The sequence below is a fragment of the Hordeum vulgare genome, chromosome 7H, assembly GCF_904849725.1.
Source record: "Hordeum vulgare subsp. vulgare chromosome 7H, MorexV3_pseudomolecules_assembly, whole genome shotgun sequence".
NCBI lineage: Eukaryota > Viridiplantae > Streptophyta > Magnoliopsida > Poales > Poaceae > Hordeum > Hordeum vulgare.
Genome location: NC_058524.1, coordinates 564,103,106 through 564,175,194, shown reverse-complemented (window position 1 = coordinate 564,175,194; position 72,089 = coordinate 564,103,106). Strand labels below are relative to the sequence as shown.

At 43.4% G+C, this 72,089-nt stretch overlaps 3 protein-coding genes across 4 annotated transcripts; 1 reads left to right on the top strand and 2 right to left on the bottom strand.

Moving 5' to 3' along the window:
• The first annotated feature begins 24,233 nt into the window (after positions 1–24,233).
• On the top strand, positions 24,234–28,325 carry LOC123408292. Of its 2 annotated transcripts, none has more exons than XM_045101430.1 (3): positions 24,234–24,647; positions 26,204–27,662; positions 27,791–28,325. In XM_045101430.1, exons 2-3 carry the CDS (start codon positions 26,255–26,257, stop codon positions 28,105–28,107), a joined length of 1,725 nt encoding a protein of 574 aa, XP_044957365.1. In that variant the 5' UTR covers positions 24,234–24,647; positions 26,204–26,254; the 3' UTR covers positions 28,108–28,325. The 2 variants fall into 2 exon arrangements, with proteins under 2 accessions (XP_044957365.1, XP_044957366.1); XM_045101431.1 differs by lacking the exon at positions 24,234–24,647 and adding an exon at positions 24,698–25,109.
• An 899-nt stretch (positions 28,326–29,224) lies between these two features.
• On the bottom strand, positions 29,225–33,213 carry LOC123408293 (probable bifunctional riboflavin biosynthesis protein RIBA 1, chloroplastic). Its single transcript, XM_045101432.1, has 7 exons — positions 32,978–33,213; positions 31,860–32,241; positions 31,555–31,776; positions 31,093–31,418; positions 30,745–30,874; positions 29,830–30,126; positions 29,225–29,726 (listed from the first exon to the last, which is right to left on the bottom strand). Exons 1-7 carry the CDS (start codon positions 33,019–33,021, stop codon positions 29,454–29,456), a joined length of 1,674 nt encoding a protein of 557 aa, XP_044957367.1. The 5' UTR covers positions 33,022–33,213; the 3' UTR covers positions 29,225–29,453.
• A 3,907-nt stretch (positions 33,214–37,120) lies between these two features.
• LOC123406977 (dolichyl-diphosphooligosaccharide--protein glycosyltransferase 48 kDa subunit) lies at positions 37,121–38,800 on the bottom strand. The gene has a single exon (XM_045099998.1). It carries the CDS (start codon positions 38,630–38,632, stop codon positions 37,316–37,318), a length of 1,317 nt encoding a protein of 438 aa, XP_044955933.1. The 5' UTR covers positions 38,633–38,800; the 3' UTR covers positions 37,121–37,315.
• Positions 38,801–72,089: the final 33,289 nt, after the last annotated feature.

Below are 72,089 nucleotides of genomic sequence, written 5' to 3'. Positions count from 1 at the left end.
CTAGTAAAACTCTAGACAGTGCCCAAAGAAACTATGCCACTATGGAGAAGGAATTTTTAGCAGTCGTGTTTGCTTGTGAAAAGTTCAGATCTTACATAGTTGAATCCAAAGTCACTATTCTCTCTGTTCATGCTGCTATTAAGTACCTTATGCAGAAGAAGGACGCTAAGCCTAGACTGATTAGATGGCTTCTCCTGCTACATTAATTTGATTTGCATGTTGTTGACCGAAAGGGTGCTGATAACCCTGTAGCAGATAACTTGTCTAGGCTAGAGAATGTCCTTGATGACCCACTACCTATTGATGACATATTTCCTGATGAGCAATTAAATGTCATCCGCACGTCACTTAGTGCACCGTGGTATGCCGATTATGCAAACTATATCGTAGCCAAATACATACCACCCAGTTTCACCTATCAACAAAACAAGAAATTCTTCTTTGATTTGAGACACTACTTTTGGGATGATCCTCACCTCTATAAGGAAGGAGTAGATGGTGTTATTAGACGTTGTGTGCCTGAACATGAACACGGACAGATCCTGCAGAAGTGTCATTCCGAAGCCTACGGAGGACACCATGCTGGAGATAGAACTGCCCATAAGGTATTGCAATCAGGTTTCTATTGGCCCACTCTTTTCAAGGATGCCCGTAAGTTTGTCTTGTCTTGTGACGAATGCCAAAGGATAGGGAACATCAGTAAGCGTCAAGAAATGCCTATGAACTATTCACTTGTCATTGAACCATATGATGTCTCGGGCTTTAATTATATGGGACCCTTCCCGAGTTCCAATGGGTACACTCACATCTTAGTTGTTGTGGATTACGTTACTAAGTGGGTAGAAGCTATCCCCACTAAAAATGTTGATCACCACACCTCTATTAAGATGCTTAAAGAAGTCATATTCCCAAGATTTGGATTCCCTAGATACTTGATGACTGATGGCGGTTCACACTTCATTCATGGTGTTTTCGCAAGATTCTTGCTAAGTATGATGTCAACCATAGAGTTGCATCTCCTTATCATCCTCAGTCTAGTGGTCAAGTGGAGTTGGGTAATAGGGAGATCAAGTTGATCCTACAAAAGACTGTCAATAGATCTCGAAAGAACTGGTCTAGCAAACTTGACGATGCACTATGGGCTTATAGGACTGCTTATAAGAATCCCATGGGCATGTCACCGTATAAAATGGTTTACGGTAAGGCCTGTCATTTACCTCTTGAGCTGGAACACAAAGCTTATTGGGCAATCAAAGAGCTCAACTTTGATTTCAAACTTGTCGGTGAGAAGTGGTTGTTTGATATTAGTTCATTAGATGAATGGAGAGCCCAGGCATACGAGAATGCCAAGTTGTTCAAGGAAAAGGTTAAGAGATGGCATGACAAACGAATACAGAAACGAGAGTTCAATGTAGGTGATTATGTCTTGCTATACAATTCTCGTTTGAGATTCTTTGCAGGCAAGCTTCTCTCTAAATGGGAAGGTCCCTATGTTGTCGAGGAAGTATATCGTTCCGGTGCCATCAAAATCAATAACACGGAAGGAAATTTTCCTAGAGTGGTAAATGGTCAAAGAATCAAGCATTACATCTCTGCTACTCCCATAAATGTTGAGACCAATATCATCAATGTCATAACTCCAGAGGAGTACATAAGGGATGTTTATCAGCCTGTTTCAGACCTTGAAAACAAAGATGTATCTGTTTCGGTAAGAAAATGGACTCCGATACTTTTCCAATAGGAAATTTCTTCCGTTTTGGAATTTTTGGAAAATTAGAAAAATAAAAAGCAATCCGGAGAGCGAACGAGGCGGCCACAAGCCCTGCCACCGCCCCCTACCCCCTGGTAGCGGAGGGCAAGCTTGTGGGCACCTCGTGTGCCTCCCGGACTCCGTTTTCTTGCGGAGGACTCCTTTTGTCCCACAAAAAATAATATATAGTCGCCCGAAGGTTTTGATCTCCGTATCGCGCAGTTTTCCTCTGTTTTCGTTTCGAGCTTGTTGTCTGCCGCAGATTTAGAGAAAAGATGCCTCAGGAATCTGTTGGGGAGAACGATCTTCACCAAGTTCATGAGGAAGTAGATGCTGAGCTGAAAAGAGTAGAAGTCACGGAAGCCATGGACCAAGCTAAGGAGAAAACCCAAGCTAGGGAGGAAGTTCAACCTATGTTCAACATTGAAGACGTTGAAGGGGTAGATTTTCTCCAACCCTTCCTCCACGTGTTGTCTCCATCCTTGATTGAACTCTTGAGGTTTTGCGAAACAACTCGTGCTCACAATATTTCTCTTTCTCGTGAAGTTGTTTTGCTGGAAAACCATGTCACAGATCTCAAAGGTATAAATCAAAGATTGATAGCTCTATTGGAATCAAAGGCGACAACAACACCACCATCACCACCGAAGGAAGACAACTAAGCATTGGTATGAGAAATCCCCTTGGCTTTTGCCAAGCTTGGGGGAGTTGCCCGGGTATCGTATCACCTTTATATCTTTTGCTTTTACCTTTGTTTTAGTTCTTTCCTTTTCAGTTTTTATTTCTTCTCTTAGAGGAATAAGTCTTTAGTTTTTAGTTTGAGTCTTTAGCTTTTGTCTCTCCCCCGGTGTATTAAAGCTTTACGAGCTATATAATAAAGAGTATCTTAGTCAAGGGCTTTGCTTTGTGCCATGATCAAAAGTATGAAAAGAACGATAGCATGAAAGATCATGAGACGATCTTATGGAAAGTGATAACTTCACTTATGACACGTATGATGATTGAAACTTGTTGAGAATAAATCAACATAGACATTAGTCATTGTTGCAATTAATAAGAAGTAATAAGGAAAGAGAGGTTCACATATAAATATATCATCTTAGACACTTTTTACAATTGTGAGCACTCACCAAACTATTACATGCTTAGGAGTAGATGTTGGACAAGGAAGACAACATAATGAATTGTGTTTGCTTGGTTCCAAACAATGTTATATGATTAGAGATCCCTTAGCATGTGACGATTGCTTCCACCTCATATTAGCCAAAACTCCCGCGCCAAGTAGAGATACTACTTGTGCATCCATAAACCTCCAACCCAGTTTTGCCATGAGAGTCCACCATACCTACCTATGGATTGAATAAGATCCTTCAAGTAAGTTGTCATCGGTGCAAGCAATAAAAATTGCTCTCTAATATGTATGATCTATTAGTGTTTGGAAAATGAGCTTTTGTACGAACCTGTGATGAGGAAGACATAAAAGCGACAGACTGCATAATAAAGTTCTTTATCACAGGAGGCAATATAAAGTGACATTCCTCCGCACTAAGAGGATGCGCATTCAAACCTCAAAAGCGCATGACAACCTCTCCTTCCCTCTGCGAAGGGCCTATCTTGTACCTTTACTTTTTGCCCTTGTAAGAGTCATGGTGATCATCACCAATTCCAATTTTTGCCTTTGTCTTGGCTACCGTCACATGTTTGCGAAAGATCTATATTCATATATCAACTTGGAGTTGAGTACTTATGCTTTATTGTTGTTGACTTTACCCTTGAGGTAAATGGTTGGGAGGCAAAACTATAAGCCCCTATCTTCCTCTGTGTCCAGCTGAAACTTTGACACCATGAGTACCACGTGAGTCGTAACAATTGTGGAAAACAAAAGAGATGATTGAGTATGTGGGTTTGCCTTACAAGCTCTTATTTGACTTTTTCTGATGTTGTGATAAATTGCAATTGCTTCAATGACTATGGACTATTGTTGGTCACTTCTCGGTAAGGTTTTTGCTTCATGCTTTGCTTTGTGAAGGAATTGTCACTTTACCATAAGAATCTTTATGATATATTGATGTCCTATGTGTGATCATGATGCCCTCATTTCCGTATTATGCTTTATCGACACCTTCGTCCCTCAACATGTGGACATGTTTATGGAACTTGGTTTTCGCTTGAGGACAAGCGAGGTCTAAGCTTGGGGGAGTTGATACGTCCATTTTGCATCATGCTTTCATGTTGATATTTATTGCTTTTTGGGCTGTTATATTACTTGTGGTGCCATATTTATGCCTTTTCTCTCTTATTTTGCAAGGATTATTTGAAGAGGGAGAATTCAGGCAGCTGGAATTCTAGACTGGAAAAGGAGCAAATCCTAGTCCACTATTCTGCACATCTCCAAATGCCCTGAAAATTTACGTGGATTTTTTCTGGAATATATTAAAAATATTGGGCGAAAGAACTACCGAAGGGGGGCCACGAGGGCCCCACAAGCCCCCACTCCGCCACCACCCCCTGGTGGCGGTGGGCAAGCTTGTGGGCTGCCTGAAGGCCCACTAGCCCCCTCTTTTGCTATATGAAGCGTCCTGGTATGGAAAAAAATCAAGGGGGAACTTTTTCGTGGTTTTGCCGCCGCCACGAGGCGGAACTTGAGCAGATCCAATCTAGAGCTCCGGTAGGACGATCCTGCCGGGGAAACTTCCCTCCCGGAGGGGGAAATCGTTGCCATCGTCATCACCAACACTCCTCTCGTCGGAGGGGAGGCATCTTCATCAACATCTTCATCAGCACCATCTCCTCTCCAATCCCTAGTTCATCTCTTGTAACCAATCTTCGTCTCGCAACTCCGATTGGTACTTGTAAGGTTGCTAGTAGTGTTGATTACTCTTTGTAGTTGATGCTAGTTGGATTATTTGGTGGAAGAGTTTATGTTCATATCCTTGATGCTATTCATTACACCTCTGGTCATGATTATGATTATGTCTTGTGAGTAGTAACTTTTGTTCCTCAGGACATGGGATAAGTCATGTTAATAATAGTCATGTGAATTTGATATTCGTTCGGTATTTTGATATGTTGTATGTTGTTCTTCCTCTAGTGGTGTTATGTGAACGTCGACTACATGACACTTCACCATATTTGTGCCTAGAGGAAGGCATTGGGAAGTAGTAAGTAGATGATGGGTTGCTGGAGTGACAGAAGCTTAAACCCCAGTCTATGCGTTGCTTCGTGAGGGGATGATTTGGATCCACTAGTTTAATGCTATGGTTAGACTTTGTCTTAATTATTCTTTTGTAGTTGCGGATGCTTGCGAGAGTGGTTAATCATAAGTGGGATGCTTGTCCAAGTAAGGGAAGTACCCAAGTGTCGGTCCACCCACATATCAAACTATCAAAGTAACGAACGTGAATCATATGAACATGATGAAACTAGCATGACAGAAATTCCCGTGTGTCCTCGGGAGAATTTTCCCTCCTATAAGACTTTGTTCAGGCTTGTCCCTTTCTACAAAAGGGATTCGGCCACTTGTTGCACCGTTGCTACTACTTGTTACGTGTTACTTTTTGCTCGCTACATTTCACCTCGCTACACAATCACTTGTTACCGTTACTTTCAGTGCTTGCACTTATTAGCTTGCTGAAATCCGTTTATCGGAGCCTTCTGCTCCTCGTTGGGTTCGACACTCTTACTTATCGAAAGGACTACGACTGATCCCCTATACTTGTGGGTCATCACAACCCAAGCTCACCTTTGAGCAAATGCTCGACGCGCCCTGCAAGATGCACACCAATGCAAGCTACTCAGATGCTCTGGTAGTGCACCTTCTCTCAGCGGCTGGTGCTACTTCTCAAACAATAGCGCCAGAAATTGACACGTTGACGGAGACTTGCTTGCGTTGGTTTTTCCCTTGAAGAGGAAAGGGTGATGCAGCACAGGAGCAGTAAGTATTTCCCTTAGTTTGAGAACCAAGGTATCAATCCACTAGGAGAATCTCGTCAAGTCCAGAGTACTTGCACAAACACAAAAGAGCTTGCAGCCAACGCTATAAAGGGGTTGTCAATCCCTTCAAGATTGTTTGCAAAGTGAGATCTGAAGACGGAAAGTGCAACGAAGAAAAAGTGTAAGGCTGAAAATATGGTGTGGAGTAGACCCGGGGGCCATAGTGTTCACTAGAGGCTTCTCTCAAAATAGCAAGTACCACGGTGGGCGAACAAATTACTGTCGAGCAATTGATAGAACCGCACAAAGTCATGACGATATCTAAGGCAATGATCGTACATATAGGCATCACGTCCGAGACAAGTAGACCGATACTTTCTGCATCTACTACTATTACTCCACACATCGACCGCTATCCAGCATGCATCTAGTGTATTGAGTTCATGACGAACAGAGTAACGCCTTAAGCAAGATGACATGATGTAGAGGAATAATCTCAAACCAATGATGAAAACCCCATATTTTTACTCTTGATGGCAACAACACGATGCGTGCCTCGCTACCCCTTCTGTCACTGGGTGAGGTCACCGCACGGTATGAACCCAAAACCAAGCACTTCTCCCATTGCAAGAATCATAGATCTAGTTGGCCACACAAAACCCACAACTTGAAGAGAATTACAAGGATATGAAATCATGCATAAGAGAGATCAGAAGAAACTCAAATAAGATTCATATATAATCTGATCATAAATCCACAATTCATCGGATCTCGACAAACACACCGCAAAAGAAGATTACATCGGATAGATCTCCATGAAGATCATGGAGAACTTTGTATTGAAGATCCAAGAGAGAGAAGAAGCCATCTAGCTACTAACTATGGACCCCTAGGTCTATCGTGAACTACTCACGCATCATCGGAGAGGTCATGGTGTTGATGAAAAGCCCTCCGTGTCCAAATCCCCCCTCAGGCAGGGCACCAGAACGTGCCCTAGATGGGATCTTGCGGAGACAGAAGCTTGCGGCGGCGGAAAAGTACTTTCGATGATCTCCTGATTTTTTATGGATTTTTAGGGAATATATAGGCGCAAAACCTAGGGCAGAGGTGGCCCAGGGAGCCCACAAGCCTGGATGGCGTGGGCTCCTCCCCTGGCCATGCCATGAGGGCTTGTGGGGTCCTTGAGGACCCCCTGCCTTGGTTCTCAAGTCTCCCGATCTTCCTCCATTCCGGAAAAAATCTTTTCGCAAGTTTTATTCCGTTTGGACTCCGTTCAAAATCCTCCTCTGAAAGGGGTAAAAAAACATGGAAAAAACAGGAACTGGCACTTGGCACTGAGTTAATAAGTTAGTCCCAAAAAATATATGAAAGGCATACAAAACATCCAAAGTCTAACAAGATAATAGCATGAAACCATCAAAAATTATAGATACGTTGGAGACGTATCAAGCATCCCCAAGCTTAACTCCTACTCGTCCTCGAGTAGGGAAGTGATAAAGAACGAATTTTTGATGTGGAATGCTACCTAGCATAGTTGTCCTTTGCAACTTCTTTCACGTGACATGAATGTTCAGATCCCTAAGATTCAGAACAATAGTTTGCTATTGACATGAAAACAATAATACTTCAAGCAAACTAGCAAGGCAATCATGAACTTTCAAAATAACAAGGCCAAGGAAAGCTATCCCTACAAAATCCTATAATGTGGCTATGCTCCATCATCCTCACACAACTAATGTAAATCATGCACAACCCCGGTATTGGCCAAGTAATTGTTTTCACACTCTTACTTTCTCAAACTTTTTATAACTATCACGCAATACATGAGCGTGAGCCATGGATATAGCACTATAGGTGGAATAGAGTGTGGTGGTGGTTGTGAGACAAAAAGGAGGAGATTGTCACATAGACTCGGCGTATCAAAAGGCTATGGAGATGCCCGTTAATAGATATCAATGTGAATGAGTAGGGATTGCCATACAAGGGATGCACTAGAGCTATAAGTATGTGAAAGCTCAAAAGGAGACTAGTGGGTGTGCAACCAACTTGCTTGCTCACGAAGACCTAGGGAAATTTTGAGGAAGCCCATCATTGGAATATACAAGCCAAGTTATATAATGAAGATTCCCACTAGCATATGGTGGTGACGAAACGAGAGCCTCTCAATCATGAAGAACATGGTGCTATAATGAAGCACAAGTGTGGAAAAAGATAGTAGCATTGTCCCTTCTCTCTTTTTCTCTCTCTTATTTATTTATTTATTTGGGCTATTGATACGTCTCCATCGTATCTACTTTTCCAAACTCTTTTGCCCTTGTTTTGGACTCTAATTTGCATGATTTAAATGGAACTAACTTGGACAGACGATGTTTTCAGCAGAATTGCCATGGTGTTGTTTTTGTGCATAAATGAAAGTTCTCGGAACGTCCTGAAAATTTACGGAGAATATTTTTGGAAACTATGAAAAATACCTGCGCAAAGATCCACCGGAGGGGATGGGCCAGTGGACCACAAGACCTGTAGCCTCCCCCCTGGTGGCGGCTACCAAGCTTGTGGGGCCCACGTGGCTCTGCCGCCCCCAAACTCAGCTCTATAAATTCACTTTCGTCCCAGATAAAATCAGGAGAGAAGATTTCGTCGCGTTTGCGATACGGAGGCGCTGCCACATCCTGTTCTTCATCTGGAGGGCAGATCTGGAGTCTGTTTTGAGCTCTGGAGAGGGGAAATCGTCGCCATCGTCATCATCAACCTTCTCCCCTCTCCAATTCCATGAAGCTCTTCATCGTTCGTGAGTAATCTATTTGTAGGCTCGCTGGGCGGTGATGAGTAGGATGAGATCTATCATGTAATCGAGTTAGTTTTGACAGGGATTGATCCCTAGTATCCACTATGTTCTGAGATTGATGTTGCTACTACTTTGCCATGCTTAATGCTTGTCACTAGGGCCCGAGTGCCATGATTTCAGATCTGAAATTATTATGTTGTCACCAATATATGTGGGTTTTAGATCCGATCTTGCAAGTTCTAGTTACCTACTATGTGTTATGACCCGGCAACCCCGGAGTGACAATAACCGGAACCACTCCCGGTGATGACCATAGTTTGAGGAGTTCATGTGTTCACCAAGTGCTAATGCGTTGGTCCGGTTCCTTATTAAAAGGAGAACCTTAATATACCGTAGTTTCCTTTTGGACCCCGCTGCCACGGGAGGGATGGACAATAGATGTCATGCAAGGTCTTTTCCCTAAGCACGTATGACGACACACGGAATGCATGCCTACATCACATTGACGAACGGGAGCTAGCCACATATCTCTCCATGTTATAACTGTTGCATGATGAATATCATCCAAACAAATCACCGCCCCATTGCCTACGAGTTTGTCCCACTGCTGCTGTTACTTGTTTTGCTCTGCTGCTGTTACTTGCTTTGCTCTGTTGCTACTTGCTACTGCTGCTACTTGCTACTGCTATCACTACTGTTGTTCCTTGCCACTGTTGTTACTCGTTACACTGTTGCTACCTGCTACAATACTTTTTCTCTCGACGTTGATGGGAAAGAATATTTCCCGTCCACGGGCAACTTCTGGCGCCATTGATACAGCCGTTAGGAATAGTCTGCCGTCAACAAATCGTTTCTGGCACCGTTGCTATCATACTACTTTGCTACTGATACTTTGCTTGCAGATACTAATCTTTCAGGTGCGGTTGAATCTGACACATTCAGCTGCTAATACTTGAGAGTATCCTTTCACTTCCTGTCGGGCGAACCAACAAATTCTGGTTGAATACTCTACCCTCGAAAACTGCCGCGAACCCACGCGCTGGTGGGCCATTGCAAGACAATTGCTAATTGTTGAGCAACTGGGAGCAGTTCTGGCTCCGTTGCCGTGGAGGAACACGTCAACAACATTATTCTAGTGCCGTTGCCGGGGACTGCTAGCAGCATTTTTTCTGGCGCCGTTGCCGGGGAGGGGATTGCTATATTATGTGAGTCACTTGGGATTAATATCTGCTGATCACTATGAAGAATCTGAAAGATCCAAAAACCAAAGTTTTGCCCTCAACTACGAGGGGAGGTAAGGAACTGTCATGTCACGCCCAAGATGCGACCCTATCCTCAATTTGGCATGAAGGCCTCGTCAGGGATAGAAGCGCATCTCGTCGTGTCGCAAGAATGGATATCGTTACAAGTACATGTACTGAAAAGAAGAGGTATATAATAGAATTGGCTTACACTCGCCACAAGCTACATCAGAGTCACATCAGTACATTACATTATCATCAAGAGTAAGAGCAGGGTCCGACTACGGACGAAAACAAATGACAAAAGAAGAACGACGTCCATCCTTGCTATCCCCGACTGTCGGCCTGGAACCCATCCTAGATCGATGAAGAAGAAGAAGAAGAAGAAGAACCAACTCCAAATGAACAATCAACGCGCTCGCGTCAAGTGACCTTTACCTGTACCTGCAACTGGTGTTGTAGTAATCTGTGAGCCACAGGGGACTCAGCAATCTCATTTCCAAAGGTATCAAGACTAGCAAAGCTTAATGGGTGAGGTATGGTTAAGTGGTGAGGTTGCAGCAGCGACTAAGCATATATGAGGTGGCTAACTTACGAGTACAAGAAATAAGAGGGGGGAGATCTATGCATAGCGTACGTGAACTACTGATGATCAAATGAATGATCCTGAACACCTACCTGCGTCAGACATAACCCCACCGTGTCCTCGATCGGAGAAAGAACTCACGAAAGAGACAGTCACGGTTACGCACACAGTTGGCATGTTTTAATTAAGTTAACTTCAAGTTATCTAGAACCAGTGTTAAACAAAGTTTCCACGTTGCCACATAACCGCGGGCACGGCTTTCCGAAAGATTTAACCCTGCAGGGGTGCTCCAACTAGTCCATCACAAATTACCACAAGCCGCATAGAAATCCTCAATCACGAAGCTCGCGATCTCGTCGGATTCCCTAGTGGAAAACCTCAACTCTGAGATTACCCAAAGCATCACCGGAATCCCGATGCACAAGATATCTCGTCAAAGGTAAAACTAATCCAGCAAGGCCGCCCGACGTGTCGACGATCCCGATAGGAGTCGCGTACCTCGTTCTCTGGACACGACGGATAAGCGACGCGTACAAGTGCCAAACCTCGAGTTTCCTCGCGGTGGCCCCGCACAGTGCTCTGTTTTGGACCAACACTCATGAGGAGCACTGGCCCGGGGGTTGATTAAATTATCCTCGGGGCCCGGGAAGTCCCTATGCAATTTTATTAGGTGATTAGGCAAATGTAGTACCAATGTTGGGCCTTGCCAGACCAGTCTTAATCTAAAACGAATTATCAAGGGGGTCCCCATAACAACCCCGATCGTGTTAGGAGCGCTCATTTATGGAACATAACACCGGTAGCTGGAAACTAAGGGGGCAAAGGTGGAACAAAACACCAGGCTAGAAAGGTCGAGCCTTCCACCTTTTACCAAGTATATAGGTCCGTTAAGTTAAATAGCATTAATATGATGATATAACAAGGAACCTATGCTTTCACATGGAAGCATCTGCACCTGCAACTAGCAACGCTACCAACAGGGTTAAGCAAGTCGTAACATAGCCAATCAGTGGTTTGCTAGGTCGAACAGGTTGAAGGTATTCATGGCATTGTTGAGAGGCTGATATTTAACATGTGGTAGGCAACGAGACATAATCGATAGAAGCGATAAAACTAGCATGGCAATGATAGTAATGGTATCTGGGGAAATGATCATCTTGCCTGAGATCTCGCTTAGAAGAAGAACAACTCAGTGGAGTCGGCAAACCAACGTAGTCGAACGGGTCCTCACATTCCAACACGCTTGCGGAACTCTATCGAGACGGAGCAAACCGAAAACAACATCAACACAGATATTCACCACACGATGCACAACATGATGCACAACCTAATATGATGCATGATCAGTTCAATGATGCAAGGGATGGCATGGCAATTCACCTCACGCAAACACTACACATTAAGTGAAGCTCGATATGCAACGGGTTACATATCGACGGAACTCCACGATTGATTATTTAGTTCACTCCCGATTATTTACACGGCAATATTAAATTGTAGTTAACATGTCAACGGGTGAAGCGGTGATCCTACATGGCATCCTAGACGGTTAACACGCGGAACAAAGAACGGAGCTACGGCACAAGAACATGCAACACAAGATGTATATGCCATGAATGTGTCATGCATGCGAGTTCATAACACGGGCAAGAAGAGAAAGAAGCATGTGTCGCCATGACGAACGGAAGGGAACCATGGCGGCAAACGGAAACGATGCCACGGCAACGTTCCTATCCCGATACTCAACGAGATATTGTGTCAACGTATACAAGCGTGTGCGGAACGTTAAATAAAGGTGGGGTGATCCGGGATTACCGGGTTCCCATGTGTCGAGGGTGCGACAAAAGAGAGACAACGTGCTACGGGCAACATATACAGGCGCCAACATACGGTTCATACATGCATTCAACTCGTACAACACATACATTCGTGCATCATTAGTACACGGTACACGACATGTCCCATCGGTATACCTTCGACGCGTGCATGTCGGAGCGGATCGGTTCGTAGCGGACGTCGTGGAAGTCGTGGTCGTCGTGGAAGTAGTCGTACACGCGCCGGTAGTTGAAGTAGTGGTACACGGTCTCGTCGACGGTAGTCGTACTCTTGGCGTTGTGGTTCACGGGTCTTCGGCGTTGGTAGACGGACACGGTCCGGGGGTCGTCGAGGACGTAGTTGTACTCTCCGGTCCTGTCGGTTCCATGAAGGAGGGGATGGTGCATGCGGTCTTCGGTGACGGCAACCCGCGACAGCGGAAACCGCTAGCGACTAACATCTAACGGCAAGCTACGGCAGGCAACCCGGCTAGCGCTAGCAGGCAAACAACAAGCAACAGCTACAACATCTACCAGCAGCAGCAAAACGGCAAGCATCAAAGCAATAACAACAACAATCCTGCAGCTATCTAGCAACAACACTAGGCGACCGCCACTACTGGCAACAGCAAGCAGGAAAAACCGGCAAGCAAGCACCTAAGCAACTAGTGACAGCAAGGCAAAGCGGCAACAAGCAAGACAGCACTTGCACGCATAAAATGCAATCACAGCAGCAGCTACGACAGTAGGCGGCAGCAGCAAGTAGCTACAGGCAGGCAACGGCAAAAGGACGGGAGCGGCTGCAACAGCAACTTCGCGGCGGGCACAGCGGCAGCAACAAAACGTTGACAACAACAACAACAGCAGCGGCAGGTCGGCACGGGACCGCGGGAGGCGCAGCTGAGGCCGGCGGCGGCGGGGCTGGAGACGCGGGCACGGCGACCTGGAGGCGAGGGATGAGGCCATGGCGACGAGCTGCAGGACGGCACGCAGCGCAGGGAGGCGGTGCAGCCGGCGTGGGGAGGCGGCGAGGCGAGCGCGGCGCATTGGCGACGGGGGCCAGCTCGGGCAGGGGAGCGGCGCAGGAGGCGAGGCCGAGGCAAGCGCGAGGGGCGGTTCCATGTCGGGGGCGCGCTGCCGGCAAGCCACGCGGTGACGGGGCGCAGGGAGCCGACGCAGGGAACGGCAGCACGGGGCACGACCGAGGCGAGGTCGGGGTGGCGCAGGAGCTAGCGGCTGTGGGGAGGGGCGCTGGAGGCGGCGCGGCTCGAGGAGGAGGTGGCGCAGAGGGGCGAGGCGAGGGGAGGAAGAAGGGTGACGGCGCTGGTCAGGGGAGGAGAACGAGGGATTGGGGATGACGGCGCACGGGGGAAGCGACGGGGGAACGAGGGCGCTAGGGCAGGGGGTCTGTTGGGCCGGCCAGCTGGGCCTTGGAGGCTCCTTCTCTCCTGGGGGTTTTTCCCTTTAAGAAAAAAACAAGAAGCTTAAACAAAAGAAAAATGTTTAAAAGTAAATAAAAAAATAAAGGCCTTTGACTTCTTAAAACCAAAAATTATGCCCCAACTATAAAATAGATTGGGCCCCTTTTTAACAAATAAAACTAAAATCTTTTGAAGAATAAAATTAAACCCTTTTTACAAAAGGATAAAATTAAACCTTTTTTACAAAAGATTAAAATCAAACCCCTTTGAAGAATTAAATAAAACCTCTTTATTTAAATAATAAATATAAAAGCTCTTTAAAAGAGAAAAGAAAATGAGACGGTTTAAAAATGAAACAAAAGGAGAAATAATATAAAAACCCAAGGGTTACCCCCACATTTAATAAAAGGACCCTTTTATTGAAAAGAAGAAGACAAACCCTTTTTAAATAGAGGTTTAAAACGGGAAATCTTAGCAACCGCAAAAACAAATAAAAGAGGAGAGGAGGGGAGTAAAGGTTTTAGGTCCGCGGTGCAACAGGGCTTAGCGGTGGCTCTCACACACCCTCTCTCATCACTCCAACAAAACAACGCTACTCACAAAGCACTAACACCCAACAACACGGCGCAGCAGGCAACACCGACAAAACACAGTTGACATGATGCCATGCATGATGCGACGATGCAAACTATATGACGATGCAACCAACAAAATAAAATAGCCACACGACAGAAACGGAATAAAGGGGGGAATCTTCTGGAACTCGGCATCGGGCTGTCACATGTCATCTAGCTCTGCACTTGATTCACCTTCAGTTATGAGTAAGTTTGCGACATCACCTCCTGCTAGAAATCTTGATATGTCGCCTGTGATTGATGATGCTAGAGATGATATGCCTGATACTGTTAGAGATGTTATGCCTGATACTGCTAGAGATGATATGCCTGATACTGCTAGAGATGCTATGACTGATGATGTTATGCTTGATACTACTATGCCTGATACTGCTAGAGATGCTATGCCCGATACTGCTAGAGATACTACTTTTCCTGATATGCCACTAGGGGTATTCCTTGATGCTCATATTGCTAGAGTTACTGCCAACGCTCGTGATGCTTCTGAAACTGCCGATACTATTGAGACAGAACCTGCTTTTGCTCCTGCTAGATCTAGCTCTCCTAGATTTGAATTGCCTGATATACCTGAGGGTTATGTTATGGAGGGAGATATAGCTGAGGATTTTCTTGCGTGTAAGGATGCCTATGACGCTGAGAAATTACTTCTCAAGTGGAAGGAAAAATCTCTGAAAGCTAGGATGAAATACGACCCGAAGTTTGCCACTTCACCTATCTTTATCACCGATAAGGATTATGAATTCTATGTCGACCCTGAGATAATCTCTCTAGTCGAATCTGATCCTTTCCACGGTTATGAGTCTGAGAAGGTCGTAGCCCATCTTACCAACCTACACGATATAGCCACCCTTTTCACTAGTGAGGAGAAGATCCGCTACTACTATATCCTTGAGCTATTTCCTTTCTCTCTAAAGGATGACGCTAAAGTCTGGTTCACTTGTCTTACTCCTGGATGTGTGAGTAGTCCCTGGTATATGGTCTATTACTTCTGTGAGAAATATTTCCCTGTCCATAAGAAGCAAGCTGCCTTGCAGGAAATATACAACTTTGGTCAACTCAAAGAAGAGAGTCTCCCACAAGCTTGGCGGAGGCTCATCCAGCTACAGAATGCTTTGCCTGATCACCCTCTTAAGAAGAACGAGATACTTATTATCTTCTATAACGGACTTACCGATACTTCTAGAGACCACCTAGATAGTTGTGTCGGTTGTGTTTTTAGGGAACGAACTATAGAACAAGCTGAGATTCTATTGAATAACATCTTGATCAACGATAATGCTTGGACTATTCCCGAACCACCTCCTAAGCCAACTCCTAAGAAAAGAGGTATTCTATTCCTCAGTCCCGAAGATATGCAAGAAGCCAAGAAATCTATGCAAGAGAAAGGCATTAGATTTGAAGATGTCAAAAACCTACCACCTATCGAAGAGATCCATGGTCTCGATAACCCAATACAGGTAGTAGAAGTAAATTCTCTGCGTAGGTTTGATGAGAGTGATATTCCTTTTGACAAACCTGCTAGCCTATGCTTTGATGAATTTGACAACTTTGTTGCCAAACAACAGAGTTTCAATGATTATGTTAGCAGACATTTGGAACAAAGTACTCGTATGCTTAGCCATTTAAGTGCTTGTGTAGATAGAAATGTCAATGATCTGAAGCTTCTGAGTAAACATGCCTCTATGATTACTACTCAGGTAGAACAAGTACTTAAAGCTCAGAATGACTTGCTCAATGAATTAAATGACAACTCTGTCAGAGTCATTACTAGAGGAGGCAAAATGACTCAGGAACCTTTGTATCCTGAAGGCCATCCGAAGAGAACTGATCAAGATTCTCAAGGAATTAATGCCGATACACCCAGTCATCCTAAGAAGAAGGATGATAGAAACCTACATGTCAGTTCACCAAATACTGTCACACCTGAAGAACCAAATGATATTTCTGCATCTGATGCAGAAACACAATCTGGTGATGAACATGAACCTGGTGACAATGTGGACAACGATGTTCATAATAATGCTCAACCTAGCAATGATGAGGATGTGGAGATTGAACCTACGGTTAATCCTGATAACCCACAACCTAAGAGATACGATAAGAATGACTTCACTGCTAGGAATCATGGTAAAGAAAGGGAGCCATGGGTTCAGAGACCTATGCCCTTTCCTCCTAAGCCATCCAAGAAAAAGGATGATGAGGATTTTGAGCGCTTCGTTGAGATGATAAGACCCGTCTTTCTACAGATGCTGTTAATTGATATGCTCAAAATGTATCCATATGCCAAGTACATGAAAGATATCGTGACTAATAAACAGAAGATACCAGATCTTGAGATCTCCACCATGCTTGCCAATTACACTTTCAAAGGTGGAACTCCTAAAAAACTTGGTGATCCCGGAGTGCCCACTATACCTTGCTCCATTAAAGGAAACTACGTAAGAACTGCCTTATGTGACCTTGGAGCCGGTGTTAGTGTTATGTCGCTCTTTCTTTATTGTAGACTTGAACTGGATAAGTTGACACCCACTGAAATTTCTCTGCAAATGGCTGACAAATCAACTGCTTTCCCTATCGGCATTTGCGAGGATGTGCCTGTTGTGGTTGCTAACACCACTATCTTAACAGACTTTGTTATCTTGGATATTCCCGAGGACGATGCCATGGCGGTCATCCTCGGAAGACCCTTTTTAAACACTGCAGGGGCTGTTATAGATTGCAACAAAGGCAATGTCACTTTCCATGTCAACGGTAATGAGCATACAGTGCACTTTCCGAAGAAACGATATCAAGTACATTGCATCAATGCTATCGAAAAAACTTCATCGATTCTTATTGGGAGCTTTGAATGCCCTATTCCTCGTGTCAAGATGAAGTATGATTTGCTTGTTGGGGAGATACATATCCACATTGAGGTGACTTAGTGGCTATTCGACAATTCTCTGTTTCCTCTTGCGATTCGAAAAGGTTTTGTCATGAGGATTTGATCAACCCTATTGACGGATTTCTTTCGATGACCATGAAGTGGATGAATCAAAGAGTCACATACCTCTGTTTAAGCTTTCACTTTCTGTTGCTTAGAAGAAAAATGGTAGATTTAGTTTATTTTTTCCTGTTTTCTGTTTTAGCGTCCCGGAGAAAAATACCCCGAAATAAAAGTTCTCCGATGGTCCTGAAAATCTAGTATGATCTTTTCTGGGATATTTGAAAAATACTGGGACTGAGAGCTGGCATGGGGGCCACACCAGTGGGCCACAAGCCCTGTAGCCGCCCCCCTGGTGGCGGCTACCAAGCTTGTGGGGCCCACAGGGACCCCTCCACTCATTCCAACTCCCATCCTCTTCTTCTACCTCCAGAAAAAATCTTTCGCAGCTCAAACCCGTGTTCTTGCTCATTTGGCTGAGATTTTCGATCTCCTTGCTCAAAGCACCATTCTCCGAACCATTTTGGGGAAATTACTCCTTGGTAAGTGACTCCTCCATTGGTCCAATTAGTTTTTGCTCTAGTGCTTTATCCTTCGCGTATTCTTGCTACCTTGGTGACCCTGTTCTTGAGCTTGAAATGTTGATTTTAGCTGGTCCCAAGTAGTTTTAGCGCGTGATACGGTCTCTAGGCACTAGTAGGAGTAATTTCTACAAGGTGTGGTTGGTCTTCATTCACTTTTCTCTTGAACTTCAAAAATTTCAGCAAAAGGAAATTATGTTTAGGAGGAAGTTTCATGGTGGTTCCTCAAGTAAGAAGGGTCCCCGTCTTTCTATTCGGGAGCCCGATCCTTATCAACTAAGGGACGCACCGGTACAACCATGTGAATGGCCTTCCGATGAGTTCATGATCGAAGCAGGCTTCAAGGATGAGTTTGATACACTTGTATGCAATGTCGGGTTAGAAGAATTCCTCTCAGATAAATGTGAACAGTATGCTTTGCTCACTGCCTCTTTCGTGCGTAGATTTAAATTTTCAGTTGGCCGTGACTCATCCATACGGTTTGATCTGTATGATAAATCCTACACCATGGATTTGGAGGATTTCTATAGGATTTGCCAGATACCAGATGGGGGTAGTCTTAATGATCCTGCTAAGTCTTCGAATAGAGATTTTGTCTCTAGTATAACTGTTGGAGAAACTAGAGACATCACGCAAGCTACCATAGGAAGCATTCATTTCCCTGCCTTGCACTACTTTGCCCTCTTCATAGGTAGATGCATTAACGGCAAGGGTTCACATTGTCACCTATGCGCATCCGACCTTAGTATCCTTAAGAGCGCAGTAACAGGTGACAGGAGCTTCAACATGGGAGCTATAATAACAAGGGGGCTGAATAATAATGCCATTGATGGGGATTTCTTTGGTCGAATTTATGCTACGCGCTTAGCAAATTTTCTTGGAGTACCCATCCGTTCAGGAGACCCCCCCCCCCCTCTCCGTACAGCCTACCTGGATCGTGTCGCTCTAACACGCTACTAGTTCCTTGAGAGGGATGATGAATCCCTCCTATACCGTTTGATATTTAACCAGCAGCGTGTTTTCCATATTACCCTTCCTGCTCCTGCTTTCTTTGACTTTCAGGTAAAACGGAGATACTACATAACCATAGGAGAGGCAGAGGAGTATGAGAGGGAGGCGACGGCTGCTCGTCTTCGTGAGGCAGCTATTCAGGCAGTGGCTGCAGCACTCCCGTACAACACCCATTATGATTTTGGGTTTCGCCAGGACCATCCTTGGGAGTACACCAAGCTAGGCCAAAAGCCTAAGCTTGGGGGAGTACGTGTTCTCACCGACCTTACATTCATGCTTATGCTTTCGCTTTGTTAGCCGGTGTTTACACTTTGCCACTGTATTATCCATGCTAGTTTATTTTCGTTTTCTTGTTTTCTTGTTTTCTGTCCTTTTGAGAAAACCCAAAAAGATTTTCCTTTCTTCTTTTGCTTGTTGGGAGTTTTCCCGTGTAAATAGTTTTCCTTTTCTTTGGGTCAAGGTAGAAGATATTGGTTACAATGTTTAGTGGCTCTTGCATGCATACCTGTTTAGCTTTCAAAGAGCCATATTACTTTGTCTTCTCCTTTGTGTTTGCCTGCAGATTCAGCTTAGTCCAATGCACGAGCACTCTTATTATTGTTCACATCGTTCGATCGTGCAAGTGAAAGGCAATAATGATGATATATGATGAAGTGACTAAGACTGGAAAAGCTGGTATGAACTCTATCTATTTTGTTTTTGTAAATATGACTAGCTTGTCGTCCCAGATTCAGCTTTATTGTGGGAGAACCTTGTTTGCGATGACAACTTAGAGATCATAGTTTCTGATGCCATGTTTAATTAGCTGAGAGCTTATAATGTTTGTCTTGAATGCCAACATAGATTTTGAGATGACTATGATATAGTATGATAGGATGGTATTCTCCTTTGAATGATTCAAGTGGCTTGACTTGGCGTATGTTCATGCATGTAGTTGAAACAAAATCAACATCACCTCTATGATGTTCGTGTTCATGGTGATTTATATCTTGTTCATGCTTGCACTCAATGTTAGTCAAACTCATTGCATCTTGATGACTGTTGTCGCTCTCTAGTTGGTCGCTTCCCAGTCTTTTGCTAGCCTTCACTTGTACTAAACGGAATACTGCTTGTGCATCCACTTCCATAAACCCAAAAGTTTTTCCATGAGAGTCCACCATACCTACCTATTTGTGGTATCTACCTGTCGTTCCAAGTAAATTTGCTTGTGCGATTCTCTAAACCTTCAAGAAATAATCTGTTTTGCATGCCCGAACCGCTCATGTGGTGACATGGGGCTATTGATATCTTCCATGTTAGGCGTGTTATCCTCGACATGTGTTTATTCACTGTCATTCACGAGAAAGGGGCCGGTAATTGGAATGCCCAGTTCCACGCCTAAATCAAAAACATAACTATAAAACAAGACTCCCCCCAGATTGATGTTAGTATGGACGGTACCCGAGGATTCGGCTCGCCGTGGAGTGTGATTAATTGGTGGTGGGGGAGTTAAAACTTTACTTTTCTGTTTGGGAACCGCCTATAGCATGAGTAACATGGAAGATATTGAGAACTCTTGGTCATTGCGTTGACAATGAAAGCATGCCACCCAAAATTATTATCTCTGTTTTCAAAGCTTGAGCTCTGGCACTTCTGCAAATCAATGCTTCCCTCTGCGAAGGGCCTGTCTATTTATTTTCCTGTTGAGTCACCCTCCTCTTGTATAAGCACCAATTAGAGAGCACCCCTGTCATTTTTATGCTTTGCTTTTGATTGATATTGAGTGTGACTATGACTGGATCTTCGTTGTTATGAATTACAATGTTTAGTCAGCCCTTGATCTTTGAAAGTGCTCTGCATTTATGTTTTGCGGTCTCAGAAAGAGCTAGCGAGATACCACCTATTCATATTGCTTCATGCTTGTTTTGATTGAATTGTTGGTATCTGAAACTCATTATTATTTGCTCGCTAGCTAATTATGCCATTGACATTAGTTTACCGTGAGACCTTTGTGTCACTTGCTTATGTGGTTAACTTGTGATCTTGCTGAAATTCTGGTTCTGAGTTAGACATAGTTGCAACAACAAGATCAAACATAGTTTGTCAAAGTTTTTCTTCCTCTTTCAGTTTGTCAACTGAGTTGCTTGAGGACAAGCAAGGTTTTAAGCTTGGGGGCGTTGATACGTCTCCATCGTATCTACTTTTCCAAACTCTTTTGCCCTTGTTTTGGACTCTAATTTGCATGATTTAAATGGAACTAACCTGGACTGACGTTGTTTTCAGCAGAATTGCCATGGTGTTGTTTTTGTGCAGAAATGAAAGTTCTCGGAACGTCCTGAAAATTTACGGAGAATATTTCTGGAAAATATGAAAAATACCTGCGCAAAGATCCACCGGAGGGGATGGGCCAGTGGGCCACAAGCCATGTAGCCGCCGCCCCCCTGGTGGCGGCTACCAAGCTTGTGGGGCCCACGTGGCTCTGCCGCCCCCAAACTCAGCTCTATAAATTCAATTTCGTCCCAGAAAAAATCAGGAGAGAAGATTTCGTCGCGTTTGCGATACGGAGGCGCCGCCACATCCTGTTCTTCATCTGGAGGGCAGATCTGGAGTCCGTTTTGGGCTCCGGAGAGGGGAAATCGTCGCCATCGTCATCATCAACATTCTTCCCTCTCCAATTCCATGAAGCTCTTCATCGTTCGTGAGTAATCTATTCGTAGGCTCGCTGGGCGGTGATGAGTAGGATGAGATCTATCATGTAATCGAGTTAGTTTTGACGGGGATTGCTCCCTAGTATCCACTATGTTCTGAGATTGATGTTGCTACTACTTTGCCATGCTTAATGCTTGTCACTAGGGCCCGAGTGCCATGATTTCAGATCTGAAATCATTATGTTGTCACCAATATATGTGTGTTTTAGATCCGATCTTGCAAGTTGTAGTTACCTACTATGTGTTATGACCCGGCAACCCCGGAGTGATAAAAACCGGAACCACTCCCGGTGATGACCATAGTTTGAGGAGTTCATGTGTTCACCAAGTGCTAATGCGTTGATCCAGTTCCTTATTAAAAGGAGAACCTTAATATCCCGTAGTTTCTTTTTGGACCCCGCTGCCACGGGAGGGATGGACAATAGATGTCATGCAAGTTCTTTTCCCTAAGCACGTATGACGACACACGGAATGCATGCCTACATCACATTGACGAACGGGAGCTAGCCACATATCTCTCCGTGTTATAACTGTTGCATGATGAATATCATCCAAACAAATCACCGACCCATTGCCTACGAGTTTGTCCCACTGCTGATGTTACTTGTTTTGCTCTGCTGCTATTACTACTGTTGCTGCTGTTGTTACTTGCTTTGCTCTCTTGCTACTTGCTACTGTTGTTACTTGCTACTGCTGTCACTACTGTTGTTCCTTGCCACTGTTGTTACTCGTTACACTGCTGCTACCTGCTACAATACTTTTTCTCTAGACGTTGACGGGAAAGAATATTTCCCGTCCACGAGCAACTTCTGGCGCCATTGATACAACCGTTAGGAATAGTCTGCCGTCAACAGATCATTTCTGGCACCGTTTCTGTCATACTACTTTGCTCCTGATACTTTGCTTGCAGATACTAATCTTTTAGGTGCGGTTGAATCTGACACATTCAGCTGCTAATACTTGAGAGTATCCTTTCACTTCCTGTCGGGCGAACCAACAAATTTGGGTTGAATACCCTACCCTCAAAAACTGTCACGAACCCACGCGTTGGTAGACCATTGCAAGACAATTGCTAATTGTTGAGCAACTGGGAGCAGTTCTGGCTCCGTTGCCGTGGAGGCATCAAGTCAGGAACACGTCAACAACATTATTCTAGTGCCGTTGCCGGGGACTGCTAGCAGCTATTAGGCCTCTTTTTTTCTTTTCTCCTTTTTTTATTTCCTCACATGGGACAATGCTCTAATGATGATCATCACACTTTTATTTACTCACAGCTCAAAGCTTAGAACGATGATGACTCTATAGGAAATGCCTCTGGCAGTGTACCGGGATGTGCAACGATCTAGCTTGGTGTATGACATTGAAACATCTCGCTAGCTATCTTACGATCATGCAATGGCAATATGAGAGTGACGGCACAAGTCATGAGACGGAACGGTGGGAGTTGCATGGCAATATATCTCGGAATGGCTATGAAAATGCCATAGTAGGTAGGTATGGTGGCTGATTTGAGGAAGGCATATGGTGGGTTTGTGCACCGGCGAGAATTGCGCGGCACTAGAGAGGCTAGCAATGGTGGAAGGTGAAAGTGCATCTATACCATGGACTCACATTAGTCATGAAGAACTCACATACTTGTTGCGAAAGTTTTTATTAGTAATCAAAACAAAGTGCTAAACGCATACTCCTAGGGGAAGGGTTGGTAGGTGTTAACCATCGTGCGATCCCGACCTCAACACAAAGGATGACAATCAATAGATCAATTATGCTCCGACTTCCTAACATAGCGGTTCACAATACGTGCATGCTACGGGAATCACTAACTTCAACACAAGTATTTCTTGATTCACAACACCCTACTAACATAGCTCTTAATATTACCAAATACACGTCTCAAAACTAATTGAGAGGAATCAAAACTTCTCTTTCTACTCAATGCACATGAAGATGGAGGTTTTTGCATCCTCTTTGGGTACCTATCACATTTGGGACTACTTTCATAGCGTAAGCCAACTACCAAGTCACGCATCGCCGTGCTCTAAAATATATAAGTGGAGCACAAAGAGCAAAAGTATCTAGCTCAAAAGATATAAGTGAAGCACTATGAGCATTCTAGCAAAATCACGATGAGTCCATGTTATACGGTTGTCAGGTTTATTATTTCAAGTTGTCGTTTTTTACATGCAATTGTAAAACATGGCAATTTAGTTATATTTTACTAGGCAAGTAAGTGCTTACAAATAAGACAAGTAAGTGCAACAGTTATTTTTTATCAGGCAAGTAAGTGTTTACAAATATGACAAGTAAGTGCAATAATGTGGCAAATATGGATGAAAAAAAAGTTGCCAAAACATGTCGATATGATAGTTTCGAAGGTATCATCGCAACAAAGACAATTGTGAAAACAGATCATCGATCAAATTAATCGTTTTAGAGATAAAACATTTTAAATTTTAAATATTGAAAGGAATCTTGTTGGCGTCATTGCCTGCATGCATGATAAAGAGAATGGGATTTGTCGCCGCATGTGCAAGCTATGTAAAGTAATGTGAAGTAATGTGAGTATGCGATTAGAGGGACACACTAATTTTACATGCATACTAATGTTGCATTAGCTGAGCCGTCGCACGGAAAGACCAGGTGCGGCGCCGCTAGATAGTGGGGTTCTATTATGTATGCTTTTCTATGGCTACAAGTGATGAAATATGAAAGAGTTGGATAGGGAGAGTAAAATTTGAGGCGTGCACGTACACGCGTGTTTGAGTGGCCGAATGTGTCTCGTGTGTATGACTGGCAAGTGGACTCGTGGTGTGTGAGTCCGTGAGAGTGAGACCCGGACTGCGTGCCAGCAGGTGGAGGTGTTTGTCACTTTCTGGCGAACTCCAAAACTTAGCCCTGTTTCAACCTATCCCCAACCCGACCCGACCGAGCTCGCTCTTGATCTCGCTACAGCGACAGGCCATGGCCATGGCGGCGCTCGTTCCTCCCGACTGCTCCCCTCTAGCCCCCCTGCTCCACTGACCGCGCCGCGGCCCTTCTCTGCCGACCGTGCCGCGCCCCTGTCCCGGCTCGCCCCCGCGACCTCGACGTCGACCGCCGGCGCATCCATCTCCGCCGACCGCGACACGCCGCCGATCCTCCGACCGCGCCGCGCCCCTGACCTCCTCGACGTAGACTTCAACCGCGCCGCGCCCCTGCCCTCCTCGACGCCGACTTCAACCGCGCCGGCACGCGTGCCCCCACTCCGCCGCCCGAGTAAGGACCGGCGGCGCGCGTCGAGGTGCTGCCCCTCTCCCTCTCTCTTTCCCGTACGCTCATCTGAATTACATACCCGAGCTGTGGCTAGTAATCCACCATTGTACAGTAGTCAATCACTGATGCCGTTGTTATCCGTTCCGGTGCTTGCAGAGCTTTTTCTTCTTGCAGTTGCCTTTCTGATTCACGAGGTCGCGTGCTTGATTCCTGGTTGCATTGAAGTTGGGGTTATCAATCCGGATCCTGCAAACGATGCATTGCTGCTGTACCCTTCGCTTTGAACTGAAGGAGACAAGCAAGGGGCATATGTGTGTCTTCTTGGAATGTGTTGGCCTCAGTGGTATTTTGGCATGGAACAGCTGAACTGAGTGGTATTTGGGCGCTTTGGTTTTCACCAAGTGATATTTTTGCAGCCTTGGCTGAGCAGCCCCTTGTCTTCTATTCTGCTCCTATGCTTGCTACCATGCCTCCTTGCGCACATGGCTAAGTGGTTGTAACCACATGCTATAACTCTCCTTCTATCAATGAAAAGATATGCAATCTTTGCGTATTCATGAAAAAGGATATTTTTGGAGCTTCTGGCTTTGATTAGTGGTGTTTTGGTTATTCTCTCCTGCTATAAGTAATTCTCTGACACGGACATAGTACCCGAATCCGACTCGGATTCGGACTCGGGTGTCTGGTTCGGCGAAATAAATTGGACACGAGTTTCCATGTAACACTGCTTTTTGGGTCCATTAGAGAGAGCAATCACATGGCTAGGTGTGATTAGCAGAGTTTTTTTCTCTTTTGTGGTGGGGACAGCAGCAGACAGGGATGGCTTGAGCTTTGCGTGAGGGTACACAACTACACATACAAACCTAATATGGTTTTGTGTGAACTAACTTTTGCATCAAAAAGATAACTCTGCTGCGGGTGGCTAGTTTTGCAGGAATATTATCACCGTAGAATCTAGAGTTGAGGTGGACAAGATAATGGCCTAATGGTACAAGGGCTGTTGAATTTCATGGCTGGTTTGAGGCCTAGCATCAGCTTGGTTACCCATTCTCTTTAGTGAATACAAGAGTCCCCCGCCGATATAGAAATGTCAAGATTTAGTAGTTTCCCATTATAGAGTATTGCTAGTCTGTAAATAATAGTACCAAATTGCTCGGTCGGTATTTACCAAAATTGTCATCATTTTACTTATATTGGAAGAATTATGTCCATCTATCAATTTAACTACGTACTGCTGGAAAGTGGCATGATGGGCAACCCTTCAAATGTCTTGTCATGTACTCCCTCCGTCCCTAAATTCTTGTCTTAGATTTGTGTAAATGCTAATGTATCTAGTCATGTTTTAGTGTTAGATACATCCGTATCTTGAAAATCTAAGACAAGATTTTTTGGACGGAGGGAGTATTACTGTTCATCCATCATATTGTTGCAAAAAGATTTGTTGCCCATGGCGACAATAAACTATTTATTTATGAAAACTCATGTCTTTATCTGTCGGCTATTAGTAAATGTGCTCCAGTAATTTGTGAGAATAACACTTTGGATACATGAGTGCAGGAATAATACATTTGTTAATTATTGCAGGGAAGTCAGACTTTAGAAGCCACTTGCCTGCACTATTGAAATCCTTGTGCGATGAACAAGAAAACGAAAATATCTTCAGGGGAGCGAGTTCACTTGAGTTCATCTATGGACATGTCTTCTGTGTCACAGCTACAACAATCAAAAGCCTTAACGGAGGCAGATGTTCAGTTTGATTCTTGGGCAGAAAAAGCAATACGCAATTTCATCTTTGAAGTTGGACTTGGGCCTCATTTTCTCCACTTGACATCTTTCAAGGAGATGCTTCAAACTGTTCACAATAGGGATGTTGAAATTCCTACATATGAATACATGCTACGGGAGGAACTAAAAGAAACTCAGCACCGTGCAATGCAACTAAAGCAAGAATGGAAAAAAAGTGGTTGCAGTGTAATTATGGATAGTTGGAAGAGCCGATGTGGTACAAAAAGCTTCATAAGTGTTTTGGTGCATTGCAGCAAAGGTATGTATTTCCTCAGATCGATCGACGTCTCTGGAATCCTCGAGGACATGGATGAGCTGGTTTTAGTGTTTTCTCGTGTGGTTGATGATGTTGGTGCCCGCAACATAGTTCAAGTTATCAGAAATGATGCGTCACCACATATGCGAATGGCTTGGCATTATGTGCAAAAGGAACATGACCATTCATTCTTCGTCCCACTGTGTGCTGACTTTTGCATCAATCTTCTGCTTGAGAAAATTGCAGCATTTGATCACGTTAGTGAGGTTCTAAGGAAGGCAAAGGAAATAACAAGATTTATATATGGCAATGTGCTGGCATATGAACTGGTAGGACGGTATATTGATGGCGGTGAGATTCTGAGCAATTCTTGTTTGAAATCTGTTGCAGAGTTCATCACATTAGATAGGCTAGTTTCTGTGAGAAAAAATCTAGTGGAGATGTTTAGCTCACCTGAATGGGTTTCCTCTGATCGGTCTACTAGAATGTTTAACCCACTTGATTGGATTTCCTCTGGTTTCTCTACTACTACAAGTTTGTTCAGGCATATCTGTGGCATAGTAAAGACAGACGATGCATTTTGGTGTGCTGCTGCTGACATTTTGAAGGTTACAAAACCATTTACCGACGTGTTGCTTAAACTAGAATCTGAGGACTGTCCAATGGGTATCTTGTATGACACCATGGCTAGTGCAAAAGACATAATGCAGAATCTTGGAGATAAACATGGTGATATTTTGCGTTTGGTTGACGAGATATGGTATGGTTACTTGCATACCCCACTCCATGCTGCTGGTCATATGCTAAACCCAAGGGTCTTCTACAAGGATCCTTCCTGTGATGATCCTGAGCTCAGCGGTCGTATTGAGGCTTGCACAACCGCAATTGCAAAAGGACATTATGATCCAGGGAAACTGAAAGCACAAATTGAAGTATACAAAGGAAGATCGGGTTCTTTTGGTTCAGATTCAGCAATTCAGCAAATAATGGAGATACCACAAGGTAAAGTAGAGTCTATTCCCTCGTATTTCTTTCCACTTTGACCTGCAGAATAGTAAGAAATCTATGCTTCCTTCATATTAGAATAACGGAATTCAGTTCTGAGTTCTGACGATGTCTTCAAATTGCAGTTGGTTGGTGGTCGGCGCACGGGATAGGCACACCTGAGCTGCAGAGCTTTGCGACTCGGGTCTTAGGCCAAACATGCTTTGGCGCTAAAAGATACAACATCAGCTGGCAGGTATCCAAGGAGGCGCATGAGACGAGGGGAGCTGATCTCGAGGAGCTGTACCGCGGGCTGGAGTACGTCCATTACAACAAGCGTTTTGCCAGCGCTGTGCCATGCATACAGGGTCTATCTGGGGATCAGTGTGGTAAACCTGGCAGGAAGCTGGGGAGTGATTGGTTCCTGTATCCGCCGTGCCGAGAACATATCATAATCGGATAAGTGAGCACATAGACATGGCAATTTTATTCCTTGAACTTTCATCGTTGCTGTGTGGGCACAAATGTTGTAAGAGATTGCTTTTTTGCCTTTACATTCAGCCATCAGAGCTGTGGCAGCAGAGAACATATGGACCAAATGTTGTAACAGATGTAAACCCTTTGGGCATCCCCAAAACTTGTGTTACCTATATGTTTCCTTAACTCTAGATTTCACTTGCATTCGAATCTCTAGCTTGTATGTGCAAACGGAAGGACCTGAAAGTTCATGTTTCATGGGGGAATTTTTCCCATCAAGTGGTATTCACATTTGCGGGAATTATGGTTGATGCTCTGAAGCAAAGACAACTACAGAGTATCAATATACTCCCTCCGTTCCTAAATATAAGACCTTTTAGAGATTACATTATAGACTATATACGGATGTATATAGACATATTTTAGAGTATAGATTCACTCGTTTTGCTCCGTATGTAGTCTATAGTGTAATCTCTAGAAGGTCTTATATTTAGGAACGGATGGAGTATTTAGCATTGGATCATGTCGCAACTGGCCTGAGCTAATTCAAAGAATACGGCAATAATTTGATCCACTGCAGCTAGGGTTCAGTTACAGATCATCTCCAGGTGTTTTAACTATGACATCAACTGTGGAATTCCCACTTTCCACTGCCAAATCACTTGGCCAGCAAACTGTCAACCGAAGATAAAAACCAGCAGAGTATCAGTACCTCTGGAGTGGGTTCTCACCTTTTCAAGGTTTGCTAGTCTCCCATGATTGAATGTGATGTCTCTGTCTATTGTACAAGAACATGGTTGATGTTCAAACAGATGAGTACTGGCATAAGTAAACTTGCAAGAAAAGGTTAAATTTGAAACCCAACTAGTTTTTGCATGACCGGTGCCTCAAGCTTTAAATCGAGCTCAAGTACATCACTACATCAGCATCAGTATACATGCACACACACAAAAATGTACACGGTTGCATCCTTGGACACAACTTTAACCAATTCAAATTACCAGTTTAACACTCTGGCTCACAAACCCATTCAAGTGATACGCTTTGGTCGAAAACGATTTGAAGAGGCATAGGGCACTGAACAAATCAATGATCAAAGATTCTTACCGAAATGATCAAAGTTTTTACTGAAAGGCGTGCAAACCTTACATACCAAGGTGGAGGGAGTACATGAAAATATAGTTTTGCACATGGCACATGCTCAGACCGCAGACTAATATACATCATCTACAGATAATAACTACATAGGTATAATCAAAATTGGAGAAAGAAAGTGCTCATAACAAATTCAAGGGTTTTATTTTTATTGCCGGGAAACATGAAGACATTTATTTAAGGCTCTGGGGTCTGATCTTGTTCGCTGCCACTGTCCTCCTGGTATTGCTCCTCGTCGCTCATGCCACCCATATGGCCATTAGGAGGGTCTTCATAGATGTGCCCCATCTTCAACCTCTTTGTTTCCATGTAACGCCGATTCTCGTTAGTTATAGGTGTCAACAGCGGCACCCTTCCCAGGACACTTAAGCCGTAGCCCTTGAGTCCCGTGTACTTCGCCGGGTTGTTGGTCATCAGCCTCATGGTTCGGACACCGAGATCACGTAGTATCTGCAGAGAGGAAACATGTATCAGCAAGGTGGAGCCAACATATCTGTTTGGATTGATAGCTCAGGAGTTGTATACAAGCGAATTCCAGTGGAATGATCTTTACCATTGCGCCTATACCATACTCCCGTGAGTCGGCAGGCAACCCAAGATCCTCATTAGCCTCAACAGTATCCCGCCCATCATCCTGTAAATTGTAAGCCCGGAGCTTGTGACCAAGCCCAATACCCCTGCCTTCATGACCACGCAGGTAAATTACCACACCCCGACCAGCCTTCTCAATCATGGTCATTGCCAGGGCAAGTTGGTTCCCACAATCACACCTCGCCGATCCAAATATATCTCCAGTTAGGCACTCTGAATGGACTCTCACTAGGATATCCTGGCCATCCCCAACATCACCCTGCATATAAAGGAAAACAATTTATTATTGCCCTGCATATAAATGGTTTTCACCTGGTTTTCCCTAACTAGCTGGGCAATTCTACTTCTACCGTGAAATGCAGAGCTCCTGCGGTTTTTTCAAAAAATAAGCCTAGAGGAAAAGAAAGTCTTGGCGGCATTCATTATTTAACAAGGTTTCATTCCCACAATACATAGCTGCTTCACCATTATCTTGCAGTATATGACTGTATAGGACTGTTGAGTTTTTTTGACAGACTGATGTATGTAAAAAGGACAGATCCAGTGCTAGAAGATCCCACACCAGGTAGCCAGGTGGGGTCTGGAGAAGGATTATAGGAGGCAAGTCTACCCCCGCAAATGCAGAGAGGCTGCATCGAACCCAGGACCTCTTGGCACAAGTGGAGAGTACTTACCACTGCGCCAGGCTTGTCCTTCAGAGACTGATGGATGTAAATGGGGGAAAAAATGTCTTGCTGCATTTAGTTTTGTTCAAGATTTATAACAGATGTATGTACTAGAACAAAAGTTCAGTCAACTGCAACTTGCAAGTGACTACCTAATAGGTCTAACAGTGGTCGTCAGTTCACATATATAATATTTGCTCAGGGATGCTTACCTTGACCATTGCAATGTGCTCCATCCCATCGATAAGAGATCGGTAGCAATAGGATTCAAACAACCCCCACTGTAATTGTAATGGTGTGACACAAACACGTTCTACCAGTCTGTCTCTCTTTCTCCTATATCTGTATATGCAAATAATTTCTTATGAGCAACTGATAGTCGGATAAAATATTACACAGAAGTATCCATTCAAGTAAGAATTCATCAAACTGTCGCTTTCATATTCTGAATTGTTCTCTAGTTACCATCTGGCATAAAACTATTATGTTCAGTGCATAATAATTAAATTATCTACTTGTACAAACGAACTGACACTTGGGTATATTAGCAAATAGCAAACCTAATCAAGTCTGCAATTGAGACTATCTTCAGGTTCTCCCTCTCTGCAAATTCCTTCAGTTTTGGCAACAAGGCCATGGAACCATCATCATCGTCAACAATTTCACAAAGAACTGCAGCAGGAGGTAACCCAGCCAACATGGCAAGGTCTACTGATGCTTCAGTATGCCCAGCCCTTTTGAGGACACCACCTTCTCTATATTTAAGAGGAAAGATATGTCCAGGACGGTTGAAGTCCTCAGGCTTAGAATAAGGAGATGCAAGCGCTAGAACTGTGTTTGCCCGATCCTTGGCTGAAACCCCTGTTGTCGTGCCCTCTTTAGCATCCTAAAATACATATTATTTTAAGCAGACTCAGTTGGAGAAATAGGCAAGAGGAGAAAGTAAAATATGCCCGTACGAAAAGGAGAAAACACAATATGCGCAGAGACCAGGATTCTGACTAGAAAACCGTATATCTTACCACTGAAACAGTAAAGGCTGTCCGCAGCTTCTCTTCGTTTTCCTTTGCCACTACCATAAGAGGAAGTTGTAGTCTTTCCAGGTCATCTTCTTTCATGCTGACACATACAATCCCAGTGCCATGCCTCACTATGAAAGCCATGGCCTCTGGTGTTACTGTGGATGCTGCCATTATAAGATCTCCTTCGTTCTCCCTGTCTTCATCATCCACAACAATCACATACTGCAAATGAATCGGTTAGGAGTACAAAGCAAATGATGCAAAACATATAAATGGAAAACATAAATTTGGTAACAAGGACATACTTTTCCTTGACGGATATCTTCAATAGCTTCAGGTATAGATGAGAAACCCTCTGTTGGCAAATCTAGGTCAAGTTCATCATCATCAGCTGAAAACCCATCGACGACAGGAGCCATGTCAGCAGATATGGTGCCCAATGCAGCAGCATCGGCTTGAACTGTTTTCGATGGACTGGCCTGACCATTTATAACAATACGTTCTGACGGATCAACCCCAGCATGGCATACATGAAAGCTTTTGATTTGATGATTATTTGCCAAGTGAACTGAACTGGTTCTCCTTAAGCTGTTTGATGCCAAAGTTGGTGAAACTGAAATATCGCAGCGCAAGACAGAATTCATGGGCTGACTGTTGGTACCGGTGAACCGTGGAAAGAGTTTCCCACTGCATAAACCAATTTAAGATAAGATGTTAGAATTCTGAAATAAAATGGTATGATCTGAATTATTGCCGATAATGTCATATCGCAAATCTTGTGTCTTGTTGTGTAAGCATAATGCCTTGTAGGTTGTAGCACCATATGAACAAAAAAATTGATGGAAGATACTTAAAATATTTCATGCCAAGGAACATGGTAAAGAAATAAACAAGAAAATGGGTGAGTAGCAATTTTCAGCATCGAAGCTACTCATGATTTTGGTGAGGGACTCCATGCCCTTTGTATCGTGTTTTCGCGCGGTTTTCCCTCATAAACCGGGCAACTGTTTCTTCCATATATGAATAGGCAGTGCTGCCGTCAGGTTTCCCCAAAAAAAACAACGAAGTTGAAGCACAATTATCATCTCCTATTATTTCTCCAAAATAAAAATGCATATCTCCTGAACCTAAAAAACAGTAGAACCATTAGACCACCCCACCCCACCCTACAATATTGCTATATTCCTCGAAACAAATAGATCCTCCGGCCAAATTTGGATACCCGACTTCCTCTAGTCCGAAGCTTAACCAGAACGGACCACTACAATCCTAGGGTTTGGTGTTCAGAGATGGCCACGGGGAGAACCCCAATCGATCTCTTCTACTTGTCGAACAGCATTTTCCCAAGTGATTTCGACTGTAACATACACTGACTGACCGGGCGAAATACATGCTCACGGAAGAAAAAAAGAAAGCAACTCACCGGAGGCATGAAGAAGAAGAGGGCGGCGCGATTTGGGGAGCCATGTCGCCGGCGAGACCCCTCCGTCTCGGGGTAGGGTCGAATTCGAGGAGACGAGCCGCCGCGGGTTGCGAATGAGCTGCGTGGGGTGGAGGCGCGGAAGACGGAGAGAGACGCCCAGAAGGTGGTCGGTAGGATAGCGCAGCGCGCGCAGCTGGCGTGGCGGCGGCGATCGGGTGGGGAAAAGTTGTGGCCTGTCACCAACGGACCCTAAACGTCATTCGTACTATCAAAAACACATTTTAAATGGTTAGAAGGATTTTAGTATCCCCAGCTAACAAAAATTCAAGTTTTAAATTTAACATCGTTACTCGCATATTTTTAATTTATTTCAGACGACATACATTCAATGAAAGAAGACGTTTTTATTGACTTTAAAGGTGTTTATGACAACTTCGTCAATCTTAATATGAAGTATTGACGTAGTCTCTTAAAAATGCTCATGAAGATAGGATATGCATACGTGCTTCTATAAAAATGAGGGTGTGTGTGCGCGTATATATGAGTGATTGTATTTGTGCAATATTCAAATAAATCAACCCAAACGTCTAGGCTATCTAACACCCTTCAAAATCAGTCCATATATATGATGGATGTTGGAAAATGTCCTTCATTTCGGATCTGACAAGCCGGAATCTCTAAATCGTTCACAATCCTAATTGGACTTACCCTCTTCCTCTCCTCTTTTCTACTCCCTCCGTCTCATAATTCTTGTCTTAGCTTTGTCTAGAAATGAATGTATCTAAATACTAAAACTTGACTAGATACATTCATATCTAAACAAATCTAAGACAAGAATTTTGGGACGGAGGGAGTACCTCGTTCATGCCACATCTTCCCTAGCTTCGGCGTCGACCACAATCCACAACGCTATCATCACCGGTCCCAAACCCCTCCCGACCGTTATTGTCACCCTGAACATGATCATCGTCACGAGACGCCACCACGGTACGTCTTACTATTCTGGAAACACACCTCACCCTCTATGTATTCGACAAATTGCCCAAGTTGTTTCTAGATCATTTTGATCATTTGTAGGCAAATGATGGATTTGCCGGATGATGACTTTTAGAATAAGGACCTTGATGAATTCATATACAAAGAGTTTATGGATTCATTGTACTGGGTGACGAAAATGCTGAAATGATGTTGATGGTGACCATCCACAAAAGAGATGGAGAATCTACAAGCAAATGAAGCATGTACTGAGCTTTAAGGGTTCAATAAAAGGTACGGGGGTTGTTTCTTGGGGTAGAATTATTAGTGTAGGACTTCTCTATCAGGACTACTGCAAACGGGTCCAAACACACTATTAGAATATTTTTGACATGTTTTTCTCATGACCAGACTTTTGTTCCTATGAAAGGATTGTTGCGACACTACCATTTTTGTTAATGTCGTTAGATTGACCAACACTTTGGGCATTATGACATGTGGGGCCAACATGTAAGTCTACATAGAAAATCCACTTATCCCCTAAAAATCCCACTTATTACCCCGTCCTTGACATCCCCTTAGTTACCTCACGTGCCACCACGGGAACTAACATGTGCGCATGCCACTGGCTCGACCTGACCAAGATGTCGGCTACTCTCAAAGGAGCACCCACCGTTGCTCCGCCACGCTTCTCCTTCTCCTCCTCTCTTCGCCACATCCTCGGCTAGCTACGACGTTCCCACATGTCATAACACTAAACATACAAATCAATCTAACGGCATTGACTACAGAATAAGGTCATAACGAAACACGAATTATAAAACCGCTGTTTGGTTAAGGTGTGTCCCTGTTGAGGTTGATGATATCTGTCAACAAGATTGTAAATTGTAATGATTCTGGTTAAGTAATGAAGTTGCTTTATTCAAAAGAAGAAGAAGAAGAAGCAAAGCTGATGAAATTTTGATGCTCAATGAATACCAAGAAAGACAGAAGATTAAACTGGAGAATAATCCAACTGCGCACGATAGCTAAGATCCCTCGCCTAGAAAAAGGTTACCAATGATGTTCCAAATCCCTCGTCTAGAAAGAAAAAAATGCTAAATGATGCGCTGGTCGCATTCCTGTTTGGGCATGAGGATTTTGCATGCTGAAGACACCATCTCCACAAATAAAAACTGAGGTTATTTATTTGTATTCTTAAATCCCCAGATAAATGTTATTCTTTGTGATGTTACTTACTTCCTCCATCATAGTATATTGGGTGCATCTCACAGGGCCTCGGACCTAGATGTTTTTCTATTGGTAGGAAAAACCGAGCCGACGAGTTGTAAAAGTGTTTAATTAATCGCAAAACTGACTCATCGGTAACCCTTGTCCACTAAACGAGTAACTTCCTCGCATGCATTGGTGGAGACAGTTTTCAAAACACCCCTATTAATAGGCTAATTAATGCCATGCGTCTTATTTTCTTCTAATTGTGAAAAAATATCGTTTTGGAGATACGCCCAATATACTGTGATGGGGGAGTAAATAACAAAATGAATGAACATTAAATGAGCTTCATTTTACTGGATAACAAAACGAACGAACACTAAATGAGCTCCATTTTACTGGATAATGAGTACTGACTGAAATTAAGAAACACTGATGACTGATGACTGACGACTGGCAGAAATATATACACACTAGGGCGGGAACAAGATCACTGACAGAAACAAAGACAGTGCAAGCATGATAAGTAGCAAAAACATGAGCCACTAAGCCTGCACCCGCAAGGCTGGAGCGCTCTGCCCTCAGGTACCAACATGCTCATGAGGAGACTGCTCCACATGGCTTGGAAGGGATCGAAGAGCAAAGTGAAAATTGAATACCTACTACGAGAAATTGATCGTGTTAAAAAGGGGAAGCAAAATCTGAACGATGAAACAGAGGAAAATCTGCAGCAGCAAGCCAGCTTGGTTAGGATAGTTGCAAATTTTGCATCTCGTACAACAGCCGTGCAGGCTTAGTGCCAAGCCAAGATGCAACTATAATAGTGATCAGTTGATTACTCCCTCTGTTCCTAAATATAAGTCTTTTTAGATGAGGTTTCACTAGCGGACTACATATGGATGTATATGGACATACTTTAGAGTGTAGATTTACTCATTTCGCTCCATGTGTAGTCACTAATGGAATCTCTAAAAACATTTATATTTAGGAACGGATGGAGTAGATATGTACTAGAGACAAATAACTAAAATGGAAGAGTAGGGAAATTATTGCATGGACAAAAAAAAAGTCCCGCAAAAGAAAGAATGGCAACACATGGATGACAAGGGGCCATGCTTGCTTAATTACATTTCAGAGATAAAATTCCCATATTTATCAAAAATCTACCTAGACACAACAAATCGCAGATAAAGTTGCCCCCTTTATAAAAAAATGCCTCCCCATTGTTTGTTACTTACATATGTTCTTTCACCTCAAAAAGACCTCTTTATCTGCTTAGATGAAGAGGGAAGACTACCCAAAGAGAGACCGAGAACTAAGAAAAGGAGAGATGATACTATAGAAAGAAGAAACAGCGAATGAAGAGTGGTATACTACAAAGAAGATAGATAAACAACGAGATAATGATGACTGGAGGGACTGAAGAGTGACTTGCAAAGGGAATGAAAACTGATAACTGGGAAGATATATGACTGAAAACTGAAGTACAAAACTGACTGATCAGCTAAATGATATAACATGACTGAAATGAGAGTCAATAAAGTATAAAATACATTGAACACTGATAACAAACCTAGTTGATCAACTAGTGACACAAACCTGACATTGTGTCACTAGTTGATCAACTAGTGACACAAACCTGACACTGAGCAACTGAATATAAAAATGAATTGCACACTGATAAGACTGATATAGATGATAGCATGACTGAACCTATTGGATTGAATGGGACATGGCTGAAACTGATAAATCCGAAACTGAGTAAGCTGAGAGAAGAATTTAGTATGAAACATGAACTGAGCGGATACATGAACAATTAATAACTTAACTAAAAGAAAATGAATTGAACTAAACGGTACATGAACAACCAACTGAACTGAAAGAAGTTGTGCCTTATTGGCGAGCTCAAGATGAAACAAGACTGAACCTAACCAATGAAGACGGAACAAATTTGACTTAAACCAAATCAAAATCTGTCGACTGAAAATTAGCAAAAATGTTAACAAAAGTTGGGGGCAGGGAACCCCAATAAGGTACTACAGATTGGCGCTACAACAAGATGGTTCCGTAAAGATGCACCTGAGATCACCAGGCTTATTACATCACAATTCTATCGCCACCTTGATTTACTTCCACTACTCGATGAGCTATCTATTTGTGATACAGGTACGCAACTGAGAATATGAAGAAGGCTCCCATTGTTGAAAATGAGGCAGCATAGTATGGAAACGCTGAAGTTATGAACCTCTCATACTCGTCATGCCTGTATGGCCGCACTGGAATCTGCTTTGCAAGAGAGACGCCAGTGTATCCAAGCCTTTGGTACTCAACTTTGAACTGGAAAACTCCATAAACATCCGGAACTTTGAAGGATGCTGAATATAGAGCAGTTTTGTCGGTTGACATATTTTTCAGAACGTAAGGGCTCATCATGAAAAACTGAATCTGAACATCATCGGCAACATATGGCTTCCAGCTTGTTCCAGACCATTCGTATATCTCAACTGAGTATTCCAAGTCATCATTGATGCGGTACATGCTAGGTTCATCTGTCTCCCCAACCTTATGGTGCCTGACATTCACTGCCTTCAGATGACCCCTCTCATGGAAGACCCATTTGCTTGTCTCTGTCACAAATTGTTCATTTCCAGCTTTGTCATGGCTCATTTTGCTGCCTGCCTTCTGCACACCAGACTTGAGGAACCTGTTGCTAAACAAATCCAGTGATCCAGATATCAACACACGAGCATTGTTCCTAGCCTGCATAACAGAAACCAGTGATATGGCCGACCCTGTGAGAGATGGAACGGATGCCAACTTAGTCCCTGGGTTTGCTGAATACGCCGACGGCGAGGCAGATAGAACCTTCAAAACCAAGCTGTTGGATGGATTGGCCGCATGTCCAATCCCTCGAAACAATACAGGAGCCTCAATCTTTTTGGACCCCAATATCACATCTGACTGAATCAGATCATCGCCAGCAATCAAGGTGTGATCCCCTTCAGACTCAGTGGAGGCATAATTAATGTGGTCAATAACCATCGCTTCCGGGTCCTCATCAAAATCAACCCCACACTCGGTTGCGATGCCGCGGATCAGATCAGAAGCCGAATGATCTGCTGCCAGAATCATGTCGTGCCCAGCATCGATGAACTCCAGAACAGCGTTCTGGTCCACCGATCCGCCAAAGCGCGGGGTCGACGGGGCGAAGAGGACGAGGCCGTCGTAGAGGTACTGACCGTAGCGGTGGAGCGAGAGCTTGGGGTCGTCCGCGAGGCGGAACTCCAGATCTAGCCCGCGGGCCTGGAGCGAGCCGAAGAAGGCCGAGTGGGAGGAGCGGACGGCCAGATCGTCGACGAGCACCAGCAGCTTGCGCCCGCGGGGGCCATCGCCCGAAGCGTCTCCGAGGGAGGAGACGGAGAGGAGGGCCGCGGCGGCGAGGAGGAGGAGGACGCGCGGCGCCGCCATGGTGGTGGTGTTGCGAGATGCGCAGATCTCGCGGCGGGGTTTTCGTGGGCTTAGGAGCTACTCTAGATCTAGCAGGTGGAGAGGAGAAGGGGGAGGCAGGATAAAGCAGGCCGAGAGGAGGACCAACAGCTTCGCTCAACGAATCACACACCACGGCATCTCAAAGTAAAAAGATCACACAGCACGGGTCCCACCTGGCAGACATACACGAGACACATTTACCCACGTCCTGCTGTTGGGCCCACCCAAACTTCTCCTCCTCGATGGGTGGGGTCACCATATCACTCCTCCCATTCTCGCTCTCTTGTATGCCGACTTGATACCAAGACGGTGAAGCAGGAAAAGGTTGTTGCATTTTCACTCGCTCTTTTCATGTAGATAACGACGTCGGAAGCTCTTCCCAATCCACGGGGAGACGTGGGCGTGTTGCACGAGCCACGCGCACAAACTTGTGTTTCAACACCATGCTTGGAACATGCTCCCCTACAAACCATATTTCGGGGGAGGGGGCTAAGTGCACCTACTAGCACATTCGCCCCTACTACTTTCTTTGGCTGCGAGACATGCAATACATGATGGATCTTATGGGTTCCAGGTAGTTGAGCTTGTATGCCACAACACCCACATGAGCCTTCACATGGTAAGGGCCATAATAACGGAAGGCGAACTTATGATGCAGACGTTATGCGAGAGATGTGTGAATGAATGGTTGCAGCTATTAGGGCATATTTTCTTCCTTGGTGGTTTTGGTGATTGATGGCCATGTATTTATGGACTAATCATGTGTGTTAAGTCTTTTAGATATTTCATCATATGACACAAGACGATTATAGTCCCTCGGTGGATAATAGTGAAGACGGTTGTTTTTCTATATTTCGTTTTTATGGAATTGATTCATAGGAGAACGGTACTATTAAGAGTGGGTTCCCATTGAAAAGATTTGGATGGAATCAATGCGTACATTTTCATTTGCACCCTTGTTCCTTTCACGCATCAATGGAGTTGCTCCACTATGCCCTTTGTTCTGTCCGTGAAGGAAACAAACGGTTGTACCACACTCGCTAGCGGTAGTATTGCCTACAAGTGTAAGTTGTACTACCATTGTGGGTAAGCGGTGGTACCGCCCCAGGCGATAGCACCACTCTCCAGTACTGCGCGCTGTATCGCTGCCTTTGGAGTCTCAACTTTTCGTGTCGGACTCAACGGTTGTTGGTACGGTAGTACGGCGCGGTAGTATCACCCGCCACTATGGCTCAACTACCACCTAACCTTCTAGACTCAAAACTCTCAATGGACTTAATGGCCGCAGTAGGACGAGGCACTACCGCTTACAAACGGTAGTACCGCTTCAGCGGTACTGCCTGATACGTCCATTTTGCATCATGCTTTCATGTTGATATTTATTGCTTTATGGGTTGTTATATTACTTTGTGGTACCATATTTATGCCTTTTCTCTCTTATTTTACAAGGTTTATTTGAAGAGGGAGAATTCAGGCAGCTGGAATTCTGGACTAGAAAAGGAGCAAATCTTAGTCCACTATTATGCACATCTCCAAATGCCCTGAAAAGCTACATGGATTTTTTTTGGGATTATATAAAAAATATTGGGCGAAAGAAGTACCGGAGGAGGGCTGCCAGGGCGCCCCAAGCCCTGCCACCGCCACCCCCTGGTGGCGGAGTGGGGGCTTGTGGGCTCCCTGACGGCCCACTAGCCCCCTCTTTTGCTATATGAAGGGTTTTGGTCCGGAAAAAAAAATCATTCGGGAGCTTTTACGTGGTTTCGCCGCCGCCACGAGGCGGAACTTGAGCAGATCCAATCTAGAGCTCCGGCATGACGATCCTGCCGGGGAAACTTTCCTCCCGAAGGGGGAAATCGTCGCCATCGTCATCACCAACACTCCTCTCGTCGGAGGGGAGGCATCTTCATCAACATCTTCATCAGCACCATCTCCTCTCCAGTCCCTAGTTTCATCTCTTGTAACCAATCTTCGTCTCGCAACTCCGGTTGGTACTTGTAAGGTTGCTAGTAGTGTTGATTACTCTTTGTAGTTGATGCTAGTTGGATTACTTGGTGGAAGAGTTTATGTTCAGATCATTGATGTTATTCATTACACCTCTGATCATGATTATGATTATGTTTTGTGATTAGTTACTTTTGTTCCTAAGGACATGGGATAAGTCATGTTAATAATAGTCATGTGAAGTGTTATGTTGTATGTTGTCTTTTTCTCTAGTGGTGTTATGTGAACATCGACTACATAACACTTTACCATATTTGGGCCTAGAGGAAGGCATTGGGAAGTAGTAAGTAGATGATGGGTTGCTGGAGTGACAGAAGCTTAAACCCCAGCCTATGCGTTGCTTCGTGAGGGGCTGATTTGGATCCACTAGTTTAATGCTATGGTTAGACTTTGTCTTAATTCTTCTTCTGTAGTTGCGGATGCTTGCGAGACAAGTTAATCATAAGTGGGATGCTTGTCCAAGTAAGGGCAGTACGCAAGCGCCGGTCCACCCACATATCAAACTATCAAAGTAACGAACGCGAATCATATGAACATGATGAAACTAGCATGACCGAAATTCCCGTGTGTCCTCGGGAGCGTTTTTCCTCCTATAAGACTTTGTTCAGGCTTGTCCCTTGCTACAAAAGGGATTGGGCCACTTGCTGCACCGTTGCTACTACTTGTTACTTGTTACTATTTGCTTGCTACGTTTCACGCACCACACCATCACTTGTTACCGCTACTTTCAGTGCTTGCAGTTATTACCTTGCTGAAATCCGTTTATCAGAGCCTTCTGCTCCTCGTTGGGTTCGACACTCTTACTTATCGAAAGGACTACGATTGATCCCCTATACTTGTGGGTCATCAAGACTCTTTTCTGGCGCCGTTGCCGGGGAGTGAATCGCCTTTGGTAAGTGGAAATTGGGAAGGAAACATTTTTATACTGTGCTGAAATTTATTGTCACTTGTCACTATGGAAACCGTCCCTTTGAGAAGTTTGTTCGGGGTATCTTCACCACGAGCGGAAGCACGAGGAGTTGTTCCTCGACCTGAGGTACCTACTGAAATATCTTTTATGAAATTCCTTCGGGTATGCTTGAGAAACTGCTGGCTAATCCTTTTACAGGAGATGGATCTTCACATCCAGACTTGCATCTAATCTATGTAGATGAAGTTTGTGGTTTATTTAAGCTTGCAGGTTTTCCCGAGGATGAGGTAAAGAAGAAAGTATTTCCTTTATCTTTGAAGGATAAGGCGTTGACATGGTATACGCTATGTGATGATACTGGATCATGGGACTACAATCGGTTGAAATTGGAATTTCATCAAAAGTTCTATCCTATGCATTTAGTACATCGTGATCGGAACTTTATTTATAACTTTTGGCCTCGTGACAGGGAAAGCATAACTCAAGCTTGGGGGAGGCTTAAATCAATGCTATATTCATGCCCCAATCATGAGCTCTCGAGAGAAATCATCACTCAAAACTTTTATGCTCGGCTTTCTCATGAAGATTGTACCATGCTTGACACTTCTTGTACCGGTTCTTTTATGAAGAAGGATATTGATCACAAGTGGAATTTATTGGAGAGAATCAAACGCAACTCTGGAGATTGGGAGCTGGAGGAAGGTAAGGAGTTAGGTATGAATTTCCAGTTTGAATGCGTTAAATCTTTTGTTGAGACAAATACTTTTAGAGATTTTAGCGCTAAGTATGGACTTGACTCTGAGATAGTAGCTTCTCTATGTGAATCTTTTGCTGCTCATGTTGATATTCCCAAAGAGAAGTGGTTTAAATATCATCCTCCTGTAGAAAGCAACATAGCCAAAACCAATCTAGTTGAGGAGAAAGTCATTGCTTTTAGTGATCCTGTTGTTCCTTGTGCTTACACTGAGAAACCACCATACCCTGCTAGGATAAAGGATTATTCTAAAGCTCCAACTGTGATACGTAGGGGTTACATTAGACCACTTGCACCCCCTGAGGAGATTAGAGTTGAACCTAGTGTTGCTATTATCAAAGATCTCTTAGCCGAAGACATAGATGGGCATGTTATCAAATTCTGTGAGGATTCCGCTAGAATTGCTAAACCTCACGCGAAGGACAAACACGGACCTGTAGTTGGCCTGCCCGTTGTTTCTGTCAAGGTAGGAGATCACTGTTACCATGGTTTATGTGATATGGGAGCTAGTGTTAGTGCAATACCCCGTTCCTTATATGATGAAATCAAAGATGAGATTGCACCTGCTGAGTTAGAACCCATTGATGTCACTATTACGCTAGCTAATAGAGACACTATCTGCCCTCTGGGAATTGTGAGAGACGTAGAAGTCATGTGTGGTAAGACGAAGTATCCTACTGATTTCCTCGTCCTTGGCACTGCACAAGATAGCTTTTGTCCCATCATATTTGGTAGACCCTTTCTCAACACTGTCAATGCTCACATTGATTGCATTAAGCAGACCGTCACAGTTAGTTTCGAGGGTGTGTCCGATGAATTTAACTTCTCCAAGTTTGGAAGACAACCCCATGAAAAAGAGTCATCTGGAAGGGATGAAATCATTGCTCTTGCCTCTATTGCCGTACCTCCTACGGATCCTTTAGAGCAATATCTGCTTGAGCATGAAAATGATATGCATATGGAGGAAAGAGATGAGATAGATAAAATTGTCTTAGAACAATATCCTATTCTCAAGAATAATCTGCCTGTTGAACTGCTTGGGGATCCTCCCCCACAAAAGGGTGATCCTGTGTTCGAGCTTAAACAGTTGCCTGATACTCTTAAGTGTGCCTATCTTGATGAGAAGGAGATATATCCTGTTATTATTAGTGCCCTCCTTTCAGAGCACGAAGAGAAGAAGTTACTAAGAATTCTGAGGAAGCACCATGCTGCTATTGGATATACTCTTGATGATCTTAAGGGTATTAGTCCTACTCTATGTCAGCACAAGATTAAAACCGATCCTGACTTTAAACCAGTTGCTGATCATCAAAGGAGATTGAATCCTAAGATGAAAGAGGTCGTTAGAAAAGAAATATTAAAGATTCTGGAAGCAGGAATCATTTATCCTGTTGCTCATAGTGATTGGGTAAGTCCAGTACATTGCGTACCTAAGAAGGGAGGTATCACCGTCGTTCCTAATGATAAGGATGAACTAATCCCACAAAGGATTATTACCAGCTATAGGATGGTGATAGACTTCCGGAAACTGAACAAGGCAACCAGGAAGGATCATTATCCTTTGCCGTTTATCGACCAAATGCTAGAAAGGCTATCAAAGCACACACACTTCTGCTTTCTAGACGATTATTCAGGTTTCACGCAAATACCTGTTGCACAATCTGATCACGAGAAAACGACTTTCACCTGCCCCTTCGGTACCTTTGCCTATGGACGTATGCCTTTTGGCTTATGCAATGCACCTGCCACCTTACAAAGATGTATGATGGCTATATTCTCTGACTTTTGTGAAAAGATTGTCGAGGTTTTCATGGATCACTTCTCCGTTCACGGGTCTTCCTTTGATGATTGCCTCAGCAACCTTGACCGAATCTTACAGAGATGCGAAGAAACCAACCTCGTCTTGAATTGGGAGAAGTGCCACTTTATGGTTAATGAAGGTATCGTCTTAGGACACAAAATCTTTGAAAGAGGCATTGAAGTTGATAAGGCTAAGGTTGATGCAATTGAGAAAATGCCTTGCCCTACAGATATCAGAGGTATACGAAGTTTCCTAGGTCATGCTGGTTTCTATAGATGGTTCATTAAAGACTTCTCTAAGATTTCTAGGCCTCTTACCAACCTCTTGCAGAAGGATGTTCCTTTTGTTTTTATGAGGATTGTGAGGAAGCCTTTGAAATACTTAAGAAGGCTTTGATAACCGCACCTATTGTTCAACCACCTGACTGGAACTTGCCCTTTGAAATCATGTGTGACGCTAGTGATTATGCTGTTGGTGCTGTTCTAGGACAGAGAGTTGACAAGAAGTTGAATGTCATTCACTATGCTAGTAAAACTCTAGACAGTGCCCAACGAAACTATGCCACTACGGAGAAGGAATTTTTAGCAGTCATGTTTGCATGTGAAAAGTTCAGATCTTATATAGTTGACTCCAAAGTCACTATTCACTCTGATCATGCTGCTATTAAGCACCTTATGGAGAAGAAGGACGCTAAGCCTAGGTTGATCAAATGGGTTCTCCTGCTACAGGAATTTGATTTGCACGTCATTGACCGAAAGGGTGCTGATAACCCTGTAGCAGATAATTTGTCTAGGCTAGAGAATATCCTTGATGACCCACTACCTATTGATGACAGCTTTCCTGATGAGCAATTGAATGTCATCCGCACTTCACATAGTGCACCGTGGTATGCCGATTATGCAAACTATCTCGTAGCCAAATACATACCACCCAGTTTCACCTATCAGCAAAAGAAGAAATTCTTCTTTGATTTGAGACACTACTTTTGGGATGACCCTCACCTTTATAAGGAAGGAGTAGATGGTGTTATTAGACGTTGTGTGCCTGAACATGAACAGGGACAGATCTTGCAGAAGTGTCATTCCGAAGCCTACGGAGGACACCACGCTGGAGATAGAACTGCCCATAAGGTACTGCAATCAGGTTTCTATTGGCCCACTCTCTTCAAGGATGCCCGTAAGTTTGTCTTGTCTTGTGACGAATGCCAAAGAATAGGGAATATCAGTAAACGTCGGGAAATGCCTATGAACTATTCTCTTGTCATTGAACCATTTGATGTCTGGGGCTTTGATTATATGGGACCCTTCCCGAGTTCCAATGGGTACACTCACATCTTAGTTGATGTGGATTACGTTACTAAGTGGGTAGAAGCTATCCCCACTAAAAATGATCATCACCACACCTCTATTAAGATGCTTAAAGAAGTCATTTTCCCAAGATTTGGAGTCCCTAGATATTTGATGACTGATGGCGGTTCACACTTCATTCATGGTGTTTTCCGCAAGATGCTCGCTAAGTATGATGTCAACCATAGAGTTGCATCTCCTTATCCTCCTCAGTCTAGTGGTCAAGTGGAGTTGACTAATAGGGAGATCAAGTTGATCCTACAAAAGACCGTCAATAGATCCCGAAAGAATTGGTCTAGCAAACTTGACGATGCACTATGGGCTTATAGGACTGCTTATAAGAATCCCATGGGCATGTCACCGTATAAAATGGTTTACGTTCAAGCCTGTCATTTACCTCTTGAGTTGGAACACAAAGCTTATTGGGCAATCAAAGAGCTCAACTTTGATTTCAAACTTGCCGGTGAGAAGCGGTTGTTTGATATCAGCTCGTTAGATGAATGGAGAGCCCAGGCATATGAGAATGCCAGGTTGTTCAAGGAAAAGGTTAAGAGATGGCACGACAAACGAATACAGAAACGAGAGTTCAATGTAGGTGATTATGTCTTGCTATACAATTCTCGTTTGAGATTCTTTGCAGGCAAGCTTCTCTCTAAATGGGAAGGTCCCTATGTTATCGAGGAAATATATCGTTCCGACGCCATCAAAATCAATAACATGGAAGGGAATTTTCCTAGAGTGGTAAATGGGCAAAGAATCAAGCATTACATCTCTGGTACTCCCATAAATGTTGAGACCAGTATCATCAATGTCATAACTCGAGAGGAGTACATAAGGGATGTTTATCAGCCTGTTTCAGACCCTGAAAACGAAGAGGTATATGTTTCGGTAAGAAATTGGACTCCGATGCATTTCCAATAGGAAATTTCCTCCGTTTTGGAATTTTTGGAAAATTAGAAAAATAAAAAGCAGTCCGGAGAGCACACGAAGCAGCCACAAGCCCTGCCACCGCCCCTACCCCCCCCCCCCCGGTGGCGGAGGGCAAGCTTGTGGGCACCTCGTGTGCCTCCAGAACTCCGTTTTCTTGTGGAGCACTCCTTCTAGTCCAGAAAAAATCAATATATACTCGCCCAAAGGTTTTGATCTCCGTATCGCGCAGTTTTCCTCTGTTTTTGTTTCGAGCTTGTTGTCTGCCGCAAATTTAGGTCAAGACGTCTTCTCAAGATTCAGAAGAAGAGATCTATGTGGCTGATGATCGTGCTAATTCTAGGATTAATGGGGACTTGTAACCATATGGCTGGACCACTGATGAGAGCCCGAGGGGAAGGAACAAACGAGTTCCGATGAAGAGGAGGCTCCTCTACCTCAACCTGCAAACACCCATGTGGAGTTCAAGAAGTCAAGCCTCCCCAACTCCAGGAGGAAGCCTAAGACCATATTTATCCCCTTTCGTTTCTTGCAGGAGAGTAAGCAGGAGCTTTGCCATAGAGTGTTGAACCTTGAGGAGGAAAATGACGATCTAAGGGAGCAGAACTTTTTGCTCAAGTGGAAATTAGACAAGCTCAAGACTACTTCAACAACTCCACCACCATCACCGCCAAAGGAAGACAACTAAGCATTGGTATGGGCAATCCCCTTGGCCTCTGTCAAGCTTGGGGGAGTTGTCCTCGTATCGTATCACCTTTATATCTTTTGCTTTTACCTTTGTTTTAGTTCTTTCCTTTTCAGTTTTTATTCCTTCTCTTAGAGGAATAAGTCTTTAGTGTTTAGTTTGAGTCTTTTGCTTTTGTCTCCCCCCCGATGTATTCGAGCTTACGAGCTATATAATAAAGAGTATCTTAGTCAAGGGCTTTGCTTTGTGCCATGATCAAAAGTATGAAAAGAACGATAGCATGAAAGATCATGAAACGATCTTATGGAAAGTGATAGCTTCACATATGACACGTATGATGATTGAAACTTGTTGAGAATAAATCAACATAGACCTCAGTCATCGTTGCAATTAATAAGAAGTAATAAGGAAAGAGAGGTTCACATATAAATATATCATCTTAGACACTTTTTACAATTGTGAATACTCACCAAACTATTACATGCTTAGGAGTAGATGTTGGACAAGGAAGACAACATAATGAATTGTGTTTGCTTGGTTCCAAACAATGTTATATGATTAGAGATCCCTTAGCATGTGACGATTGCTTCCACCTCATATTAGCCAAAACTCCCGCACTAAGTAGAGATACTACTTGTGAATCCATAAACCTCCAACCCAGTTTTGCCATGAGAGTCCACCTTACCTACCTATGGATTGAATAAGATCCTTCAAGTAAGTTGTCATCGGTGCAAGCAATAAAAATTGCTCTCTAATATGTATGATCTATTAGTGTGTGGAAAATAATCTTTGTACGAACCTGTGATGAGGAAGACATAAAACCGACAGACTGCATAATAAAGTTCTTTATCACAGGAGGCAATATAAAGTGACGTTCCTCCGCACTAAGAGGACACACATTCAAACCTCAAAAGAGCATGACAACCTCTACTTCCCTCTGCGAAGGGCCTATCTTGTACCTTTACTTTTTGCCCTTGTAAGAGTCATGGTGATCTTCACCAATTACTTATTTTCGCCTTTGTCTTGGCTACCGTCACATGCTTGGGAAAGATCTATATTCATATATCAAATTGGAGTTGAGTACTCATGCTTTATTATTGTTGACTTTACCATTGAGGTAAATCGTTGGGAGGCAAAACTATAAGCCCCTATCTTCCTTTGTGTCCAGCTGAAACTTTGACACCATGAGTACCACGTGAGTTGTAACAATTGTGGAAAACAAAGAGATGATTGAGTATGTGGATTTGCCTTACAAGCTCTTATTTGACTCTTTCCAATGTTGTGATAAATTGCAATTGTTTGAATGACTATGGACTATTGTTGGTTACTTCTCGGTAAGGTTTTTGCTTCATGCTTTGCATTGTGAAGGAATTGTTACTTTCCCATAAGAATCTTTATGATGTATTGCTGTTCTATGTGTGATCATGATGCCCTCATGTCCGTATTATGTTTTATCGACACATTCGTCCCTCAACATGTGGACATGTTTATGGAACTTGGTTTTCTCTTGAGGACAAGCGAGGTCTAAGCTTGGGGGAGTTGATACGTCCATTTTGCATCATGCTTTGATGTTGATATTTATAGCTTTATGGGCTGTTATATTACTTTGTGGTACCATATTTATGCCTTTTCTATCTTATTTTGCAATGTTTATTTGAAGAGTGAGAATTCAGGCAGCTGGAATTCTGGACTGGAAAAGGAGCAAATCTTAGTCCACTATTCTGCACATCTCCAAATGCCGTGAAAAGTTACGTGGATTTTTTGGGATTATATAAAAAATACTGGGCGAAAGAAGTACCGGAGGGGGGCTGCCAGGGCGCCATAAGCCCTGCCACCACCACCCCTGGTGGCGGAGTGGGGGCTTGTGGGCTCCTTGACGGCCCACTAGCCCCCCTCTTTTGCTATATGAAGGGTTTTGGTCTGGAAAAAAAATCATTCGGGAGCTTTTTCGTGGTTTCGCCGCCGCCACGAGGCGGAACTTGAGCAGATCCAATCTAGAGCTCCGGCAGGACGATCCTGCCGGGGAAACTTCCCTCCCGGAGGGGGAAATCGTCGCCATCGTCATCACCAACACTCCTCTCGTCGAAGGGGAGGCATCTTCATCAACATCTTCATCAGCACCATCTCCTCTCCAATCCCTAGTTCATCTCTTGTAACCAATCTTCGTCTCGCAACTCCGATTGGTACTTGTAAGGTTGCTAATAGTGTTGATTACTCTTTGTAGTTGATGCTAGTTGGATTACTTGGTGGAAGAGTTTATGTTCAGATCCTTGATGCTATTCATTACACCTCTGATCATGATTATGATTATGTTTTGTGAGTAGTTACTTTTGTTCCTGAGGACATGGGATAAGTCATGTTAATAATAGTCATGTGAATTTGATATTCGTTCGGTATTTTGATATGTTGTATGTTGTCTTTTCCTCTAGTGGTGTTATGTGAACGTCGACTACATAACACTTCACCATATTTGGTCCTAGAGGAAGGCATTGGGAAGTAGTAAGTAGATGATGGGTTGCTGGAGTGACAGAAGCTTAAACCCCAGTCTATGCGTTGCTTCGTGAGGGGCTGATTTGGATCCACTAGTTTAATGCTATGGTTAGACTTTGTCTTAATTCTTCTTTTGTAGTTGCCGATGCTTGCGAGAGAGGTTAATCATAAGTGGGATGCTTGTCCAAGTAAGGGCAGTACCCAAGCGCCGGTCCACCCACATATCAAACTATCAAAGTAACGAACGCGAATCATATGAACATGATGAAACTAGCATGACAGAAATTCCCGTGTGTCCTCGGGAGCGTTTTTCCTCCTATAAGACTTTGTTCAGGCTTGTCCCTTGCTACAAAAGGGATTGGTCCACTTGCTGCACCGTTGCTACTACTTGTTACTTGTTACTATTTGCTTGCTACGTTTCACCTCACTACACCATCACTTGTTACCGCTACTTTCAGTGCTTGCAGTTATTACCTTGCTGAAATCTTTTTATCAGAGCCTTCTGCTCCTCGTTGGGTTCGACACTCTTACTTATCTAAAGGACTACGATTGATCCCCTATACTTGTGGGTCATCACTGCCCCTGTTCCTATCGCTACCCTGCATTCGAGGGCCTCTGCACTACAACTACCGTTGGGGCAGCACTACCGGCTCGAGCCTTGTGCTATTGCACTGTGTAGCTGGCAGAATCGCCCAAGCGGTACTATCGCTCCCATGAGCGGTAGTACCGCTTGTGTGCGGCCTGAGAGGGGTAACGGTTGGATGTTCCTCCACTATAAAAAGGGGTCTTCTTCCCCAAGAAGACCACCTCTTCCATTTTCAAGTTCCACTGTTGCTCCAAGCTTCATTTGTGTCCGATCTCTCTCCTTAGCCAACAAAATTTGTTGATTTTCTAGGGTTTGGTTGAAAGGGCCCTCATCTACACTTTCACCAAGATAAATTTTATTCCCCCACTAATCCCTTGCGTATCTTGTTACTCTTGGGTGTTTGAGCACGCTAGACAGATGAGGTCACCTCGGAGGCACAATCCATTATTGTAAAGCTTCATAGTGGTGTTGGGAGCCTCCAATTCAGTTGTGGAGATTGCCCTAACCTTGTTTGTAAAGGTTCAGTCGCCGCCTTCAAGGGTGCCACTAGAGGAATCACGACATCTCGCATTTGTGTGAGGGCGTGAGGAGAATATGGTGTCCCTAGTGGCTTCTTGTGGAGCATTGTGCCTCCACACCGCTCAAATGTACACATATTTCCCCTCAAAGGGAAGGAACTTCGGCAACACATCCTAGTCTTCATCGGTTCCACTTGTGGTTATTTCTTACCTTTCCTTTGTGCAAGCTTTACTTGTGTTGTATCATTTGCTTGCTTATATTAGTGTTGTTGCTAGCATCATATAGGTTGTTCACCTAGTTGCATATCTAGACAACCTATTTGTTGTTAAACCTAATTTGTTAAGAAAAACTAAAAATTGGTAGTTGCCTATCCCCCCCCCCTCTAGTCAATCATATCGACCCTTTCAATTGGTGTCAGAGGTACGTCTCTTTTAAAGGCTTAAGCACCCAAAGATCATGGTTGACGAAGTAAGTGATAGAGGGGAGAACTCTGCGGTCGCGTCCGTGACCGTAATCGCCCCCGATGATTTGAATGAGGACATCACCTCTCTCAAATCATCCATGGTTTACAAGGTCAAGGACACGCTAGATAAATTTCTTGAGAATCTTAAAATCCCTCCCCCCCCCCCCCGATCCAAAGGATTTGGTTAATCCATTTCGTATGAAGAAGGAAGTCGATTATATCAAGGAAATGACTAGTACCGAGCTACCCAAAGTAGTCAACTCCTTGAACTTGTCGGAAACCTCTTTGCGACAAGTCAAGCTTTATAGATAGTGACATTACCATCATCATTTGTCTTCTTAAAGATCCATTTACCCTCAATGGCATGTTGGTGATCGGGTAAGTCTACCAAAGTCCATACTTGCACTAGTGCACGCGACTGCTATATAAACGGTTTTACTCCCTTTCCATGATGCAGTTTTAAACCGTCACCTTGCTTGTGTGGGTGATAGGGGCGCCTAACCCACATGACACATATAAATCGTCACTGATGCATGCGCCCGGTAACACACAATGGACAAAAATATAGCATGTGCAATTGGAAGGGTCATCACAAACACACATATTGGGCAAGTCGTGTGAGATGTGCTTAGCATCCCACACAGGGAATACCAAAGATACGTATCCATTCGTATTGCACATCACACACAGTTTCCTGCATAACTTCGTCTGTGTTAGGGCTATCTATCATGCACGGTGCATAGAAGAAACTGTTTGGCATAGGGTTGTCCATCATACAAACTTTTTATGTAAAAACGTTCGTGAAAGGGTGGCCTAGCGCACACAGTTGTTGGATGGAAGTCGTGTGTGATTGTTCACTTATCTAACACGCCAACTTTTTAGAAACCATGTGGGTTTTGTTGAGGTCATCGCTCACGGTGTTGTATGCCAAACTGCCTGCAATAGGAAACCCCAACAATTAGCCTAATTTATCTATCATTTATAATCCAGTCAATAATCAAATCGACACTTCATATCAAGCACACAATATATTTCATATTCGTATTATGGCAACCAGGATTTCATAATTGAAATACATCAAAGTACAACATCATCTAGGCATATACTACCTAGCTACCCAATTACACAGCATGACCAAGTTGCACATGCAAGATCTAAAACCTTTGTAAAGTAGCATCATAGATGGTAAATAGACATATGAATCTCGTCTAGAAAACTATTAAAGTGGAAGGCAAATATTGGGCCTTCACTGATGTCGAAGGTCCTTGCAACTTTAGGCCACTGCCTATGGATGGTTGCCCGCCCATCCTTCATCCTCTTGAGGAAGACTTCAAGATTATACCGTGAGTGTTGTATGAATACATTCCTTGCCTCTTGACCATATAGGTGGTTTGAGACGTACTCATCGATGAACTACTTTTGGAAGGACTAGAAAAAAAGATATGCATAAATTTTGTTTAAAAAAATTGAAATGTCACAAAGGGAAAAAAGACAAGGCAAAAGAGGTAGTGCCATTCTATAGTTGATTGATGTCTTCTTCATTGTGCACACAAACATCTTGTTGTTTTTCGTCGCTAGTTTCTTTATCTTAACAATCTTTTTTAGTTTCTTGATTTGTCTGATATTCATGAATTCATCATTTCCCAACATGCAAAATGGGTCAAACAATTGGTCTAAACCTCTTACAACAGGACCTACATGTTCAAGACCAAATTATTAGAAACCTAAATATTAGAATGGTTTCTGTAATTACAAAATAATGTGCTATCAGCCAAAGGATCATGAATGCGCAAACCTCGATGGTAAACTTTAGTGTCTCCCATTATTCCCCGTGTAGCATATTTAAGTTAGATGTTGATCAGGTTGTAAATGATATTTGGCGTGCTATCAGTAAAATATGTTACTGCAAAATAAAAGTATTGCAAATCCAACATATTAATTCAAACCACATGGAAAATCCAAGCGTGCTAAGAACTATGAAATATAGCAATTGTATGTTTCACATGTATTTAGTGTACCCAATTTTAATTTACTTCTCACATGCATAACAATACAAAATTGTACCAACAACAATCGAACATCACATTGTAAATGGTCACGAAAACAAATGAACCAAACAGTTGACTGAGCATCACATTGCACACTAGAAGTACTAGAAGGTTAGATTCATAGTAGCACTACATTTCATATTTTCACTAGAAATTCTTAAGGAAAGGTAGGAGCAGCACATGCAACAGGTAAACCGAACATGCTTAACAGGCGTAGGTAGATGAACATATGTCATTGGTAATTAAGTTAAAAACAAGCTAGTCCTCACCGTGAGAGATATCGATAACCATGGGCTGGGAAGAGTGCGAGGCCTTGCAAACTCTTGAGCTTGCGTTGGTTTTTCCCTTGAACATGAAAGGGTGATGCAGCACAGTAGCAGTAAGTATTTCCCTCAGTTTGAGAACCGAGGTATCAATCCAGTAGGAGTATCAAGACAAGTCTCCAATGTACCTGCGCAAAAACAAACAAACTTGCACCCAACGCTATAAAGGGGTTGTCAATCCCTTCACGATTATTTGCAAGGTGAGATATGAAGGTGGAAAGTGCAACAAAGTAAAAGTGTAGAGCTGAAAATATGATGTGAAGTAGACCCGGGGGCCATAGTGTTCACTAGAGGCTTCTCTCATGAAAGCAAGTATTACGGTGGGTGAACGAATTACTGTCCAGCAATTGATAGAATCGCGCAAAGTCATGATGATATCTAAGGCAATGATCATACATGTAGGCCTCACGTCCGAGACAAGTAGACCGATACTTTCTGCATCTACTACTATTACTCCACACATCGACCGCTATCCAGCATGCATCTAGTGTATTAAGTTCATAACAAACGGAGTAACGCCTTAAGCAAGATGACATGATGTAGAGGGATAAATTCATGCAATAGATATAAACCCCATCTTTTTACCCTTGATGGCAACAACACGATGTGTGCCTCGCTACCCCTTCTGTCACTAGGTGAGGACACCGGACGGTATGAACCCAAAACCAAGCACTTCTCCATTGCAAGAATTATAGATCAAGTTGGCCAAACGAAACCCACAACTCGAAGAGAATTACAAGGATACAAAATCATGCATATAAGAGATGAGAGGAGACTCAAATAATATTCATAGGTAATCTGATCATAAATCCACAATTCATCGGATCTCGACAAACATGCCTGTAATGCCCCAAGAGTGTATCTTTCCCTTTTGGAACCTTGCCTATGTGGTTCCAACTTGTCATGGACATGAGAGCTATCTATGCATATGATTTCATGTGATGCTCCCCTTGTTTATTTCTCTTTTTCATGCATGCATCCATGCCATTCCATTTCATGCCATGGTGTTATTTACATGTGTGATGCCTTGTGATCTTTGTGTGGGTTTGATCCATGATGGTGTGCATATGATATGAGATGCTCTTGATAGTGGTGTGAGAGTTGGAGTGGTGCATTGCTAGTAGTAAGGCTATGTGGTGGTATTAGGTTTTAAAACCTTCCCTCTCCCTTTTATTCCAAGCTCAAGTTTCACTTGAGTCTACCCTGTTTTAAAAATGCCCATGTTTTTGCATGTTTTGCGATGGATGTGCAGAGGTGGTATTGTTGTTTTGAATGTGTGTTTAAAAGGTGAAAATAATTACAAAACAGATCAAACAATTGTTGTTTTGTAAATATTTATTTGCCCCAAATATTTCTTTTCCATTTTATTCAAATAGGTCATAATTCCTTATGACCAGGGGTGTTTTTATCTTTATTTTTGAGCCAACAGTTTGGCATGTGGCTTATTTTTTATTTCCCTGTTTTATTTAAATTAGAAAACCAGGGAGTTATTTTTTCTTCTCTATCTCACGCCACCCTGTGGGCTTCCTCCCACAGGCCGGCCCACTCCCTCCTCCCCCTCGGCGCGTCCCTCTTCTTCCTCTTTCCAGCAGGGCACCTGGAGCCCACTGTCAGCGACTCATCTCTTTTTCCCCTCTCTCGCTTTCCACCGGAGCTCCCTCGCGTACATGGTCGTGTCACGTCCCTCTCCCCTCCTTTCCCCTATATAACCCCTTGGCGTCCGTGCCAATCCCTAGGGTTCCTCCTCCTCCGCTGCCACTTCTTCCCCATCTCCCTCTCTCTCTCTGTCGACGACCTCAGGTAAGAGGATCGGCGCTTCCGCCATGGCCGATCCGTGAAGGAGTTCGTCGCCATTGATGCTGAGCCCCTGCTTCCTCTCCATGACTTCGTCGAGCATGCGAGATCTCCAGGGAGCCCATTCCCGCAGCTAGGATGACGACATCGTCTCTTCTTCCCCTGCTTCGACGACGGCCCCTCCGCTCCGATGATCTTCCCCGATGCGTCTTCCTCCTCTTCATCCCCTGCTTCCTCTCCGACCAAGATGGGCTTCTTCGTCCGTTAGGTGAGCACAGCGTTCCTCCCCCCTTCCCTGTCTTCGATCGAGTGTAGGATCCGTGGATTGGCCGTCGTGCTGTTCCCTATCGCCGGAGCCGCCGCGCAGCATGGTCCCGTAGCTGTAGGCCTTCCCAAGGCACGTTAGGTGTAGGAATGGAACAGTGGGTGCATGTGCATCCTTCCATCGACGAGCCATTGACTGATTTAGCTTGTGTCGCCGGCGATGTGGCTCCCCTGTTCTCTGCCCACCGTGGGTCAGCAGTGCATCCCGAAGGGGTTGCTCAAAAGAGCAGAGCCTCCTTCTCTGTCAAGAGTCGATGCGTAGCTTAGTGGTAGTGCGTTGTTGTTGCCAGTTGCACGTCGTGGGTTCGATTCCCTCGGTGCCCCTTTTGTTTTTCTGGGTATATAGCACAGTAGCAACAGGGTGAACCTGACCTTGTGTGCGCCCTCTCTCCTGTCGAGCAGTGGCATGTAGCAGAGTGGTTGTGGGCTGTGTGCTGGATCCAGTAGGTCTGGGTTCGATCCCAAAACCTGTTGGAAATATGCCCTAGAGGCAATAATAATTAGTTATTATTATATTTCTTTGTTCATGATAATCGTTTATTATCCATGCTATAATTGTATTGATTGGAAACACAATACTTGTGTGGATACATAGACAAAACACTGTCCCTAGTAAGCCTCTAGTTGACTAGCTCGTTGATCAAAGATGGTCAAGGTTTCCTGGCCATAGGCAAGTGTTGTTAGTTGATAACGGGATCACATCATTAGGAGAATCATGTGATGGACTAGACCCAAGCTAATAGACGTAGCATGTTGATCGTGTCATTTTGTTGCTACTGTTTTCTGCATGTCAAGTATTTGTTCCTATGACCATGAGATCATATAACTCACTGACACCGGAGGAATGCTTTGTGTGTATCAAACGTCGCAACATAACCGGATGACTATAAATATGCTCTACAGGTATGTCCGAAGGTGTTCGTTGAGTTAGTATGGATCAAGACTGGGATTTGTCACTCCGTATGACAAAGAGGTATCTCGGGGCCCACTCTGTAATACAACATCACACACAAGCCTTGCAAGCAATGTGACTTAGTGTAAGTTGCGGGATCTTGTATTACGGAACGAGTAAAGAGACTTGCCGGTAAATGAGATTGAAATAGGTATGCGGATACTGACGATCGAATCTCAGGCAGGTAACATACCGAAGGACAAAGGGAATGACATACGGGATTATATGAATCCTTGGCACTGAGGTTCAAACGATAAGATCTTCGTAGAATATGTAGGATCCAATATGGGCATCCAGGTCCCGCTATTGGATATTGACCGAGGAGTCTCTCGGGTCATGTCTACATAGTTCTCGAACCCGCAGTGTCTGCACACTTAAGGTTCGACGTTGTTTTATGCGTATTTGAGTTATATGGTTGGTTACCGAATGTTTTTCGGAGTCCCGGATGAGATCACGGACGTCACGAGGGTTTCCGGAATGGTCCGGAAACGAAGATTGATATATAGGATGACCTCATTTGGTTACCGGAAGGTTTTCGTGCATTACCGGAAAAGTTTCGGGCTCATCGGTAGTGTGCTGGGAGTGCCGGGAGGGGTGCCGGGGACCATCATGAGGGGTGTCACGCCCCAAGGGGTCTCATGGGCTATGGGAAGAGATAAACCAGCCCCTAGTGGGCTGGAATAAGTTCCCACTAAGGCCCATAAGGTTTGAGAAAGAAAAAAACACAAGGTGGAAAGAGTTTCCAAGTGGGAAGGTGGAATCCTACTCCAAGTAGGATTGGAGTAGGACTCCTCCACCTCCAATTTCGGCCAAACCTTTAGGTTTTGAGGCTGTCTCCTCCCCTCCCTCCCTCCTATATATAGTGGGGTTTTAGGGCTGATTTGAGACAACTTTTGCCACGGCAGCCCGACCACATACCTCCACGGTTTTACCTCTAGATCGCGTTTCTGTGGAGCTCGGGCGGAGCCCTGCTGAGATTAGATCACCACCAACCTCCGGAGCGCCATCACGTTGCCAGAGAACTCATCTACCTCTCTGTCTCTCTTGCTGGATCAAGAAGGCCGAGATCATCGTCGAGCTGTACGTGTGGTGAAGGCGGAGGCGTCGTCCGTTCGGCACTAGATCGGAGCAGATCGTGGGACGGTTCGCGGTGCGGATCGAGGGACGTGAGGACGTTCCACTACATCAACCGCGTTTCTTAATGCTTCTGTTGTGCGATCTATAAGGGTACGTAGATCGGAAATCCCCTCTCGTAGATGGACATCACCATGATAGGTCTTCGTGCGCGTAGGAATTTTTTTGTTTCCCATGCGACGTTCCCCATCAGTGGCATCATGAGCCAGGTTCATGCGTAGATGTAATCTCGAGTAGAACACAAAAGTTTTTGTGGGTGGTGATGTGCGTTTTGTTGTCCTCCTTAGTCTTTTCTTGATTCCGCGGTATTGTTGGATCGAAGCGGCTCGGACCAACATTACTCGTACGCTTACGAGAGACTGGTTTCATCGCTACGAGTAACTCCGTTGCTCAAAGATGACCGGCGAGTGTCGGTTTCTCCAACTTTAGTTGAATCGGATTTGACCGAGGAGGTCCTTGGATGAGGTTAAATAGTAATTCATATATCTCCGTTGTGGTGTTTGCGTAAGTAAGATGCGATCCTACTAGATACCCATGGTCACCACGTAAAACATGCAACAACAATTAGAGAACGTCTAACTTGTTTTTGCAGGGTATGCTTGTGATGTGATATGGCCAATGATGTGATGTGATATATTGGATGTATGAGATGATCATGTTGTAATAGTTAATATCGACTTGCACGTCGATGGTACGGCAACCGGCAGGAGCAATAGGGTTGTCTTTAAACTAACGTTTGTGCTTGTAGATGTGTTTACTATATTGCTAGGACGTAGCTTTAGTAGTAATAGCATGACTAGCACGACAACCCCGATGGCGACACGTTGATGGAGATCATGATGATGGATATCATGGTGTGATGCCGGTGACAAGAAGATCGTGCCGGTGCTTTGGTGATGGAGATCAAGAAGCACATGATGATGGCCATATCATGTCACTTATGAATTGCATGTGATGTTAATCCTTTATGCACCTTATCTTGCTTAGAACGACGGTAGAATTATGAGGTGATCTCTCACTAAAATTTCAAGACGAAATTGTGTTCTCCCCGACTGTGCACCGTTGCGACAGTTCTTCGTTTCGAGACACCACGTGATGATCGGGTGTGATAGACTCAACGTTTTCACATACAACGGGTGCAAAACAGTTGCACACGCGGAACAATCGGGTTAAGCTTGATGAGCCTAGCATGTGCAGACATGGCCTCGGAACACATGAGACCGAAAGGTCGAGCATGAATCGTATAGTTGATATGATTAGCATAGAGATGCTTACCACTAAAACTATTCTCGACTCACGTGATGATCGGACTTGAGATAGTGGATTTGGATCATGTACCTCTCAAATGACTAGAGAGATGTACTTTTTGAGTGGGAGTTCTTAAGTAATATGATTAATTGAACTAATTGTCATGAACATAGTCTAATGGTCTTTGCGAATTACGATGTAGCTTGCGCTATAGCTCTACTATTTTTAATATGTTCCTAGAGAAAATTTAGTTGAAAGTTGATAGTAGCAAACTTTGCGGATTGAGTCTGTAAAACTAAGGATTGTCCTCGTTGCTGCGCAGAAGGCTTATGTCCTTAATGCACCACTCAGTGTGCTGCACCTCGAGCGTCGTCTGTGGATGTTGTGAACATCCGACATACACGTTTCTGATGACTACGCGATAGTTCGGTGCAAAATACTTAATGGCTTAGAAGCGTGGCGCCGAAGACGTTTTGAAACGTCACGGAACATGAGTGATGTTCTAAAGAGATGAAATTGTGATTTCATGCTTGTGCCCTTGTTAAGAGGTATGAGACCTCCGACAAGATTCTTTGTCCATGAAGTAAAGGAGAAAAACTCAATCGGTGAGCGTGTGCTCAGATTGTTTGAGTACGACAATCACTTGAATCAAGTGGGAGTTAATCTTCCAGATGAGATAGTGATGGTTCTCCAAAGTCACTGCCACCAAGCTGTGAGAGCTTCGTGATGAACTATAACATATCAAGGATAGATACAATGATCCTTGAGAGATTTGTGATGTATGACACTGCGAAAGTAGAAATCAAGAAGGAGCATCAGTGGTTGATGGTTAGTAAAACCACTAAGTTTCATGAAAGCCAAGGGCTAGAAGGGATACTTCATGAAACAGCAAAACAGTTGCTGCACTAATGAATAGACCCAAGTCTAAACCCAAACCCGAGACTAAGTGCTTTTGTTATGAGGGGAACGGTCACTGAGGCGGAGCTACCCTAAATGCTTGGTAGATAAGTAGGCTGGCAAAGTTGAAAGTAGTATATTTGATATACATGATGTTGATGTGTGCTTTACTAGTACTCCTAGTAGCGCGAGGGTATTGGATACCGGTTCAGTTGCTAAGTGATTGGTAACACGAAATGAAAGCTACGGAATAAACGGAGACTAGCTAAAGGCGAGGTGACGATACGTGTTGGAAGTGTTTCCAAGGTTGACATGATCAAACGTCGCACGCTCCCTCTATCATCGGGATTGGTGGTGAAACCCAAATAATTGTTATTTGGTGTTTGCGTTGAGCATGAACATGATTGGATCGTGTTTGTTGCAATACGATTATTCATTTAAAAGAATAATAGTTATTCTATTTGCTTGAATAATTACCCTCAATGGTTTATTGAATCTCGATCGTAGTGTTACACATGTTCATAATATTAGTGCCAAAAGATAAAAAGTAATAATGATAGTACCACTTAGTTGTGGCACTGCCACTTGAGTCATGTTGGTGTAAAATGCATGAAGAAGCTCCATGCTGATGGATCGTTTGGACTCACTTGATTTTGAATCACTTGAGACATGCAAAACATGACACATGAAACAAGTAGAGTAACTTGTTGGGAGTAATGCATTTTTGATGTGTGCAGTCCAATAAGTGCTAAGGCACGCAGTGGATATCATTATGTTCTTACTTCACTGACGATTTGAGTAGATACAGGAGTATTTACTTGATGAATCACAAGTCTGAAATGTTGAAAAGTTCAAAGCTATTTTAGAGTGAAGATCGTCGTGACAAGAGGATAAACAGTCTACGATATGACCATAGAGATGAATATCTGAGTTACGAGTTTTGGTATGCAGTTAAGACAATGTGGAAATTGTTTCACAGTTCATGCCACCTCGAACACCATAGTGTGATGATGTGTCTGAACGTCTTAGCCACGCCCTATTTGATATGGTGCATACTATGATGTCTCTTATCGAATTACCACTACCGTTTATGGGTTATGCATTAGAGACAACCGCATTCACTTTAAATAGGGCACCGCGTATTTCCGTTGAGATGACACAGTATAGACTAAGGTTTAGAGAAATCTAAGCTGTCGTTTCTTGAAAGTTTGGAGCTGCGATGCTTATGTGAAAAAGTTTCAGTCTGATAAGCTCGAACCCAAAGCTGATAAATGCATCTTCATAAGATATCCAAAACAGTTGGATACATCTCCTATCTCAGATCCAGAAGCAAAGTGTTTGTTTCTAGAAACGGGTTCTTTCTTGAGGAAAGGTTTCTCTCGAAAGAATTGAGTGGGAGGGTGATAGAACTTGATGAGGTTATTGAACCATCACTTCGACTAGTGTGTAGCAGGGCACAGGAAGTTGTTCCTGTGGCGCCTACACCAATTGAAGTGGAAACTGATGATGGTGATCATTGAGTTTCGGATCAAGTTACTACAAACCTCGTAGGTCGACAAGGTCGCGTACTACTACAGAGTGGTATGGTAACCCTGTCTTGGAGGTCATGTTGTTGAACAATAATGAATCTACGAGCTGTGGAGAAGCGATGGTGGGCCCGGATTCCGACAAATGGCTGGAGGCCATGAAATCTAAGAGAGGATCCATGTATGAAAACAAAGTGTAGACTTTGGAAGAACTATTTGATGGTTGTAGGACTATTGAGTAAAGATGGATCTTTAAAAGGAAGACAGACAACGATGGTGAGAAGTCATTATTAAGAAAAGCTCGACTTGTCGCAAAGATGTTTCCGACATGATCAAACAGTTGACTATGGTGAGACTTTATCACTCGTAGCGATGCTAAAAGTCTGTTAGAATTATGTTAGTAGTTGTTGCATTATTTTTGAAATATTGCACATAGGATGTCAAAACATTGTTCCTCGACGGTTTCCTTGAGCAAACATTGTATGCGATACAACCAGAAGGTTTTGTCGATCCTAAAGATACTAACAAGTATGCAAGCTCCAGCGATCCTTCAATGGACTGGTGCAAGCATCTCGGAGTTGGAATATACACTTTGATGAGATGATCAATGATTTTGGGTTTGTACAAGGTTTATGAGAAACTTGTATTTCCAAATAAGTGAGTGGGAGCACTATAGAATTTCTGATAAGTATATGTGGTTGACATATTGTTGATCAGAAGTAATGTAGAATTTCTGTGAAGCATAAAAGGTTGTTTGAAAGGAGTTTTTCAAAGGAATACCTGGATTGAGCTACTTGAACGTTGAGCATCAAGATCTATGGAGATAGATTAAAACACTTAATAGAAGTTTCAACAAGATGCATGCCTTGACAAGTTTTTGAAGGAATTCGAAATAGATCATCAAAGAAGGAGTTCTTGACTGTGTTGTAAGGTGTGAATTTGACTAAGACTCAAAACCCGACCATGGCAGAATAAAGAGAATAGACGAAGTTCATCTTCTATGCCTTAGCCGTAGACTCTAAAGTATGCCATGCTGAGTACCGCACTTGATGTGTGCCTTGCAGCAAGTCTGTTAAGAGGTACACAGAGTGATCCAGGATTGAATCACTGATCAGCGGTCAAAGTTATCCTTAGTAACTAAATAGACTATGGAATTTTTCTTGATTATGGAGGTGGTTAAAGAGTTCGTCGTAAAGGGTTACGTCGATGCAAGCTTTGACACTAATCCGAACAACTATGAGTAGTGAAACGGATTCGTATAGTAGAGTAGATATTTGGAGCATTTCCGAATAGCACGTAGTAGCAGCATCTATAAGATGACATAAAGATTTGTAAAGAACGCAGGGATCTGAAAGTTTCAGAACCGTTGACTCAACCTCTCCCACGAGCAAGACGTGATCAGACCCCAGAACTATATGGGTGTTGGATTCGTTGAAATCACATGGTGATGTGAACTACATTATTGACTCTAGTGCAAGTGGGAGACTATTGGAAATATGCCCTAGAGGCAATAATAATTAGTTATTATTATATTTCTTTGTTCATGATAATCGTTTATTATCCATGCTATAATTGTATTGATTGTAAACACAATACTTGTGTGGATACATAGACAAAACACTGTCCCTAGTAAGCCTCTAGTTGACTAGCTCGTTGATCAAAGATGGTCAAGGTTTCCTGGCCATAGGCAAGTGTTGTTAGTTGATAACGGGATCACATCATTAGGAGAATCATGTGATGGACTAGACCCAAGCTAATAGACGTAGCATGTTGATCGTGTCATTTTGTTGCTACTGTTTTCTGCGTGTCAAGTATTTGTTCCTATGACCATGAGATAATATAACTCACTGACACCGGAGGAATGCTTTGTGTGTATCAAACATCGCAACGTAACTGGGTGACTATAAAGATGCTCTACAGGTATGTCCGAAGGTGTTCGTTGAGTTAGTATGGATCAAGACTGGGATTTGTCACTCCGTATGACGGAGAGGTATCTCGGGGCCCACTCGGTAATACAACATCACACACAAGCCTTGCAAGCAATGTGACTTAGTGTAAGTTGCGGGATCTTGTATTACGGAACGAGTAAAGAGACTTGCCGGTAAACGAGATTGAAATAGGTATGCGGATATTGACGATCGAGTCTCAGGCAAGTAACATACCGAAGGACAAAGGGAATGACATACGGGATTATATGAATCCTTGGCACTGAGGTTCAAACGATAAGATCTTCGTAGAATATGTAGGATCCAATATGGGCATCCAGGTCCCGCTATTGGATATTGACCGAGGAGTCTCTCGGGTCATGTCTACATAGTTCTCGAACCCGCAGGGTCTGCACACTTAAGGTTCGACGTTGTTTTATGCGTATTTGAGTTATATGGTTGGTTACCGAATGTTGTTTGGAGTCTCGGATGAGATCACGGACGTCACGAGGGTTTCTGGAATGGTCCGGAAACGAAGATTGATATATAGGATGACCTCATTTGGTTACCGGAAGGTTTTCGTGCATTACCGGAAAAATTTCGGGCTCATCGGTAGTGTACTGGGAGTGTCGGGAGGGGTGCCGGGGACCATCGGGAGGGGTGTCACGCCCCAAGGGGTCTCATGGGCTATGGGAAGAGATAAACCAGCCCCTAGTGGGCTGGAATAAGTTCCCACTAAGGCCCATAAGGTTTGAGAAAGAAAAAAACACAAGGTGGAAAGAGTTTCCAAGTGGGAAGGTGGAATCCTACTCCAAGTAGGATTGAAGTAGGACTCCTCCACCTCCAATTTCGGCCAAACCTTTAGGTTTTGAGGCTGTCTCCTCCCCTCCCTCCCTCCTATATATAGTGGGGTTTTAGGGCTGATTTGAGACAACTTTTGCCACGGCAGCCCGACCACATACCTCCACGGTTTTACCTCTAGATCGCGTTTCTGCGGAGCTCGGGCGGAGCCCTCCTGAGATTAGATCACCACCAACCTCCGGAGCGCCGTCACGCTGCCGGAGAACTCATCTACCTCTCCGTCTATCTTGCTAGATCAAGAAGGCCGAGATCATCGTCGAGCTGTACATGTGCTGAACGCAGAGGTGCCGTCCGTTCGGCACTAGATCGGAGCAGACCGTGGGACGGATCGCGGGACGGTTCGTGGGACGGTTCGCGGGGCAAATCGAGGGACGTGAGGACGTTCCACTACATCAACCGCGTTTCTTAACGCTTCTGCTGTGCGATCTACAAGGGTACGTAGACCGGAAATCCCCTCTCGTAGATGGACATCACCATGATACGTCTTCGTGCACGTAGGAATTTTTTTGTTTCCCATGCGACGTTCCCCATCAAAACCTCCCTTTTTTGTTTTCTTTTATTTTTCCTTTGCTGATTTGATATGTAAGTTGCCCCAGATTATTTGTAGCATTGTAGTTGTTCTTCCTTTGTTATTTAGCCTTCCTGCCTAGATTAGTTGTGTGTGGTGATGGTAGATATGTGTGTGGTAGCACACATTGTATGTGTGCATGTTTTAGGAATAATGTTGTATGTGTGTGTGTGTGATGGCACACATACAAGTGGTGCATTGTGGGGGCATGTGTGTGTGTGCATATCACACAGATGAACAAGAGTTCATGTTTCACTTGGTGATGTGGGTGTGTATGTGTGTGTGAGAAGACTCACATACATGTGAATGTGTGAGTAAGTGCTATATGGTTGTGAGTGCCTAATTGTGTGTGTAGGTGCTTTGGAGTTAGATATGTGAGTGTGTAGTTGTGTGGGTGTGTGTGGGTTCACCCCCACCTACTAAGGCAAGTGTGCACCATCACATGTCCATATGTGAGTGTGTGCATACTCTCTTGGATGGTGTGGGTGTTTTTCCCATGAGCATGTTAGATGTGATGCATGTGAGTGTGTGGTGGTGTGCCAAGGCACATGGGCATGAACTCTACCCCTCATGTGCCACATTGATGTTGTGTGAGAGTGCATATGCTTGTGTAGATATAGTTCTAGTGAATAGCACATGTGATGATGCACTATTCAATATATGTGATTCTATGTAGATTTTCTTTTCTAGTTTGTGCTCTTTTGTTCCATGCAAGTAAATAGGTATTTTATATGTTTTTGGGGTAGAATCATCCCAGGAATCCATTGGTGAAGTCAGTTTTGCTATTGGAACATTTTCTGGAGATGGCATATTTCAGATTTGTTCTATGTTTGGAGCTTGCTTCCATGAGATGTGGTGTGCACAAGAGTTTGGTTCTTGGTTGTCGTAGTAGAGGGCGACCCCCTCTACCACATATTGGTTTTGTTTCATGCTTAGGAATCCATATGTGCAAGTTGTGCCCAATCAAAGTAGGCATGTGGCTGAAATTCCAAATTAGTGAAATCTGAGATTTTCACTAAGTCTGAGAATCTGTTTATATTTTCTTGTCCTGTTGATGAGCTTGTGCAGGTCAATGTGTTGTGATTCAGCCTTAGCTTTCAACTAGGAAGTTGTAGCTTTTATGTTTGTATAGCTTTATGTAAATTTTCATTCCATTTGGAGTCCTGTAGATACTGTTTTGGGTGCTGTCAAAATGCTTCAGAGCATAAACAGATAGTGAGAATCTCGAATTTTCACTAAGTCCCTGAAATCTGATATTTTTGGCCAAGTTAGCAGTGTGTGACTTTTTGTGTGAAACTCCTTTGCATTATCTTTTTGTTTGTGCTTGTAGTACTCTTGGATAGCTACTGCCACATATCTTATTTGGCATGATTGGGTGGCTGTAGGTGCTTTGCATGTAGCTCTCAAAGTGCTATGATGCTGTTTATGGCAGATTGTGTAGTTTTGGTGTTTTGATGTTTGTGAGTGCATAGATGATGGCGTGGTGTTCTTATTTGCTCCACCCCATCCATGTTAGTTTGTTTTATGTCCTGGCAACCTGGAAATGCCAGAGTTATGCCATTGGGGTGTGTTGTGATGAATTTGACACGTAGCACTTCATTTCTTGTTTCGTTGTTTCCCGTTGATCCGTAGCTCCGTTTGTAATGTTCTTTATATGCTTTTGCATCGCTTTCGCATGACGCATCTGATCATGTCATTCTCATGCATGTCAAGATAGCTTAGAATGAATTTCTGTCCAGAAACATGTAATTACTTCTCATGCTTGTGCTAGTGATAGAAATAGAGATGCATGTTCATATTCATCTCATGCATCATGTGCTTGTTGCATCTTGAGGTGATGTTGTTCATTGGATGCTATTTTTATGTTGGGTAGCACCGGGATCAGAGAACGAGTACGTGGATTCGGGAGAGTACGTGCAGGACGAACAAGAGCAGTTCCAAGCTGAGGATATCACAGGCAAGATGATATGACCTTGATTCCATCTCTAGACTTGTTATGCTAGTTTACGTTTCTTCGTCATATGCTCGCTGCCTACCACTGAAATAATTGCCTCCTGAATTGCCATGAAACCCAAACACTTATCCCTTCCGCTTCGAGGGAACACCAATGCAAGGCTGCAAGGCCACGGGGGAAGTCCTTTGCATATTTGCCTAGGAAGTCCCTTAAGGCGTAGCCGTAGCAGAAGCACTCCTGGTGCCGTAGCACGTTTCTGGCGCCGTTGGAAGGTCTTTTGTTGCAGTAGCAGAAGTATTTCTGGCGCCATTGCCGGGGAAGGAGAGATCTATCCAAGTAGGTCTCACAAACTCATCTCTTGCATTTACCTTTTTTGCCAGTTGCCTCTCGTTTTCCTCTCCCCCACTTCACATTTGTCGTTTTCATTTGCCTTTCTCCCTTGTCGTTTTCTTTTGCCATTTTGCCTTTCTCCTTTGCCTTTTTCGTTCGCCCTTTTCTCTCATTTGCCTTTCCGTTGCTTGTGTGCTATGTGCCTTCAATATGCTTGCATCTTCGCTTGCTGAAAATCTAGTGATATGGATCCTCATCCACTTGCTAATCTCTTTAAGAGATCCACTTATGTGGAACCAATTGCTAGTAAATTGAGTGCACTTGACTATCTTTATGGATTTTTGCTTGAGATGCGTGAATCTGAAAATCGTGATGGAGAAACTTATGAAGTGATTCACGAGGGCTCCTTGAATGAAAAGCATGATTGCAATGGTTTCACTATAAATCCTATTAGTGACAATCATGCTAAAAATATGCAAAAACCCTAAGCTTGGGGATGCTAGTTTTGCTATGTCCCCAACTTGTTGCAATAATCATGATTGGGGTGATGATCTTTCTTATGATCTTGAAAATTTGTTCAAGCCTCATGATGATTATGATATTTGCAACAATATTGAAAGTGGGATTGGAGAAGTCATGACTTTGTTTGATGACAATCCCACTATTTTTGAAGAGCGTCAACTTTGCATGCATGTGGATCATGAAAAGAATATCCTTTGTGAGAGTTACATTGTTGAATTCGAATATTATCCCACATGTAATTGCTATGAGAGAGGAAAATATTTTGGTAGAAACTTTCATGTTACCAAATTACCTCTCGTTATGTTGAGATTGCTATTGTCTCTTTCTTCTTCCTTGCATATGGAAACTATTAGTTGTCTTGACAATCTGTTTTCCTATAAAATGCATATGCGTAGGAAGTATGTTAGACTTAGATGTGATTTTCACATGCTTTATGATACTCTCGTTGTGCTTCAACTCTTGTCTTTTGTGTGAGCATCATTGATGCCTAGCTAAGGGCGTTAAACAATGGCGCTTGTTGGGAGGCAACCCAATGAATTTATCCTTTTTCTTTCTGTTTTGTGTTTTCCACACTTTCATAATTCTGTTGTGATTGTGTTTTTTGTGTTTCTTTTTGTGTTTGAGACAAGCAAAACCGTTATGATTAGTCTTGGGGATGATCGTTTGGTCATGCTGGAAAAGACAGAAACTTTCTGCTCACGAAAAGAATTTTCATTTTTTTTCTGTAAGAGATTTTGAGTTGATTGTTTATGCTGTTGATTGATACGCAGATTCTTCAGACTATCGTAAGTTTTCAGAATTTTTGAAGTACCACAAGTATATGAAATATACAGATTGCTATAGACTGGTCTGCTGTTAGCAGATTCTGTTTTTGTTGTGTTGGTTGCTTATTTTGATGAAACTATGGATAGTATCGGGGGGTATTAGCCATGTAAGATTGAAGATACAGTAACCCAACATCAGCACAAGTAGAATTTAAGTTTGCTACAGTACCTAAGGAAGTGGTGGTTTGCTTTCTTGTACTAATGTTATCACGAGTTTCTGTTTAAGTTTCGTGTTGTGAAGTTTTCAAGTTTTGGGTGAAGTTCTTATGGACAAAAAAATAAAGAGTGGCAAGAGATAAAGCTTGGGGATGCCCAAGGCACCCCAAGAGATTCAAGGATGCCATAAAAGCCTAAGCTTGAGGATGCCCCGGGAAGGCATCCCCTCTCTCGTCTTCAATCCATCGGTAACGTTACTTGGGGCTATATTTTTATTCACCACATGTTATGTGTTTTTGCTTGGAGCGTCTTGTATCTTAGGAGTCTTTTATTTTTGTTGTGTCACAATCATCCTTACTGCACACCTAGAGAGAGAGAGACATGCACACACCGTGATTTTGTCGAGCTTCACTTATATCTTTTGGTAGACAATTCAGCTCACATGTGCTTCAGTTATATCTTTTGAGCTAGATACTTTTGCTCTATGTGCTTCAATTATATCTTTTAGAGCGCAGCGGTGCGTGGCTTGGTAGTTGATCTATGCTTTGAAAGTAGTCTCAAAAGGGGTAGTTATCCAAAGGGATACGAAAACTTCCACCTTCATGTGCATTGAATAGTTAGAGAAGTTTGATTCATCTCAATTAGTTTTGAGTTGTGGTTATGGTAATATTGAAATCATGCTAGTAAGGTGTTGTGGATCTAGAAATACTTGTGTTGAAGTTAGTGATTCCCATAGCATGCACGTATGGTGAACCGCTATGTGATGAAATCTGAGCATGATTAATATATTGATTGTCATCCTTTGCATGGCGGTCGGGATCGCGCGATGGTTTATACCTACCAACCCTTCCCCTAGGAGTATGCGTTGAATGCTTTGTTTTGATTACTAATAAAACTTTTGCAACAAGTATATGAGTTCTTCATAACTAATGTTGAGTCCATGGTTTAGATGCACTTTCACCTTCCACCATCACTATCTTCTTAGTGTCGTGCAACTTTGGCCGGTGCACAAAACTCACCATTAGCCTTCCTCAAAACAGCCACCATACCTACCTACTATGGCTTTTTCAAAGTCATTCCAAGATATATTGCCATGAAACTACCACCATGATATGTGCCACCACGTCTACATTTCCATTGCATGATCGTAATATAGCTAGCATGATGTTTCCATTGATGTCTATGCCATGCTAGATCATTGCCACGGTACACTACCAAAGGCATTCCATATAGAGTCATAATTGATCTAAGTTTTGAGTTGAAAGTGTGATGATCATCATTATTGGAGCATTGTCCCATGTGAGGAAATAAAAGAGGCCAAAGAAGCCCATAAAAAAAAGAGGCCAAAGAGCCCACCAAAATAAAAATAAAAAATGAGAGAAAAAGAGAGAAGGGACAATGCTACCATTTTTTCCACACTTGTGCATTTTGAGCACCATGATCTTCATGATTGAGAGTCTCTCGTTTTGTCACCATCATATAGCTAGTGGGAAATTTTCATTATATAACTTGGCTTGTATATTCCAATGATAGGCTTCCTCAAAATTGCCTTAGGTCTTCATGAGCAAGCAAGTTGGATGCACACCCACTAGTTTTCTTTAAGAGCTTTCACATACTTATAGCTCTGGTGCATCATTTGTATGGCAATCCCTACTCATTCACATTGATATCTATTGATGAGTATCTCCACAGCTCATTGATATGCCTAGTTAATGTGACTATCTTCTCCTTTTTGTCTTGCAAACTCCACCACATTCCACACCATCTATAGTGCTATAACCATGGCCCACGCTCATGTATTGCGTGAGAGTTGAAAATGTTTGAGAAAGTAAAGGTGTGAAACAATTACTTGGCCAATACCGGGGTTGTGCATGATTTAAATTCGTTGTGCAATGATGATAGAGCATAGCCAGACTATATGCTTTTGTAGGGATAACTTTCTTTTGGCCTTGTTATTTTGAAAGTTCATGATTACTTTGCTAGTTTGCTTGAATTATTATTATTTCCACGTCAATAGCAAACTATTGTTTTGTATCTAATGGATCTGAACATTCACGTCACATAAGAGGAATTACAAAGGACACCTATGCTAGGTAGCATGAAAGGATCAAAAATTCATTCTTATCACTTCCCTACTCGAGGACGAGGAGGAGTTAAGCTTGGGGATGCTTGATACTCTGAAACGTATCTATAATTTTTGATGGTTTCACGTTGTTATCTTGTCTTCTTTTTATGTTTTATGTACCTTTTTATATCTTTTTGGGGACTAACTTATTGATTCAGTGCCAAGTGCGAGTTCCTGTTTTTCCGTGTTTTTGACTCTTTTCAGATCTGATTTTGGAACGGAGTCCAAACGGAATAAAATCCCTGAAATGATTTTTTCCCGAACAAAAGAAGACCAGGGAGCCTTTGGGCCAAGCCAGGTGGGCCCCAGGGAGCCCACAAGCTTGCACCACGCCACCAGGGGGAGGCGGCGGTGGGCAAGCTTGTGGCTTCCCTGGCCGCCTCCTGACCTAGGTTTTGCGCCTATATATTCCCAAATATTCCGCAAAAAATCAGGGGAGCCTCGAAAATACTTTTCCGCCGCCGGAAGCTTCCGTTTCCGCGAGATCTCATCTGGAGACCCTTCCCGGCGCCCTGCCGGAGGGGACTTTGGAGGTGGAGGGCTTCTTCATCATCATCATCGCCCCTCCAATGACTCGTGAGTAGTTCACTTCAGACCTACGAGTCCGTAGTTAGTAGCTAGATGGCTTCTTTTCTCTCTTGGATCTTCAATACAAAGTTCTCCATGATCTTCATGGAGATCTATCCGATGTAATCTTCTTTGGCGGTGTGTTTGTCGAGATCCGATGAATTGTGGACTTGTGATCAGATTATCTATGATATATATTTGTGTCTTTGCTGATTTCTTAGATGCATGATTTGATATCCTTGTAAGTCTCTCCGAGTCTTGGGTTTTGTTTGGCCAACTAGATCTATGATTCTTGCAATGGGAGAAGTGCTTGGTTTTGGGTTCTGCCATGTGGTGACCTTTCCAAGTGACAGTAGGGGCATCAAGGCACACATCAAGCAGTTGCCATCAAGGGTAAAAAGATGGGGTTTTTATCATTGGTTTGAGATTATCCCTCTACATCATGTCATCTTGCTTAAGGTGTTACTCTGTTCTTATGGACTTAATACACTAGATGCATGCTGGATGGCGGTCGACGTGTGGAGTAATAGTAGTAGATGCACACAGTATCGGTCTACTTGTTTCGGACGTGATGCCTATAGAAATAATCATTGCATAGATATAGTCACGACTCTGCACAGTTCTATCAATTGCTCGACAGTAATTTGTTCACCCACCGTCTACTTGCTTTCATGAGAGAAGCCACTAGTAAACACTACGGCCCCCGGGTCTATTCACATCCATCGTTTACACCTCCGCTTTTACTTTGCTTTGTTACTTTGTTGCTTTCAGTTCTCACTTGGCAAACAATCTATAAGGGATTGACAACCCCTTCATAGTGTTGGGTGCAAGCTTTTGTGTTTGTGTAGGATCTTGAGATACTCTTCCGCCGGATTG

Excerpts from the sequence above, each read along its gene's own strand:
- LOC123408292 (XM_045101430.1), top strand. The coding sequence starts at position 26,255 with ATGAACAAGAAAACGAAAATATCTTCAGGGGAGCGAGTTCACTTGAGT. Across the intron at positions 27,663-27,790 it reads AATAATGGAGATACCACAAG|TTGGTTGGTGGTCGGCGCAC; the intron begins GTAAAGTAGAGT and ends TTCAAATTGCAG.
- LOC123408293 (XM_045101432.1), bottom strand. The coding sequence starts at position 33,021 with ATGGCTCCCCAAATCGCGCCGCCCTCTTCTTCTTCATGCCTCCG. Across the intron at positions 32,242-32,977 it reads TCTTCTTCTTCATGCCTCCG|TGGGAAACTCTTTCCACGGT; the intron begins GTGAGTTGCTTT and ends TGGTTTATGCAG. Across the intron at positions 30,127-30,744 it reads AGCACATTGCAATGGTCAAG|GGTGATGTTGGGGATGGCCA; the intron begins GTAAGCATCCCT and ends CTTTATATGCAG.
- LOC123406977 (XM_045099998.1), bottom strand. The coding sequence starts at position 38,632 with ATGGCGGCGCCGCGCGTCCTCCTCCTCCTCGCCGCCGCGGCCCTCCTC.